Raw genomic sequence first — 72,089 nt, 5'->3', positions numbered from 1 at the left:
TAATATTCACCTAATTTAACCGCAATCAGATCCCATCACACATAAAGCAGATGAGCGTATCTAACATTTAATAAATTAAAGACTTCACTTAACTCTTGTATGTCGAAATGGGGTCCAACAGACCCCACACACGTAAAACTTGTATCGTTTTCCATAGTCCTCTACGTTTGCCTCAGTCCTCGCACAGAAGAGGGATAAATTAGGTCACTTCACCCACATATATATATATAAGGGCTCTTGTAAACAAATATTTTAGAAGTTGAGTAATCTATCGATTATTCTTACAATTAATCGAGTAATCGGATAAATACATTTGATAAAATAAAATATTGGTAAATCTAGCATAACACCAGTGTTACTATTGGATATCAACTTCAGTCCAATTTTTCGTATTTGAGCCTCCCTAACAGTTTCTTTTTTGTAGTTAGAAAATTAACCTGTAAAATTAATAGCTTACTTTCTAAATTAACCTGAAGAAAATTTATACTAAAATCTTAAATTCTATTCAATTTACTAATAACGAGGAAGGCTCACAAATACGCTTATAAAAACCGTATATACTCCAGCTTTTAGTTTATGTACTCATCTTCAAACTAATGAATGTAAGATGGGGGGGATTTGAGGTAGAAAATAGACCAGGAGTCAGACAGTAGATCTGGGGAAGGCAGATGTACGAAGGAACGTAATGTGGGGGAGAGATACCACCGATAGACCAGGGCACGAACGTAAGACCCAGGAAGAGAACAATACAGGATATTTACAGAAAAATGGTTTTAAAAAATTGAGGGACAGGGGGGTAAAAAACGGTAGTTTCCCTGCCAAAACAGGAAGCTTGACAGGTGTGCCTTGCCCAGCTTTTGTGTTTATGTTTGTTTTTGTGTTTATGTATGTTTGGTGTTTATGTCTCACTTCAGAGGCGGAAGTGAGAGCTCCACGCAACGCAATTAATGTTCCGGCCAGAACACGGTGTATAATAATAATAATAAAACATAAATGAACGAAGCTTCGAGGCAGATCAATTTTCCTCAAGGAATTTTAATCGAATCATTCGAGGAATCGTTTCAGCCCTAATATATATATATCTCGATCTCAGGTCGGTCATGTACTATTTTTACCCGTCGAATTATAAATTTAGCTGCATATTTATGCGGTTTAGTTAATATTCACCTAATTAAACTGAAACCAGATCCCATCACACATAAAGCAGATGAACGCATCTAACTTTTAATGAATGAAATTAAAGACTTCACTTAAATCACGGTCACTTCACCCGCTGATATATATATATATATATATATATATATATATATATATATATATATATATATATAAATGTGTGTGTGTGTGTGTGTGTAGCCTGGTAAACTGAGGAACCCAGACACAAAGTTATAAATGTTTTTTTTTTATTTCTTGAATACTCTAATAGATGCAGAGTATTGTTAAATTAATTTGGGGTTATACAAAATGGTACATTTTTGGTAAAGATCTTACAGTGACAGCTACTTAAACAGCAAGAATTAAATACATCTCTTTTTTTTTTTTTACTGAGTGCATAAACAGCTGATGCAGGCACGCTTCTATAAAAAAAGAAATAAAATCACAGACTTCTTACAATATGATCAACCTAGTGTAACATCTCAAAATACTCGCATAGTAAACTCTGCTTACAATTCAAAATCGCAGATGGCAACGGGCCATTCACCCTAATTGGCACTGTATAGTAAGGTCAGATGAACATACATTCAGTGAAATAAGATTATTCTTTAACTAGAACCAGATATCATTTAACAGAAACTCATAATATGTTAAGACATACCAAGCTCCACAGTTCGTCACAAAAATCTTCTGTTTTTGGACAGTAGAAAACCGTTAGGCACGTTAGCACGCCGTAGCGAGCAGGACAAAGCTTTCTGCGTCTCCGCTTCTTCTCTACCTGTGTGCCAATAACGTTACGATATTTAAATATACGTAATACAGAGCTTGGCCATTCAAGAGATGAAAACTGTAACTTTGAATGCCTGGTGGAAAAAAGTGTGGCAAGAATCAGCGTAAAACCCGACCGGAGGCTCGCTTAACGAGATTCATCGCTCTGCCGTAGATATAGCTGTGAATCTCGCGGGGCAGGTTGGAGGAGCTAATGACACGACTCCGGATCACATTAAGGCCCGATTGATGAACACGCACATCCGCTGATCTGAAAACAGGTTTGTTCTCTGGTTTCAATGTAGAGTATTTAATTGTGCTGTGTAATAATTGTAAAAAATAAAGGTAACTCTACTTCGCGGATTTCGCTGATGGCAGGTTATTTTCGGAACGCGCGAAAAAAATAACCCGCGGAAAAAAAAAAAAAAAATATATATATATATATATATCTCAGAGGTTGTACGAGACTTTTTCTCCGTCACTTTGACCGACGGTATTGAAAAAAATCGGTCATGTACTATTTTTACCCGTCAAATTATAATCCTATTAACATAGGCTATTTAGCCGCATATTTATTTGGTTTAGTTAATATTCACCTAATTTAACCGAAACCAGATCTCATCACACATAAAGCAGATGAACAAAACTTTTTCTCCGTAGTGACAAAAATCACTGTGGCCCCAATAATTTATTATATTTATTATGGTCACTTCACCCACATATATATATACACCTTGCTATAAGCCGAACCTACAATTTTATTAGAAAAAAACTGGAAACATACATAAATAAGCTGCACCGGGGGCTATAAGCCACTGCTATCTCCGTCACTCTCGGTTTTTCATAAGGACCTAAATCTGCGTCCTAATAAATCTGCTGGATATATCAAGGACGCAGCCCTCCGTCTCCAACGCCAAACCATGGTTTCGTTCACGTCAAGCGTACGTGCAGCGGCTCTATTTCCCTCTTGTATTGCCAGATCGAAAGCCCTCAACTTAAAAGCTGCATCATATGAGTTTTAAAACATTTCTCTGTCGTGCCTGCTGCTAGCATGTGCTTGTTCTGAATGAAAATCAGCATTTTCTTCTTTGATTTCCAATGATGCACTTCCTGCTAAAGAGCCCCCTGGTGGTTGAAGAAAAATCCACAGAAAAGCCGCATGGTTCAAAATTGTGTGTGTGTGTATATATATATATATATATATATATATATATATATATATATATATATATATATATATATATATATATATATATATATATATAGTGACGTGCAGTCAGGGGGGCATGATGGCAGGTGAGGCCATCATGGAAAATAATATAATATATAATAATAAAATCATTCATATTGGTATTTTCAACCTGTGGTTTGTACTATAAAGTACCTATTTTTTACTTAGCTTAACCAATTCTAATGATGATTTTTTTTCTTCAAAATCGCTGGATTTTCGCATTTTCCCATTCAAATGTCAGGAGCGAAGCCGGTGAGGCAGCAGCGAGCTGAGCCTCCTGGGATTGCACAACTTCTCACTAACTGACTGGCTGCCATTCTATGGGAGCATGTTCGTCCTGTCTGTACGCCGGCAATAAAATGGCTAAAAAACATTTAATATATGGACTGATTTTCCATAATTTAGCTTATGTATATAATGTACAGTGTTTGTTGTCACCCACTGTGTGTGTATCGTGTTTAGTGTGCGGAGGAGCGATCAGAAATGGCAGAGAACAGACTCGAGGTGAGGCAGGCAGTTCTCTTGCCTCATGAACCCAGATATTGTAGCTGTGTGAAGCTGACACCCCACCCATGTCAAAAAATGCAACAAATAGTCTGAATGGTTAGTGCTCCATTTGTGCAGGTTTGTGCCGTTAAAATTTTCGTTTGTGCACCTTTCGTTTTCGAGATATTAAAAGTTATCATTTTAGCCGATGACGTCATAATGCTCCAAAACAAACCAAAGTAGGCTAGTTCGTTAGTGCTCCATTTGTGCATGTTTGTGCCGTTAAAACTGTCGTTTGTGCAGCTTTAGTTTCTGAGATATTAAAAATAATTTATTAGGTCATCCAGAGTTCACCATCCCCCAATAATGCTAAAAAAAAAACTAAAGTGGGCAAGTACGTTAGTGCTCCGTTTGTGCAGGTTTGTGCCGTTAAAATTTTCGTTTGTGCAGCTTTCGTTTTTGAGATATTAAAAGTTATAATTTATAATTCAGCCACATCCATTTTGCTCCAAACATCAAAATTTTTGCTTTACCGCTGTTACGTCGCCGCCACCAACTGGTATGTAGTGTCACCCAAGGATTATATTATACAAATGACTAAATCTAATTTTACTTTATTTTGTGCTTTCAGAGTTTAAGATTTAACCGCACAAACCTGCACAAACGGAGAACTAACGAACTAGCCCAGTTTGGTTTGTTTTGGAGCAATATGGGGTGATGGTGAACTCTGGATGACCTAAAAATTAATGTTTAATATCTCAGAAACCAAAACTGCACAAACAAAACTTTTAATGACACAAACCTGCACAAACGGAGAACTAATCATTCAGACTAATTGCTGCATTTTTTGACGTGGGTGGGGCGTCAGCTTCACAAAGCTAGATATTGTGACTCCACAACTGCAGAGTAAGACACAGTGAGCTAGCCATGGAGCTAGCCATACAGTAAATAAGTAAAGTACAGCGATATATTTTTCTCAGCTCTTCCGACATCAACATGAAAGACTACATTTCTACACTTAAAACAGTTTTCTTAAGTGGATTTTCAATTGAAGCAGGAGATAATAACTAAAGGAAGACCAACAACGGAGCTGAACGTTTTGCTTCGAGACAGTTTGATGATTCTTAAACGGAGTAGAAAAGACACGCCGAGGACAGACTTGGCTCTGGATGAACAGATATTTTTGTGCAGAATTAGCGATGGATGGATTTCATTGATAAGTAAAGGCAAGACAGCAGTAAGATGTTTTTGTTTAGTTTTTTTAATGAAATGTGCGTTTTGTGGGCTACAGTTTATGTTTAAGTAATTCAGTAAAGTAGAAGCAGTAGCTAATCTAGTTTTTTTGGTGTTAAATCCTAAAACATGAAGTGGCATTGTTGTCAGTTGCTATGGCAACGAGTCTGCGTGCAGCTTGGCGGATACAGTGCGAGAAAGTGCTTTCTCACTCTTTCCCTTTGCTGTGGATCATAGCACGAAATTAATACCCACATTTCTAAGTTTTACTGAGTTAACGCAGCTATGGATGGCATGTAAAAGATTAGTCTTTTTGCCCCCCAGCGTTGTATGCCTGCCTGAAATAAATATAATATATATATATATATATATATATATATATATATATATATATATATATATATAGCCTTGCAGCAAGAAAGTTCTCGGTTCGATAACTGCCTGGGGTCTTTCTGCATAGAGTTTGCATGTTCTCCCTGTGCATTCGTGGGTTTACTCCGGTTTCTTCCCACAGTCCAAAAACATGACTGTCAGGTTAATTGATTTCTCTAAATTCTCCATAAGTGTGAATGTTGGTGTGCATGGTCGTTTGTCCTGTCTGTCTCTGTGTTGCCCTGCAACAGACTGGCGACCTGTCCAGGGTGTACCCCGCCTCTCGCCCGAAACGTTAGCTGGAGATGGGTGTAACGGGTGGTATCAATGAGTCTCTAGAAGTCATTCGACCAGGTTTCAATGAAATCTTTTATTATGGGGGAGAAGAGTAAAAACAAATCGACCTCCTCTTCAACTCACTCTCCTTGCACTCCAGCCCACAGCAGCGCAGAACAACGCTGTATACTATCATTTGTTTTTTTCTCAGATTCAACAAAAGTCAACAACAAAAAAGAAATCTCACAAAAATCATAAACTAAAAACAAGAGGAAAAACGCAACCTGGTGGCCACAACAACACAATACAGTGGGACAGAGTTAAATAAAGAGAGATAAAATGTATAACTTAAAATAAAAACACATACTTGGGGGAGAAGAGTAAAAACAAATCAACCTCCTCTTCAACTCACTCTCCCTGCACTCCAGCCTAAATGTGAAAATAAAAACAATGTTCAACCGAACTGTACAGGATTAGCACCGGTTGTTCAGCGCAAAAATAAAAAAAGAAAATTATAATAAAGCTGGTGACAAAAACCCACAATGACGGTCAAAACTGCAAAATAACACACTAACAAACAACAATAAACAACCTATGGTAAAAACCTCAACATACACAACAACATTCATACAGAAAACAAACATATCGCAGCAGCGAACTTTCCTCTGACTTACCCACAGCAGCGCAGAACAACGCTGAGAGGGAAAAGGGGGAAGCGTAGAAGCTATGAGGGCTGGACCGAGCTACGGAAGCCCTGGAGACACAAACGAAGCAGAGTGCACCTGGAGACACAAACGAAGCAGAGTGCAGAAAGGCGACCCCCGCAGGCAAAAACAACAAATAAAAATAACTGAATAAGATAAAATTCACAAATTCTCAATATAAAATGAATTACAAATTATTATTTTTAAAAAAAGTACATTTGTAATTCTGTTACATAGGCACCAGCAACCCTCCCCACCCCGCTAGGGACAAAGGTGTATAAAAAATGGATGGATGGATATATATCTTAGGAGCAATACAGGCTTATGGGAAAACAATTTAAAATCTTATAATGTTCACTCTAAGATGATAATATGATAATATCAAACCAATAACAGCCAGTTGACAATGGAAAAGCAAAAATGTACTGTACAAGTGTAAAAAAAGAGAGTAGATGCATGAGTAAGATCACAGAAAGTGCTCTGAGGCATGACATAGTTACACATTTGTGTGTTTCTGGTGTGTGTGTGTGTGCGTTCGTGCGTGTGTGAGTGTGTGTGTGTGCAAAAGACATAGGGTTTCAGTGAGTAATGTGTGCTGCGTTGTACGACTAGTCAGGTGCCAACTCTGTTTATCCTGATGAGTGTAAGAAGATCAGACAATAATAAAGAGCACACAGTGCTGGGAGACCGTGTGCCCCACTGTGTTGAATTGTGCAAAGATTCTTAAAATTTTGTAAGTCTTATGAGTTACAAAGTTCAAGAATGATTTTCAGTTTGATTCTACTATCTAGCATAAGAAATTTAAGTTCTTACAGTTCTTACTTTTCAGCGTTACTTAATACTGAAAAGTTATATGAACTATTGTGGTTATAAAAACAGCTGTCCCATAGGGACAAGAGATGATGAAAAGGCTCAAATTGCAAACCCATAGAGAGCAAAGGTGTTTACAGCCATAATGTTTCAGAAGTAGAAGAAAGTAGAGTTCATCAAAACGAGACCAAACCTTTTAAATCGTTTCAACTGAAGCTAAGTAAGATGGTATATTGGCATGAATGAAACGGTACACATGGTGAAATGCAAGGACCTAAATAATGAAAAATATAACAACAAATTGAATGCCTAATAAAACTGAATTGAATTTTGTCATTGTTTGTAAAACTGTTCTGTCATATAACCAAAGACTTGGCACTGCCTTGTCAACGGATGCTCATAAATTACAGATGCAGACCTCGGTTCTTTCAGTGTGTGTTCTCCTAAAACAAGTCGCTACGGTTAAACTACTCCTCTCCGGCTGTACACGCAAGACATACCGGGGTTAAATTAAGTAAAGCAAGTGAATATACCAGAAAATAATACTTGAGACGTCCATGATGAAAAAGCAAATATTAATAAAACCCTGAAAAAGTAACTGTAATTGAGATTTCATTTCAAAGCAAAAGTTAAAGTGTATTTTGCCTGATTGTTGTGCTACTGTACAATTTTCTTTCTCTTCTTTTCCTTGCTTTCCTCTCCTCTGTTTGTAATTTATTGAACATGACACAAGCTCTGGCCTTGAATAGCCTAATATCACCCTAATCCTGAAAATGTGCTCTTTTTCCATCCATCTCCATCCATTAATACCAGTTCATATGCCTATTTCGCCTGCAGACATTCTGACTTTTGATAATTTGAAGCGGTGGATTAAGCATCGCCATATCCATTGCAGGAAGCACAATTTTTAATCTGAGCGAGAATGAAGTGGAGACGCAGCTCGCTTCTCTAATCAAGTCTGTTAACTTGCATTCATTTCAGTCACACTGACAAAAACTATTAGCCAACACGATGCCGCGTTCGGAATCCGTAGAAAATAACATGCAAGCTGAGAGACGTGCAGACATGGATACACCGCATGAAGCGGGACAATTTCTACTGTTGGTATATTCACACACACGCACGCACGCAGTGATTAAAGTCATAACTCTGAAGTCAGCAGAATCCCTCCTTGGACACACAAGAAGGTTCACGCAGACAGCCAAATATTACCCATGCACACACACACACACACTTATTTTAGTGGAGATATTGAGCTATAAAACCCTAAAAAGCCTGAGGAAAAACAGAAAACACGGTGAAAGCAGGAAGCGATGCTACCAAGGGGACCATAGAGAGTAGCATGGCATGGCACCTCTGAGTAATTCTGTGTTCAGCGTCAAGTAGACGAGATCTAACTGTTGCGTCTTTTCGAGCATAAACGTGATATGTAGCAAAAAGTGTAAGAACTAACTTTGCAATGCCATAAAACTCCACGAGGTCCAAATCTGCAAAGTTTTGGTCCAGTGGCTTCTTTTTTTTTTTTTTTTTTTTTTTTTATAAAAACACTCTCATGTCTAAACCATACTAAAAAGATTTGTGAAGAAGACACAGTCGGTGAGAATTTCTGCTCTCCGAGTTGCAGTGTTTTGTCCTTTTTGACTATGATTTGTGTGTAGAGATGTGCTTCTCTATTGTTGTTAATGGTCTTGCTCCTTGTTTGTATGCGTTGCAGATGGCTTGAGGAACTGACAGCCAGTGGCAGTGTCAGAAAACATTTCATCAGGGGTTGCCGTGGAGAAACAGTGGGAGAAAATAAAGCAGAGAACAGAAAAGTGGAGATGATAGGTTTTTGTGCAGTGGAGTATGCAGTGTTCTTTCTCGCCATGTGCTTGTATACGTCTCTTTATGTAGCTCTAGCTTACATCCTGAAGTGATGTTGGACACATTTGCTGTGTATGTACTTCAGGCAAGGTAGGCGCAAATGGGAAAATGGGCATTAAACTCTGTTTCTCACTCATGCAATAGGGATTTATGAGCACAAGCTGCACATGTATTCAGTAACAAGACATTTTGGACATATTTTAAGGCTGCAATGTTTTTTTTTTCCTTATTATTTGTTTTACTTGATCTTTATAATACTATAGTGAGTCTCAGCTTCTTGCCCCCCAGCTGCAATTTTAGCTTCGGAGGAACCGAAGCATAACACAGAAGAGCTCTGAGTGTGCACATCCAGTCCTGCAGTGCTCTGACCAATCAGCTTAACTTCTCAAGTTTCAAGAAAACTTTGTTAAATGTCTCTGGCTGACCATAGGGAAGGAGGAGGAGGAGGAGAAGGACGAAGAACAACAACACAGATGAAAGGATGAGACAGAAAACCGTGGGAACAAAATAAAAAAAAAACATCAGTAGAAACTTTGCTTGGAGGTAAAGAAAAAGAAACAGAAAATAAGTAATATAAGTACAAAATAAGGTTTAGTTTTTTCTGTCATATGAATATTAAGTGACTTTTCTTTTGCTTGTATTTTTAAATTGTAATTAAAAAAATAGGGACATTTTTTGTGCTAAACATTCTAAATGTTGACAGTGTAAGAAAATTAATTCCCAAATTCTCCAGCACAGAAAACAAGATTTATTTAAAAATACTGGCAAGTGAGGAAAATGGAGTGAATTCTCTATGAAATGTTTTATTTTATGTTGCCAGGAAAAACAAAATCCTAAAATCACCAATAGGGGTCCTTGGACCTATTATCAATTTAATTCACTCTTGATAAAAGGTCAGTCAATAAATTGACCAAGTTTTATTTATTTTTTTAAAATATGGTCAGTTAGTTTTGAGATATATATGACTTTTTACTTTTTGTTAAGAGCACAAAAAAGCCCTGAAAAACAGTCCTTTAAATGGCACGCAGGTAAAAAGATGAAATGAAATTCAAAGAATTGAGCAAATAGTTTTTCCAGCAGTGTGATTAGTTCTTCAAATATATTGTCAGACTGAATTAGGCTAGAAAGCGCTTTCTAAGTGTGTGGTGAGAGCAGCTGAAGGTCGCAAACCTAAGGCTCGTGTTTAGCTGACATCTAGATAGCCTGAATTTGCTGAGCACAAATATGCTGGTTGTTAAAGAAATCATAAGATCCATTAGGGCAGGTAGATAATTTAAAGTTGCCTGCGGGCGTCCTCGCCTTATGAACGTCACACACGAACAACATTGACACATTTCCCTCCAAAACCCGAACAAGATTGCTTTTAATTTATCCTTAATGATTACATTTTAGTTTCTAATATTTTCCTTTGCCCCATTCTGAAACATTTCCATGCTTACTGGAGCGTGGTTGGAAATTGAAAGTCAGTGAGATGAAGAGGAAAATGTTCACTTCTCAGGAAGATTAGGGACAGTTTTACATAATTAAAACACACCCTTATTTTCAGTTTCTGGATCCATTAGTGTCGCTTTTGTGTCCTGTTTGTTTTTATCTTTCTAACAAATGATGTACTTTTGCTAAGGTTTGTCTGCATCATGTCTCTTTGTTGTCAGAGCTGCCATGACTGTGGTGAGCTGCCAAATGTGCTGCACATCTGTTTGAAGTTTACTCCCGATTTCCTTTCATGTCCTCAGGGAGTCTTGGAGCCTTATGGCAAAGACAAAATGGACGAAGTCCCGATCAGACGAACTGAAACAGTCCTCGTAAACACCTCAAAACACCTGTGTGAGGACACGTTTTAAAGAAACAAGTCGCTCTTTAACACACACGATGCTCCCAGGAGACAAACTCACACTGTCAGTGACAGAAAGTAAGAGGTGATAAAATGTCTGACGTTGCCACCTGTTAGTCCTCACTTCTGCTCCCGCTTTTCACACTTAGGCACAGTAAGACGAAGGCGCAACCTGATGGATTGGAAAGTGGATCCCACTGTGGATCTCTTCTAACAAACAAAAGCCAAATCTTTCTGACATCCAAAATGGATTAACGCAGCAATACAGCTTACAAAAAGAGGTAAAAGTATATTTTATTTAGGTGTGAGCAGGTAGTTTGAAAGTAAAAAAAATGTTAATGAATCAAGATATCCAAGTATTTATTTCTGTTAATTATTTAAACGTATTCAGCTGAATTTTTGTGATAGTGCATTTAAATTATTCGCGGTATCATGAGCTGCAAACGGTTTCTTTATTTTGACTCTTTTTTTTTTTTCTACTTGCAATATTCACGTCAAAAGTTTAAATGTTAACATGTTTGTTGTCAAGGCTCAAGAGTAACATTTTCAATAGCTCATGTGATGTAGAAAACAGAGTGGGAAAACATGTGACGGTATTGCATCTTATAAGGCTTTTACTTTGAAAATCCAGAGGATTCTGATAACTTCTCTTGGTTTTAGGGCAAGAAAGAAAAAATATATTTTTCTGAACTTTTGTATTTTTGAGTATGTGAGCTTGGATTTAAATAACTTTATGACCTGATATGAGCCTTTTTTTTAAAACCATCTTGTGATGCATAAAATTATAGCATTGTGCCAAAAGAACTTCCCTTTACTTAATTTGTCTAATAGTACTGCTGCATCTGCAAGTTTCAAGTGTGACAATGTGCAGCTGGCGCAGATTATGAAGGCCCTTTTTCTTCCTAAACTGTGTCAAATTCAGGCAAGTTTAGCTGTAATGACCTACTTTGATGAACATAGACTGTTTCTGAGCCTTTGTAAGTATTTTTTTTTTAAAGGTGCAGACACACCATCACAGTACTACTTTTTGCTTTTGAAAGGAAACAGAACCAACACGCACTTAGAAGCTGCTCTCTGCCAGATGTCGCCACAGAACAGATGTGGGAACCTAACAGTCACGTCTGTTACCCGACTTAAAAATAAAAAAAGATAGATCTCCAATATGATGCTAAACGAGGAGATTATATCCAATATAACTTTCTGCAACTTGCTGAGGTAACTGACCCATATTGCCACTACAGAAGAAGAAAAAACCAGCCAATGCACTCTGTAATAGCAAATATATTTTAAAAAATTATTTAACATATCTAGTTTATCTCACACTTAATGACACTTGTTTTCCCTGTGCTAATTAATTCAGTTAATTCAATTGGAAAGCCTACGTGGAAACGACACTAAGGTATTTGGCACAAACAAGTTATTTTGGGTGGACTTTTAAAGATTTGAAGGGCAGCCAAAGAACACCCCCCTTAAACTGTTCTTGACTTTTCTAAATCTCTGTAAACTCCACCATGGAAGATTAATTCAGGCCAATTGACCCTCATGTTTTATTCAGGTATTACTTTACTTTTTTCAGTCAGCCAATAGCTTAAGCATGATAAATTATGTTTCAGATAGTGAGAAAACAGAGAAGAAAATGGTAAACTGGTAGATTGGTTGGCCGCAGCACAACAGAAAACGCAAAGAAAAATTAGGAGAAGGAAAAGAAAGGATTGCTTGCATCACAACATTCATCTTCTGTCGTCAATAGCCGTCCAACATGTTGCAAATCATCACGCAATATTAGACAAACTGAGTGAACTTTTTAAATTATGATTGAATTTATGAAATAACTATAGATGTGAATAAACAATATTTACTTCAAATATCCTTTTCTATTTTTACTTCTACCAAACATCAATTGTTTTTCTCTTCCTTTGGGCGACCGTTTCTCTAGTTGATATTCGAGGCTGCGCTCCACTATTGATGCATACTGACAGTGTTTACAGACTGCAATGGATGCTGACGCTGCTTTTTACTTTGGATATGAGTCACTTTTGGAATGTTTCACCTAAGCCTTTTTTTTTTCCCACCTACAAGCTGAGGGGAAAAAATAAAATGCTGCAGACTTATAATCAGCCAACTGTGCAGTTTAATGACTATTGAACCATTTATATTCCCAAATGTGGGAAAGAATGCAGCAGCATTGACTGACTATGCTCGATTTCTTCATATTTTTTCTCGTTAGAACTTCGGCTTTATTGGACTTATAAACATTTTGCACCAGCACTAAGTGCAACTTTGAGGAAAACCAACATTTTAGCAAATCACCACTGATCTATTAGGTATTCCACTTAGAAAAACATTCTCTGTCTGGAAGGAAAATCTCCTAAAGTTGATCTTGTCCACCATCTTACAATCCCTCAGACTTACACCTAGTGAGACATGGCATCATTTGTTGAAACAAAAGCATACCTACTCCCCTTGTAGGTGGGATTACTGCAGAGTATCACTGTATTATTTTCATCAAAATACTTCAAAAGGGTCCTAGACTGACCCCTACATTCATGTTGATTGTGTGTCATTTGGATTCATAGCTCAGATATACGTCCGATGCCCATTTAACAAGTTTAAACATGTAGCTTTAGGTTTTGTTTTGCAGTATTAATAATAATGTTTCACACATACAAAAACAAGTAAAATAATTCTTAGGGGCTTCCTGATGTGTTTGTTGCTTTAGTTTATTCCTTAGTTTGCTTGTGCCGTTGCTATGTTTTTCACAGACAATAACAGACAATCTATATTTACAATATCCATGTCAACCTTCATGTGTTCCACAGGTGATGTCTTTCTTCATAAAATCAAAAGAGAATTGTGCTAGTTTGTGACATCCTTATTGACTGTGAGGCATTTGAGATGCTCTCTTTAAATATCTTTGCCCTGACGCTGATGCTTCCATGTGGAACATAGACCTTCGTGTTACTCCAGTGTGTACTGTCTGTTCCTATCTCACGCCTCAATGTTGCGTTCTGTTTCGGCTCTGAAATATAGATTGGATGTCTCGCAAACTCACTGGAGTGTGTTGCACAAGCTGTTGGCTAGTTGCTGTAGAGAAGGAACATCAGGAAAATACTCAGACAGACTGGGAGAGGCGAATCAAGCCAGAGAGTCAGAGGGGAAGATGTCCGTTATCTGTTGCTGGTACTGTAACTGATGGGGGATCTGTAGGGTGTAACAGCAGTGACCAGTCAGTCGTAGCAAATACTGTCCAGAAGTGTTTGTTTGAGATGATGTTTCACATCACAAACTCTAAATAACCAACAGTAACAGTAACAAACCTCTCCGGATTCAGAATATAAAACATTACAGTAATTAATATTTAGAAATTTCCCAAGCCAGAGTAATGAAATGAAATCTGTGGGCATAATTAAAAATGTGGGCGAGGTGACCTTCAATATGGCAAGGTGACCTTCCAGTGTCGGCATTTTGGAGCTCATCCCAGGAGATAAATTGTCCAAACACTGATGGAACGTTACAAAAATTCAAGAATCTCAGTCTTAGTCAACCCAGGCAAACATGTCCAGTGCCTTGTAAAAGCATTCACATCCTTTGGGAATTTTAAAATAAATTTTCTGTCATATTATAACCACAAACAACTTCTTTTCTTTTTCTTTGGGAGTCACCTGTGGCACACTCCTGCGTTGAGCTGTGCAGTGTCAACACTTTCTACAATGGCCTTTCTTGCTGTCATTGTCTTGGTTTTGCAAAAAGTTTCCTATTCCTGATACTGATTCTCAGATTAATTTAGGGCTGGACTTTGACTGGGCCATTCTGGTCTTTTATTTAGTTGATTTCTTCCTTCTGAAGATATGCCTCTCTTCAGTATCATGTTTCATACTGGGGATGGTTTGCATGGGATCATATGCAGTATTAATGTTCCACCACACATTGAATTTTCAGTGTTGGCCAAAAATATTTAAAATGTGGTCTTGTTTGATTTGAACATGTTAGGTGTGTTGCCCTCTTCATGGTTTATTGCACGCTTTGATCAATATATTTCTTATGGCCACAGTTCTAGAGCTAATAGCATATATATAGAGTACCAATACTGATATTCTTACCTGAACTGTTGATCTATGCAGCTTCCTAGCATGACTCATGACCTCTTGGATGATTCAGAGTTTCCCTGTCTGGTCTTTCACTCTGAGTGTGTAGTCATGTCCAAGAATTGGACTTGTGCAACACTTTTTCTATGCGTGCGCTATGGAGTAAAAGCTTGGGATAGCTTTTAAAAGCTAGCACCGCGCTAATCTTCTACAGAATTGTCTCCCAGACCGCTGTGTTCGTTGGCCATCATTAAGCAGTTTGTTTACTATGGTTCTCCGTCAGTCCACTGGTTCCTTCACAGACAAGCTGCATTGTACTGAAATTAAATTACACACAGGTGGAGTCTATTAATTAGGTGAAAGCATTTGGCTGCAAAGGTATTTGTTTAGGTAAAGTGATGAGACATTTTGGTTATTGTGTTAGTGGAGAAAAAAACAGTGGGGGCTTATAATAACTACAATAAATGTTCCCATAAAGAACAACATTTTTTGGTTGCTATTAAAATACAACATGCTGCCACAACACTGCTGTGGTCATATGGTTGTGGATTTATTTCTGCAAACTCTGACTATGATAATGTTGCAGAAACTTCATATTCATAAACTTCATTGCCAAAAATGAAAGTAAACCTATAAAAAACCTTGTTCGATTAAACCATCCAATCAATACACACAGACACCTGAATCCATCCGGTCCCCTTAAACATTTTTACATTCCTATTGTTAAAGAACTGACACTAAAGTAGGAGCTTAAAAACACTAATAAATTGTGACCGAGTGGCAAAATGGATACACAAAAGAAATAATAAAATTAGGAACCAGCTATAAAACGATTACTGTGGTCCAGAAGTGAGGTCAATTGTAGCTTCTTTAGATATGATGCACTATCACTGTCAAAGTCACTAACCTGGGGCTCACCGAAAGGATTATAACTCCCATGAGCTCCGAATGGGGCATGTTCCCTCAGGAGGAGCTGAAGATGCTCCAGGATACAAAAAAAAAGAACCTTGAGCACATAGACTCCAAGCGCTGCTGCAATATGACCCTGAGATGGAGTGATCACTTTGGGGAAAGGATCCTGAGATGAAGCCCATCTATGAGAGATGGGCTTTTTTTTTCTTTTTTTTTGAAAAGCTGACCAGATCACATGTTATTGCCATGGTTAGATCATCACTTATGACCTAGTTGGGGGAAAATTTCTGTTGACATGATGCATGGTTAAAAATAACTCTGAGGAAGACACCGACACGCACTTAATAGAGGGTGCTTAAAAAAAAAACAAGAAAGCATGCACAATCCAGTTCAAATATAACCTCAAGAGAGGAATCCTGATATTTGAAGGCACACTCTGTGTTCATTTCACTCTGCTGACCACAGTGATTCCTTACACCCACACGAGCTCATAAAAGGAAAATATCCAAAGATACAAACAAGCGCACGAACAGAGACAAAGACACAGAGATACTGTTTATGTAAAGACCCGGCAGCACATGAATGGATGCAAACATGTGCAAGGCCACATACTCACACACTCCTTCTAGCCTTTTCATGCAAAGGAATCCGACACTCCGCTCCGTCAACCTTCGTTTGATTCTCTTTTCCATATTTTCCCTTTTCTTCATTCCAGACCCTGACATCAGGTGGAGCATCTCTAAGAGAAGAGTGGAAGCCAATTATTGTTTCTTTCTTTTTTCCTTCTCATCATATCTCAACTTCCTTGTCATCACAATTATCAAAAGCCTAATAAAAAGCAGAAGTTCTACATTAATTTATCTTTATTCTAATATGATATAATGGTTATAAAGAGATGCTCTAATGAAGTTCATTGCTGAATAATTCTCATCAAATTGAGTGAAGCAGCTTATAGATAAGTTTTTTTTTCTTTTTTCTTTTGCATGCAATTTATTTTATGTTTAAACACTCACCTAAAAAGTAATGTGGGAAACCATTAGTGTATACATGAGGTGAAGCTTAGGATTTACATTGCTGTAATTAGGGGAGTGAAGTGGTGAATCAGGGCAGCCCGTAATGCAACCAGCGACCAAAGAGTGAGATGGTGTGGGAACATAATGAATCAAGGGAGGAGTAGATTGGATCCCAGAGAAGCAGAGATATTAGCTGAGAGGTGTGCAGCAGTGGACTGGATGATCCTTCTGCTCGAATTATCCAGAATGTTTCCCACTCACTTATAAGGGTGAGTAAGTAAATTAAGGTAAATAATTTAAACACAGAAGACCAGCCAGGAGCTTGGTGGATGGTATATATATCTCAGGATTGGCAGGTTAAAACAACTAGGAAGTAACCTGAAAACCTTGAGGGTGTTCCATGGAGGCAATGATGTTGACGGAAATCTGCAAAGTCAGAGAGACTCCTGCTGGTCGTCTTATGCCGAGAAGGTTTATAACATCTTGTTGACAAAAAAACAAACAAACCTGAGAGCAGCTGCACCACAGGGGTCAACAAGAACAACAGTTCAACGAGTTGCACCAGGATCATCAGCGTTTTCATTCCAAAAAAAAAAAAAAAAAACTTTTAACCATAACCCGCTTACATGTTAGTCAATGGGTCCATGAGGACCAGTGTCCTCATGACAGGGAAGTGTTTTTGTTTCTTTTTTTTTAAATAATTGAATAATATATATATATATTTTTTACCATAAAAATACAGTTGTAATTTCTGTCTTGCAGATAAAAGGCACCAGTCTAAATGTGAAAATTAATTTATTATCAACATTACCTTGCTTCAACAAAACTAGTCATCAACAGTGGTGATGTGTGCACATCCCACACCAAGCTGAGTTTAACACAAGCCCAAAGAACAAAGCAGTTGTGGCGGCGCTGTTCAACCAGTCCAAGCTCAATTTTACTGGTGCATCGCAGCCACAATATTAGTGTTTCCTGTTTGGAATTTCTTTTGTTAAGAGTTAATTTATTGATATGGTTTATAATTAATATTTGAACAGAAAGAGGGGGATCCACAATGGTCTTCCATATTTATAAGTAATGCAATAGTTACTTTCCTTTTGAAAAATTAGTAACTATAACTCATGCTAGTTACTTTATAAAAGTAACCTGTTCAACATACACTCTGTGGAAATTAATACGTAATGATTATATTCTGAGTGTTACGTCACTACTGGTAAAATTAAATACAGTTTTGAATTTTATTCAATATTTACTCCTGCCGTATGTGTTTGAGTTGGTTTAGAGTCGTAGTGAAGACTGCCAGCAGATGACAAGACAGTATTTCAAAAATATTTGGAGCATGAAATTAATAGCAGCAGTCTCAGTCTCAGCCCTAATGCTGTGCATGTGTGTGCAGCATTTTTTATTTTTTATTTTTTGGGTGGCTGTTCTTTTTAAATAATTAAAACTTCCATCTAAACAGAGACGTTAGCATGATCTACTTTCCACTTGACTGCCGCCAAAAAGAAAACAACTTCTTGAAATTCTTAAACTTGAAAAGCCCTGAAAGCTGCCAGCATGTAATAACACATAAGTGAAAACAATGATTAGTTACTTAATTCTGAGTGGCATGTGTCAAATCGACTTACCGAGAGTTAAAATTGTTCAATTCTCTTACCAGTCAGCTGCAGATTTGACACTTTGAATGCTCTTTGACACGTCTGATGAAGGACACAGGTGTTTTCAACAGGTGGGGAATTTCATTCTTCATGGTTGTTGACTCAGCTGTGGAAGCTGCAGCAGCGAGGCAGATTTACTTTTCGTTGATGGTCTTGAAATTGAAATATTTGCTAATGAAGCCATTAAGGCGCGTAGTTAATGACTCAAAAAGTGTTTATGATTAATTTACATTACTAATTGCAGCAGTAATAAGGCTCACCATTTGTTATGTTTATCCGTCTGTATTTGTTCTTTGTTTTTGTTTTTTTTTTAATTTGGAATAGAGTAATGCTCAGTGTGTCATGACAACAGACTGAATTTCAGGTCTCAGAAGCAAGTCTGACAATGTCTGGAAAACACTGAAAAAGAAACAGGACTATGGGAATTTTTTTAAATTTCTTGACTTTAATCCTATTGTTGTAATATTGTGTCCTTGAATCCTTCATTTATTTCCTGAATCCTCTTTTTTTTCTCTTCTTGTGTATTTCTTTCTGTCTGTCCTTCCATCTTTGTGTAATGTCTCTAGTGTCGGTCCTTCATCCCTTTCATTTCCTTTTTCCTCCCTTCACTATGTCTTCCTTCCTTCTTTCTTTTCCTTCCTCTGGAGAAATTATATAATTTCTTTATCTGGTAAAATATTTAGGAATCCTGGAATTGGAGAGCTGTAATGCCAAACCTGCAGCATCTATAGTTTATTTTGTACATAGTATAGATTTGCTACCAATTACTCTTTACGTATTGCTACCAAGAGTATCAGAAAGACGGCAGCCTTGCTGTGCCATGTTGGAGATCACTTTATGAGAAGCGCCACCGCTATGATAATCATAAGCAGCCTAAATGGCTGCGCTCAAACGGCAAGGCAATTTAACGTCTTCATTCCCATTTAGCTCGTTATCAAATACACACACACACAAGTGTGCAAGCAAGCATTTAAGAATCCCATTCAAATTGCCATTATGCTGTGATAAGAGATTACACAGTAAGGGTGAAGAAATAAAATTGTCAGCATCATTTATTTTCACATGCTGATTATGTACACAAACACACACACACGCACCTCACTGCTTCCCTTTGAGAACAGGACGCCAAGTTGTGCTTATAAGACCAGGAACCCACATTTACACGGACTGTCTTACAAACCTAATCAAATGGATATTCAGCTGTAGGTAGTAACAAGAATGATCAAGCTTTGAAACCACACAGTGGTTCTGGTGCTTGTGTCCACCAGAAATTAACTCCAGGACTGCAGAGTAACTTGGGTTGTCTATGAAAAACGATTAAACATTCAATATGCTACGAACAATGTTCAGTGTTTTTAGGTCTTAATGGTCCTGAAGGCATTTAAGTAAAATAGCTACTTTGATATTTGAACTTCTTCTCTGTTTTGTGCTTTTACTGTTAGCTAGAATGACACTATCCACACACACACACACACACACACACACACACATATATCTATACATAAACATGAGGGAAACAGCAGATGGCTTAGTGACCCTGAGGTTCTGTCCCTGCATCATTTTTGCTTGACATTCAAGGCACAGTTGTCACTGAGACTTAGAAACAGTTTGGCCCCGTCACACAAAAGACACAGACATGCACACAAAATATTCTATGAGCACAAAGGGAGAGAAAAAATATGTAGCATGTATTTTAAATGAGCGCGAACACAGACGTGACACTGCACAGATCCCAAGACTGTCGCTTGCCGTCACCTTCCATTGTCTTGTAAAGTATCAGGACAAAAATATGAAATTAACGTTTGGAAGACATTTCTGTTCAAGGTGGTTGTGCAAGATAATTCATACACATTTTATCATGTTACGACAACTACCTTTAAATGGATTATTTGTGTTCTAAAACACCAACACAAGGCAAGCAAATATTTGCTAATTATAATTTATCCGAGGTGTGACTCACCCAGGTTTGTAAATCTATACTAAATATTTTGCCCTCGACTCTTGGTGAGAGGAATGAATCAAATTTGGTCAGAACACAAAGAAAACGCATTTGTCTTTCAGATATCCTTTATTTATTTATAGGATAGAGGCCGTCTGCTGATATCAACTTTCAAATCTTTAAAACAATGTTCAATTAGATTTAGGTCTAGACTTTGACTATGCCACTAACGTGAGTATTCTTCGATCTATGTTCTTCGTTATAGCTTGATTGTGAAGTATTTAACTTCATCCAGCTTTGCTGTCTCTGAAAAAGAAAAGTGTCCGCAGAGTATGACGTGGCCTCCACTAAACGTCGCAGAGGGGATGGTGTGTTCAGGGGAATGTGAATTGTTAGTTTTCTGTCACACAAAGCATTTGTCAACTAGGCCACATTCTGTCCCTTCTGACCAGAGCCACTTCTTTCCGTTTTGACGTATCATGTTGGGTTTTGGCACGTCAAACATTACTTCTTAAGACTTTTGCCTTCACCAACAATTCATAAAGACAGAACTGTGGAGAGAAAGCTAATCTTTTTTTTTTGTCAACACTTTCTGAAGTTTGACTCTTTATCTCTGCGGCTCCCCAATATTTACCTTCAGATTCTTGACTTTTTCTCAGGTTAATGCTCTCTTTGTCTGCTCTCTCAGTTTAAGTGGACAACCATGCCTCTGTAGGACTGCGAAAGTCATTCAATGTTTTGATGAATTTATTATTTATCACCTTATTTATCCAGGATAAACGACTTTGATAAATAAATTCTCATTTTCAAGACAGACCTCATTGAACAGTGGTCTATTTGTTCTCCTGTGCTCTCTAACAAACCTCTGGAGCCTTCCTACAGAGATCAGGCAGGAAAGCAAGTGTTTAACACTGGATTTTATTTAGGGGTATCAGAATAAATGGACTGAACACATATGCATGCCACATTTTTCAGATTTTTCTGTGCAAAAAGTTTAAAAAGGCATCATTATTTTCCATTTCAGTATTATGAGCTACTTTTTGTTGGCCTAAAACGTCTGCAGCACATACAGAGTATATCCTACAGAATTTTGTTGTTGTAATAAAAAGTGACAAAGTTCAAGGGGCATGAATACTTTTAGCTCTTTAGTTGTGTGTCAGATTGAATTTCTAGAAAACGAGAGCTAAGGTGTACATTAAATGAACAATATTTTACATGTGAGAGACATTGAACCATTATTAATCTTCCAATACGGGTGGCTCTTAAAGATGCATGTACTGAAAAAACTAAAGTGGATATCAGACATTTACTGTACATGAAACACAGGGCCTGTAAGAGTGATAAGTAGCAGACAATTTTGTATAGGCTGTGACTTGTAATAAATTTACACATTGTGAGCAGCAGTAACGCACAAATACGCACACAGAAGGTAATAAGGAGGAAATGTCAATTCCACGCTCCACTCTACATGAGGACCTTCACGGGTCTTCTGTATCGGCTAATAGCCAGTGTGAAATGGATGGCATGAAATGCACACTCTAACACACGACTTTATGAAGAAGGTCTAAATACATCCTACAGTGCGCGTAGTGAAGCAAAGAAATTGGACGTTGCAGAATGTAAAGTATTTTATGGACATACTGATCTGATAAAACCCCAAAATGCCAATGAGCATGTACTTACAAAACACTGAGGAGAACAATGAGGAGAAAGTGGAAGGAGCTGGAGGAGAACAATGAGACAGGGAGGCTTACATACAGATACGGTCAATTTTTAATAACTTAAATGAACAAGACTGTTCCAAAAGAACATCCTTACACTAAATCTACACTAAGCTCTGATGAAGTAGTGAAATCAGAGTTTAACTTCGGTTTCACACCAAACTGTTTATCATGCAGCCATGCCTCTGACAGGGGCGATGCTGTCGGCATTTATGCAGGCGGACCATGGAGGGGTCACAGAGAATCCCGTCACACTCGCTCATTAACATTTAATTTTGCTCCATGCTTCTGTTTGGATCAAGAACTGATGGCTTGAACAAAGTCAAAGAATTAAAATATTCCAGAAGATGGATTCTAATTTGGGGTTGTGGTCGAGTTCACATAAAGCCACTTAGTCTATTTATATTCATTTTTGACAGCTCAAGGTCTTGTGTAAGTTTGCCAACATTTACCAAAAAGGATAACATTTAATGTACTGAATGCAATGCTTGGAAGTGAAGGGACTGTAAAAGCTGCACCAGGTCATAACATGTTTAATCCAGTGGCAATGAAGTCTTTCATGCTATTTGTTGTTAATATCGTGATGAATGCTGAAAGTATTATTTCAGATCATCTAAAACAGAGTTCATAGACATGATACTGAGTTCACTGTGCCGCAATGTTTTCCACAGTTGATGTGGAGGAAACAACATTGATGTAAAGCAATTGTTTAACTCCACCCTATCAAATGAATCAAGACCTAAAAATAGTTTCTGACACTTTGTTTAACCAACATTTGCCTTTGGAACCACCTTAAAAAATAAGATTTAAACACTTAAGGTAACAGAGAGGCAGATGATTGTATGTTAAATCAACTCTGGTTGATTTAAAAGTAAAATATGTCAAGTCAGTTAGAAGATCTTGCTCAAAACTCAGTTCTGGAGTTAAAAGTTGTAAATTGAAAGCTAAAGGCAAATACAAAGTTAAGGGTTTGATAAGACTTTCCTGACCATGCATCACAGTTTCTCAGGGAATTAATTTGTACTTTTAAACCAAGGTCATCCTCCTCTGTTGTTTGAAATAAGTTGCTCAAAACCAAGCCAAAACGATGCATTTCCTTTATTTGTCAAAGAAAAAAAGAAATCAAAATACATTCCTTTTAGAAAGTGTGACCTCGAGAAGTTTTCCCAGTGGGCAAAAAAATGTCCTACGTTTGTATGATTTGGAGCCATGTGGACAAGTGAGGCGAATTGCTGTTAATTCTGTTTCGCCCCATGATAACTTGTTTGCTAAATATGTTGTTTTTTTTTCCAATGAGCAGAATAAATTTAATCGCCCTCCCAAACACACAAGGTTAATGCGTTTGTGCTGACGCAGAGCAGCTTGACTCCGAACTGCAAATGTATTGACCATAATGTAATGTTCAAATCACTGACCTAGAGCTTACAAGTCATTTCGTAACTGCTCGTTCCGCCTCAGATCGCAAATTTATGAGTGCATAAGAACAGCAGGCGGTCTTGTTTTTTTTTTGGTCTGGTTAGAAAGTCACGCGTGTGTTTGTGTGAGTGAGCGTTAACTGGTGCTGACAACTGCAAGTCGTTTCCCATTAGCATTTGATTAGGCGGGGGGGGGAACAGGGATTGCAGGTGCTGTGTCTCACAGAGCAGAGGGAAAACTGGGAAGGAAAAAACAATGATGAAAGGAGGCGTTAGAGGAAAAATAGAGAGCAAGAGGGAGAGAATCTGAAATGGGCAATCTACACTTAGTTCCCAGGTTTGGAGATGAAAAACAAATCCCCAAGAGACTATGCAACACCGAGATTTTGCCCTTCAGCTCGCAGGGAAGGTAGCTGTCAGTGGACCTTATTTACCCCTGGCTCCCCAGCGGCCCCTGCTTGCCTGCCTCCCATCTAAATACATTAAGTGCTCGCACTCGCATCCTGTCAAGGGCACAGCAATGTTTTGGTCTATTAGGGTTCATTTATAATTAATGAAAATGTGCTATGTATTAAATTGCATCTAGAATCTTAATAGAAAGGCGAAGAAAAAAAAAAAAAAAAGCATGAAAAAAATGTAATCAAAACAGTGGTCCTCAAGTCCCCTCTGGCCTGCATGCTTAGGCGTCTCCTTGCTGGCAAAAAGCTGACTTAAAGGGGCTGTGTTATGTAAAATTGACTTTTTTGAGATTTATATCATGTCATAATGTTAACACCCTCATCAAAAACATACCTGGAGGGACTTGCTTTGATTCTTTCATGCATGTTTAAGAAATCCTTTAGTCTCCAGTGGCAACCACTCAGCTGTACAAAACACCTGGGTGGACCAAGCGTCATCTCCTCCTCCTTGGAGATGAAGTTTCCAAGCTTCTACCTCACAGATCAGCCCTGTCAGCTCAATCTGACTAGCCAGCAGCAACTAGCAAAGTCTTGGTCTAACTGAGCTCACTATACGAGCTACTTCTCACTCGTAAAAATGTAAATAGATGAGTGGTGTTGTGATGACTTCCTGAAGGCAGCATTTTGGAAAGAGCAAGAGTTTTTAAAGAGACAAAAGCCCAATTTCAAGGCATTATGAAGTCATATTTATTTTAAGTCATACTGATATATATATATATATATATATATATATATATATATATACAGCATTTTTATAGCAACTGAAGGTTAACATTACTTTATTGCTTGGAAAATACATAAACCTGCCGCTTTAAAACCGCTTTAAAAAAGCTGAATGATCATGCAAAGATTTGACTCGGGTGTGCTGCAACACCCGAGTAGAACGGGGACCAGAGCTTTAAAATTCACCAAACCTCAACGAACATTTGGCTGAAACCAGATGTTTACATGGACTGTAAAAAACTTTTTTTTTTCCTCTTGTGATGTAAGATAAAATAGCGAGAGAACTTTTTAGAGATGTTTTATTTGGTTGAAGTTCAGAATTTTGTGAAGTGGAATTACACTGCCAAAAATATGACTTGGGTCAAAAATGTTGTCCGTCTTTCCAAAACGTTCTGGCAGTGGCTTGTCGGACGTTTGGCCCATTGTGCTGGGCAGGTCTTTTGTCATAATGGCTATTATTTTCGGGATGCCATCGATTTTGTTAAAGGCAGCTTCGAGAGTACACAGGGTCACCTTAAAAAAATAAAAATAAAAGCAATAAAATGAAAAGCAAGGCATCGATTAAATTGAAAGTTAGTATGAGAGAGTCCCAGAGAGTAATTTGTAGTGAATGGGGAAATCAATTAAAGAATCGTGTTGTGGTTGTGGATTATAGTAAGAGTAGAGTCATGTTAGAATATTACCTCTTTGCTGCAAATTGCAATTTAATTTCTGAAATCTGAAACCAAAGCTGTTTAGTTCAGTTGAGCCTTAAAATACATCCAGAGGTGATCTGTAATTTTAGTTTATTGAAAGCTGACAAAGTCGTTGTGACATCTTTTGAGCTTTCCCTAAGAATCTCTGGTATATAGTTGAACAATGACATTGTTCTATATATTGTGTAAATCCAGGCTTTGTTAGTGCCTAAGCTTGATCTAATTGAGCCAAGCTTTTAGATATCTATTATTGGCTTTGCACCACTGTCAAAGCTTCAAATAGTCGCTGCACACAAACTCAAGCCTTTCATGACTTTACATTTGCCAGTTGGGCTGCAGAGAGGGAGCCAAGGTGTTGTTTTAGCAGGCTAATGGCCGAGCCAGATGCTGTGGTTTACTCAGATCCATCTTCTGGGGAACAGTCCAGAAGCACTCCCCTCCCTTTTCTGTGAAACTCAGATGAGGCCCAGTTGGCTGTTTTGGACAATCAGCAGCTCTGGGATGTCATTGAGAAACTTTGTGGTTAGGTGGGGGATAAGAATAACTTATTGGGTCAGTGGAATAAGTTATATATATATATATATATATATATATATATATATATATATATATATTTTTTTTTTTTATTTTATTTTTTTTTTTGAAAATCAAAGAACATATGATTTTCAAAAACAATTGCTTGAAAATGACCCTAAATACCCCAATGTGCTATTAGCATGGACTTATAGGGGCCACTCATATTTAGCAGATTTTACTCTTGGATGTGAAACACTTAATTATCCAAACCCCTGGAATATATATTTTTTTAATTGAAAATGTTATTTACTTTTACTAACATGTTTGTTCTGACTCGAAGTAAGGTCGATGTTTGTTGTGACTCAGGCAGCGTTCCAACGTGAATTCAAAATAAAATCTGTGGTTGAAGCTAAAAATGAGGCTGTGGAACACAAAGAGGTTCCACTTGTGTTGTTTACCTAAATGAGCATAAATGTTTTTGTTTTTTTTTTGACACATCTTTCTTTGCTAAAAATGCGCATTAAAAACAGTGAAGTCTGTTTCTCAAAAATAATTCTGCTGGCACTTTGTTTGGTGTTTTGTGAGGAGGTTGTGTCAAGTCTTGTCAAAAATAAACTTTCTTAAAGAAAAGTCACCAACATGTTTTCTTTAGTCAGCTGCTTTAAGATCTCTTCTGACATTAATGATTGATGTAATTTACTATCCCCTTCCTATATCCATAATACACAATTTATGTTTATGCACAAAAGAAAACAAACAAAATGCTTTGAGAAATGTGTGTCCCAGGATATGAATCAAAAGATTTATTTTTTTATGAATGATTCATGAGACTCTTAGCATAAAGACATTCTTATCTGAGAGAAAACTCACTTCCTATCCAAGTTTGTTCTTCTATGAGGTTCTTCGACAGACGGCCAAAGAACAGAGACTTTGTTTTTCTTAGACCTTTTTACACAGCATACATTTAATTATTTTTTGTGTGTTAAAACTCATTCACAGGACATAAATCTTTTGTTTTACCACAATCTGAAGGGGCATATAAGGAACTCGGTGCATGTCTGAGAAAACAGTTTTGGATTACTTAGGCGTTGTGACACGCTGCATTAAAATGCTGGAAGTAATCCAGAGAATATACACTGTGATCATAGAGATGAACGCAGTCGGAAACAATACTTGGAGGCTGAGTGATGCTCATTTGGTACTATGGACTCAAAGTGAGTTACCGCTAGCCAAAAGTGCAATTTTATCCTATAGCATAAAATAGCATTTTTCCTATTTTATGCTAAAATGCTCATAAAATACTCATAAAGAGCTTCGTCACACTCTTTATGAGTGTGATAAAGCTAAGCTCACTTTTCTGGCAGATTTTTCTCCATTTCTATAATTAATTTAAAAGAACATGTCCTTGGTTACACCAAGAAATGATGTAGATATGTTTTTAAAGGTCACATTTAGTTTATACATTTCTTTTTCTTCAAAAACAGTTCATGTAAGTCAAATCAAGATGTATGTGGGAGTTTAGTGATCATTCATGTGAAATGTGGACGAGTGAGATTTTTGAAAACACAATGGACTCATCTGACCATGATGCAAAATTATCTGGTTAACGGAGCATAATTATAGACTTACTAATACTAACTATTTAATGCATCAAAAATAAAACACTTAACACGTTGCTTGGGGAGGTTAGCTTCTTTCCTAGACCAGTGTTTCCCAGCCCTGGCCCTCAGGCACCACTGCAGGTTTTAGATGAGTTTCTATCCCAACACACCTGATTCAGATGATTGCATAATCTCTTCTACATGCCATCAGGTCCCTGCAGCACCAAGGAGAAACCCTGATTACCCTGACTGCCATGGACAACTCACTGAATGCAATCCAAGAATGTTGGGAATCACCCAAGGTGGAAGCAATGAAGTCAAGCGTTTTGGATCCCACGTGCTTCCGCCGAGCCGTTTCCACTAATTCCCAGACAGCTGTACTCATACGAGACAACAGCTGATGTTGGAGGCCCTCTTCAAGAGCATGTTTCCTGAGGTGATTTGTGGTTGTTTTATAGAGCTGTGGTAGCAGACTGCTCTTACGCACAGCTCATTTATCATTGTCAACACACGCAGACCTACATTGCAGATTCACACACACTGAGAAAAGACTCCCTTGCAAACAGATGGGTGAAGCGCTCAGAATCATGAAAGAACTGTGGTGTTCCACTGCTCCTGGTCCAAAGGGGTTTTAGACACCCCAGAGTTTTTTTTTTAAGGGTTCCTAATTTCTTCCTAACATCTTTTCTAGGAGCTGCATGCAAACGCGATGTTGCCAAATGGTCTTCCCCCAAACAAACTTCCTGCCGGTCTACCAGATCAACTAGTTAAACATAAATGTTTGTTCCTCTCACTGGTAGAGGGCTGCCTAGCAGTGACCCACATAAAAACAGCTACGTCTGAATTTATATAACGCCTTCCCAATCATACTGACGACTCAACCCACTTTACACTACAGCCAGATTCCTCCAGTCACACCCAATCATTCACCAATACACAGATCGGTTGGCAACTTGGGCCTAAATGCCTTCAAATCATGACGAGAGGAAGCTGGAAGTGTAGACTGAATTGCAGCTGACTACTCTACCTCTGAGCAGCAGTCCCCCATGTAGGCATTTTCAAGCTGCTCCCCAACAACAGAGCACTCTTAAACATTTATTTGCAGTTAAATAATTTCACACTTGCAAAAAGAAAATGTGGGAAGAGTACTTTGCTTTGACGAGAAGAGAGCAAAATACAATTTCTGTTCATCAGATGACGAGAGATGGAAACTACAACTCCCTGCAAACTAGGCCACAGCTTGCTTTACCTATTTTTTTGACTGTAAAAATCAGCTGTCAAACCTGTGACTTTAATATATGCTGATGAAAGACTGAATGACAAGACAAAGTTTCAGTCCAGTCAGGCCTTGGGTTTCATTGTTCGATGCACTCAAACTCCAAAGCCATTAGTAATTTAAGCAATCTTCAGATGCCCGTGCAGCACATTGGAAACGCTTTAAAGAGTTTTGAGCTGAAACTTTTTGTGTTTGGGACTCAAAGGGACTGTGTCACTTTTGATCTCTGATGCACATCCCATAATGAGTGGGAGGGGGGGGGGATGTAAATGTGCACATTTGCTTTGCTTACTTTCTCCTAGTGTCTTTAGGCAGAGTAAAAACCCAACACTTCCCGTCTCAAGCGTGTTCACACACTCACGGGCTTCGCCTCTGATGCAGTGTGACAGGACTGTAATTTTAGCCGTGCTGACTCTCTGGGCTTTTCTCTCCGCCTTCCCCTCACCTTCCTCCCTCCCTCCCTCCCCTTTGGCTTACGATTACAGAACTGTGCAAATCAACAACTGCCTCAAGCTGAGTCTGTTTGATTGTGTGTCTGAATGTGTGTTTGCTGTTTTTTTCATGTAGTTTTTTTTTTTTCCCAGGGTAAGGTCAGAGAGTCATACCGAGAATAAGTCTCCATCACAAATATATTTCTAAATCTCTTCACTACACACATACACCCAAACCCTTCACCAGTGTGCTGATCATAACTGCGTCTCTTTTTTTTTATATGCAGCTGGTCTTCCTGGACTCATTCCACATTGTTGAATGCTTTCAAAAGAGGTAATGTTTTATTTTGTATTTATTTATCTCAGTCCACTTCGTACTGCTTTCACTGCTTGGTTGAAAGTCTTCTTTAAGACTCTAGTATGAGTAACATGAAAGCATTTTTGGTTTGCTGTGGCAGAGTTTGAACTCAGTCTTTCCGAAAGCAGAATGTAACAAGGGCTCCGTCACTTTCAAGCTTTTTTGGGGGGTAAAAGGTCTTTAAAATTATAGATAATGGTCGAGGCTGTGCGTACCGAGTACGGTCTCTAAAGGGCAAGCAGAGATGCAGGTTGCTTAGAGATTATAGTGATTTTTGTCTGCAAGGTTGGAAAGAAGTGGGCAAATGTAGAGCCAGAGGTGAAGCTATACATGGCTTCAGTAAAAGCATCATGAACTGGAGATGTTGCAAAATAAACTTTTGGCAATATTAGCTGTTAAGTTCCAACTATTGTCAAACCTTTATGGAATTTTATGAAATGGAGTGAAATTAAAATGTTAATTTTGTTTCCTCCCATTGTACCATAATTAAGGTTTGTCTTGTGCAGATAAGCAATAACTGGCAGATTTCCTTTAGTCAGATTGGCAGAAGACGAGTGAGTAATGGGATTACACACTGTCATTAGGGGTGTCAATCAAACCCCTTCAGACTGTGGGAAACAAACATGGTGTGACATGCAGCAAGGCAAATAAACTTTTGAGTTTATTACCATGGAGACCACCAGCAGAAGGCATAGGGTTGGATTGAATAAGAACTGAATTAAATGTTAATGTGTTGTCTTTGACAGATTAAAAATTCGCCAGGGTTTTAAGTTTGTTATCCCAAGTGTGTGATTGGTTTTGAGTTCATACGCGACGCTCAAAGGTAAAACCAAAATATTAGAACTAATACTAAAAACAACCATTCATTACTGAACACACATTAACATGTTTATGGTGTTTATTGTTTTTGCTCTTTTTTTTTTTTTGCATCGATTTCAATTTGCAGAGGTTTGCATAAACTGAAGACAAACAATGACACTTTTGTTATCACGAAAACATTTTTACAGTAATCAAAATAAATTTAAATATTTCTTAAGTCGTGTTAATTTGTGACCAGCTGAATTAGATTGGGTAGCTGAATCTAAACAGTCACCATGTGTTGTCTCATTTGTGGAATATTTCTAACAATCAGACATTTTGTTCCTAATTCGCAATTGTCAATCAATTGTCAATTAATGAATTAAGTTACTTCATCTGAGTGGGACTGGTAAGGTTTTTTATTTCTTAATTTTTGCAATTATACCAAGAAAAAACAAAACAAAACATATCTATGCTTGACTAGAAATAAAGAGTCCGATAAAACATTTTTGATAATCTAAACATAGTCTATTGTGAGGAAATATTATAAGTCTATAATAAATACTCTACCAGAACCAAATAAACAAAATGCTTCTTAGAGCTCTACACATTCAGGTTTGGCAAAGAGGTCAAAAACAAATTTAAATAAAAACAATTGCCTTAACCAGCCTGACGAAAAAAAAAAAATATATATATATATATATATATATATATATATGTATTTGAAGAGGTTCACAGATTATATTTAACCACTTATGTGCTTTATGTATGCCCTTATCACTGTGCCAAAACATGGCATCATACAAGTCGCTCTGAATTTCATCTTTTGTAATCCATATCCCACATGTATTGTCATTAATCATGGCACCCCACTGAGCAGACGGGGAAAGCAATGAGAAACGCAGCTCATAAATAATTTCCCACACAGAACGTCAAGAACGACTCCTGTGATCAAAGGTAGGTGGAGAGCCTTGAAGACCCCTGGACTTCTTATATGGGTTTTGTCACAAAAGTAGAAGAATGCTGGCTTTATAAATTAAATGGCTCAATTCGCATTCCAGGCGCACACCGGGTAGACAACCTTGCCGTTGAGGGTGTTAACAGGAAGTTTAAGGGACTTCTAAGACCGAAGCTGTCGTCGTTCATTAGAGACGCAGTCATGGGCGTAACGTGCATCTGCAGTTGCATTTTCGTGTGGAAAGCATGTGAAGTTTTTCTAACACAAATTGCGCTGAGAATTTAAAGGTGTACAGCCAAGTGCCATAAACAATTATATTCCCCATTACTGATTATCCTTTTGTTTTTTTTTTACTGTTTTGTCACACTCAGATGTTTCAGATCACGCTATTTTAATGTCGGTGATGATGTAAAATACAAACTGCAGCTTACAAATGACCGCAATTACGGAGGGGGAAAAAAAGCTGCAGCGTGAAATGTTTGTCATAAGCAGAAGTGGGTCCTGTTCATCAACACAGAGGAGTTTTGACCCAATCTTCTCTACAAATTGTTTCATTTCAGTCACATAAACTATTTTAATTTAAACAGCATCCCTATTGGATTTATGTCTAGACTTTGACTGGGCCACTCCAAAACTTTTATTTCAGGCCTTCACAGGTGGATTTCCTGGTGTGATTCAGATCACCATGTTTGACCCACGCTTGAGCTTGAGGTCGCAAACTGATGACCTCCAGTATTTTCTGAAGGAGCAGTTTTCATGACTATCAATTGCTAGCAAGTGATGCGGGTACAACTTCCAAATTTATGTCGGTGATGCTGCTCTTCTTTTTATGGCGGCTTTAAAAAAAACAAAAACTGAAAGTAAGCATTACTGCCACCATCTGGTCAGGAGTGTGAACTTGAGCTCCAGTATTTACGTCTTAAACTGTGCAGGGTAAAGACAGTTTCTGTGTTTTAGCTGAAGAACTGAAACAAACAGATCATATTCATAGATGTGTCATGACAGTTAGATATAATACTATCTGATTACTATGAGATAGTATATCTCCTTGTTATAATGAGCTTCTACAATATATTTTCCCAAATGTCTTTTCGATCATCAAGCTACTTTCTTGAAAGACTTGAAATGAGCATTTGAGTTCATTTGGGTCAGCAGTGGTTTTTCCCTGGGAACTCTATGATGGATGCTAATTGGTAGCTTCTGCATGAAATCTTAGAAAAGACTTTGCAACCCTTTTTCGGACTGATATATATGTAGGACTTTATGGTTGAATTTCTTTAAATCTGGGCGAGATGTCTTGGAAATCTTCCGCCCTACTTCATGTCAGAACAACTACATTTAAGAAAAATCTTGATTTTGCAGATTGGGGCAAAAGTCTGGGTGTGAATAGTTCAATTAAATGAAAATCTGTATTTCTTCTTATATTTAAAATGTTGAAGTATGACAAAAATATATACATATATAAAAAACCAACTAGAGCCTTTAAGAGAGAAGGACAAACATGAAGATTATGACTTTATAATCACATTTTTCATTCTAAATATGAAAGGATGTGCCGATTTTTTGTCACCTCTTCATTGTGCCTTCTAACAGCAATCCTGTAGCCTTCATCTAGCTGTTGAGCAATGCTAAGTTTCCCCCAAAAACTTAGCTTCATTGCATTGTCTAGGTGGCTGCGGCTGTTTTCGTGCCGTTTGCATTTTTCTGAAAGATGTTTTAAGTCTCTTACCCCCGTTGTTGTCCACATTGCCTCCGTGCCAGAACTTTGAAATAGCAAACACGGAAAGCAGTAAAAGGCATTGCTTACATTACATCCAGCTAGCCAACTCCGCTTGTCATAAGAAGAGCTGGAAAAAGCCCGCGTGTAGGATCGTCCACGATCACTTGCCTGCTGCTGAATTTGTAAATTGGGACGATCCGGTCCAAGCTCCTTTATCCTGTTTTTTTCTTCAAGTGAACGCTTTGTAAAAGCATTTTTTTGTAAAGACAAAAAAGAATTTTCTCTCATTTTGAAACTACTCCACTTTGCAAACGTAAACGTGAATCGACCTAACGAATTGCAGCTGCGCTAATGAGTCGAATCGGGGATTGTCCAATCACACAATGTTTTAAAAAAAAAAATTAGCCAGTACTGACACTCTACCAGTAATGACACAACAGAATGGGTTTGTCCGGGACGCAGAGCGCTGCGCCCTGTGGAAAACCTTAAATAACCAATTAAAAGTCAGCCTCAGATCACCTGCTTGCCAAAAGTTGATGCGCCTACATACACTCTCATTAGAACGGCGCCCTGCACATAGGATAGGAAGTGTGCACAATGTGAGCAATTAAATAGAATTATGCATTTACTATTTTAATAAATTCTAACATGTCTATTGGACACACAGTATGAATAAATACATTTCTAAGTATTTTGCAGTTCAGAAATCATTTATTATCTAAACAATTTAAAGGGGGCGGCGCCCAAGCGCCCCCTACTGGCCAGCCGCCACTGCTCCATAATGTATAAATGTCCGATCTTCTAATTTCCTTTGCTGCATAATGTACATTGTATTTATCCTGGCGTTAGGTAAATGTATCTTGAAGGAAAATAGCACTTAAATTAAAGCCCAACAAGGATATTCATTTAGAATTAAAAATAACTCACCCTGAACTCACCCACACATAGATAAAATGTATGTAATAAGTGTCATTAATGAAGGGGAAAAAACTCAATTCAGACTTTAAGTAAGTTTAGAGTCTGGTTCGCAGAGTATGAAGTTAAATACAATAAAATTGTAATCAAAACTTTTGAAATTGTTATGATTTCTTTTTTTTTTAAAAACAAAACGTTTTGTTTAAAAAACTTTTTAAATTAAATAACTCATTTTTGTCTCGTAAACTTAAAAAGTTATTTGCCAAACATAAACTTTTATTTGCACACATCAGAAATATTTTGTGATTTTTGGCCCTGCCCACGACGTCATGTGAGAATCACAAACAAAAACTTTGAATAGCAAGAAAAGATTTATGACAGGTGCAAATAAGTTTGGTTTGGAAGTAATTGTTTCACTTCATGAGACAAAAATATGTAATTTAATTTTTAAAAAAGTTTTTTAAGCAAAACTCAGTAGACTTTTCTCATGGTGACATGCATTATCAATTCAATTTTTGCTTTTGTGTTTTGTCTTTTTTCTGCAGTTCCACGTTAAAGTTTGATGCAGCTCTGCTTTCCTGAATGGACCATCTTCATCTCCACTGCAAGTGTAGCAAACAGGCAGCTCTTTTTTTTTATAGATTACAGTCCACCAAAAGGTTGCATTGTGCCCTTGTTTATATTTTTAATAAAATGGTAAATGGACTGAACTTATATAGTGATTTTCCAATCATTTTGATCACTCAAAGCACTTTTCACTAGAGTCACATTCACCCTTTCGCCCTCACATTTATACACTGATTGGTAGGCAATTTGGGGTTAAATGCCTTGCCCAGGGGCACATTGACATGTGGCAGGAGGAAGCTGGAATGAACCTACAACATTCAGATCACAACACGACTACTCTACCCACAGAACCACAGAATAGTGTAATTCTGTAAAGACAAAATATGTCTGGTGGTCTAGCTCTGATTTACATATCTTGCTAAATTGCAGGTTTGAATATTGCAAAACTTTCTTATAACAAAATAAACCTGCAGTAAGAAATTACTAAAAATATCTTACATATGCATAGTTATATGCTCTATATAGAGATGTTCGTTAGCTTTGATTGTATATGTCACAATTTTTATCATTGTTTATTCAACTCTGAAAGCTGTGTGGCTGTAATATTCTGTCCTAGAAGGCGGTTAGATGTGCCCTTTTTTTTAGCACCTGCCCCTTTAGTGGTCTCTGCACGGCTCTGTGGAACACACAAATTACTAAAGTTGTTTTTTTTTTGTAAGGTGTGGCCATTAAAAAGAATCTCCTCTTTAGTTCTTCCTTATAAGTGGAGATACATTGTTGATGTTAACCATTATAAAATAACTTGCAAGTAAGTATTGGCAAAGCTCAAAGTAATTTCAAAGGTGGCGGAGCGTTGTTGTCAGCAGCAGCTGCTGAAAGTAACTAAAAAAGTTACTTTTAATGTAACTTAGATACTTTTCAAATCAAGTAGTCAGTAATCTAATACTTTTTCAAGGAGTAATCAGTAATCCAAATAAAGTTACTTTTTTAAAGTAACTATGCCATCACTGCTCGCCTGTGGCCATAAATACAGTAAAGTAATATTCTAATCACAAAACACACAATAATATGTCCATCTTACTTCTGAAACGTTGTCTGTTGAGCCCTCACATCAGTAATCCATCGATCCAAACAATATCCCTCAGTGCTGAGGCATCTTCTGCTGTTTTAGTTGAGCAAAGTAGGAGGGACGACCCATCCAAGATGGTCGCTGTATTTCCTGCGGCCAATGTGGGGTCTACTCTTGTATTATGTCTATGTCTGTTCTCTACTCTCCTATCACTTCTTGACTCTCAGTCAACCACGAATCAGTAAAGTTGCTTTACTCATCACCACTACTTTCTACAAACATGATCCCTTCAAAATAACAAATGGTGAAGATTACTTTTCTACAAAATGGTTTTAACTGCACATTTCCAAATTATTTTAACTTATTATACCACATCACTTTATGTACTTACAAGCATAGCTTTTTGTTTACACATATAACAAATTTAACATATTTAACATGTTTAACACATTATATATTATATATTTGAAGTGGAACAAGTTATAGGTAAAGTCTTTGATAAACATGCAGGAATTATACTAAAAATGTATCATTAAAAGTAGCTCACTGTTTTACAAATAGCATTGATCTTACAATGAACAACACGAGAACTCCTGGAAAATAAATTTTGGTGAACATTGATTCTCGAACCAGATCCAAAGCATTTGACTTATTTGGTTTCACACCTTTATTTATTTTAAAGAAGTAAACAAGGGAACCAGGAGCAGTTGTCTGATTTTATTGAATTTAATACAAGTTACAATCAAACACAACTTTTACTGGTGAAACAGGGTTTTGCATCATTGCGTTCATTGTCCTGTTAAATCTTATAATATGTATTATTAATGATGTGATATGTCAAAGAAGTATATTTATTGCAATTATTTCAAGAGTGGTTAAATTTTTTAGATTATAATTTTCTGTTATAAAACTTAAGTTTATTTAGAGACAAATCTATAGGGAACATATCACAGCATGACTAAAGAAATAAAAAAATGAATAAATAAAAAGAAAGACAAAATTATTGAGTTGCTTAACAAATTACTTTAACTCACCATAAATGAAAAAAACATGAACATAAATGAAATAAATCGGAAAAAAATCTAAATTGTTGCTCATTTACAAAAAACATTTTGTTCATGAAATTCAAACATGAGGTATGTTATAATATTTATATACTGGATTATTAAGATTGTAATTGCTCGTCAAAAATATCGACTAAGACATCGACAATTAAGAAAGGAAAGGATAACCTATCCTTATTTTATTTATTATTTTTTTTGCTTTTGTTTTTTCTTAGAAGAACTTACCTGCGATCCAACAAAATGATTAGGCCTACATTCAAGGACTCTGTTCAGGCGGTCATTGACGTCAATCTGTGACATGGGATTCGGGATTAGAGTTTGAAATCCCAGGATCACGTCACCAATGACCAGCTGAGCCAATCAGGTGCAGATGACGCACAGGCCTTATTACTATTTGAATGTGTTGTTTCGTTTTTTCATCTTGAATTTTAATTATTTTCAAAGCAAAGCATCTCAATTAAAATAAGTCATTAAAAGCTTATACATTAAATGAGTATGTAGTTATATATTTTATAAATTAGTAGAATATTTTCTTTTTTGTTTTTACAAATATTGACAAGGCAACAAAAAGACAAAGTAGCTAAATTGTCACAGATGACCTGCATTCAAAGACCGTAAATAAATACTGTGATTCAGATTTAAATATCTATTGCTACATATCTACATCATATTTCTATTTCACATGTCATGTGACTATTAAAGGTTTAGTCACATGACTCAGATTACCGTCAGTACAAACAATAACCTGCTCTTACAGGCCCAGCCTTTCTCCACTGCCCCCTCTATTCCCTAGGGGGCAGTAGAGAGCAACATGAAGGCGCTGCTCGGAAGAAGAGCGAGAAAAGTGTCCGGTTGTTGTGGGGAGCGCAGCGTGTTAGTTTTAGGGAAGCCAGCTGTTCGTTGTACTTGTTCAAAAGAGGAATAAAGTTGTTAAAGCATTTATCTGCCTCCTCCTTGCTTTTGCCCGCCAGCGGAGCAGAAACGATAGGAGCTTGTTACCAGCGAACGAGCCGAAATAGAGACCAGCCCGTTTAAAACCAGCCTCTGATTGGACTCTGAGCCAATCAGAGTCCACACATCCTCCTTTTCATAGAGGTCTTTAAGTAAAGACCCGGACTAAAAATTAACTTTTCTTCCCGCATCGAGATGCTCGTAAATTAAGGAAGCATAACCTATCCTTAATGGCTTTTTTTTTTTTTTTTTATAAGTATTTACCTGCAAGACAAAGAAAATGATTAGTGACCAAATGATCGCAGAAGGCCTACATTCAAGGACTCTGTTCAGGCGGTCATTGACGTCAATCTGTGACGTGGGATTCGGGGCTTGAGTTTGAAATCCGAGGATCACGTCACCAATGACCAGCTGAGCCAATCAGGTGCAGATGACGCACAGGCCTTATTACTATTTGAATGTGTTGTTTCGTTTTTTCATCTTGAGTTTTAATTATTTTCAAAGCGAAGCATCTCAATTAAAATAAGTCATTAAAAGCTTATACATTAAATGAGTATGTAGTTATATATTTTATAAACTAGTAGAATATTTTCTTTTTTGGTTTTACAAATATTGACAAGGCAACAAAAAGACAAAGTAGCTAAATTGTCACACATGACCTGCATTCAAAGACCGTAAATAAATAGTGTGATTCAGATTTAAATATCTATTGCTATATATCTACATCATATTTCTATTTCACATGTCATGTGACTATTAAAGGTTTAGTCACATGACTCAGATTACCGTCAGTACAAACAATAACCTGCTCTTACAGGCCCAGCCTTTCTCTACTGCCCCCTCTCTTCCCTAGGGGGCAGTAGAGAGCAACATGAAGGCGCTGCTCGGAAGAAGAGCGAGAAAAGTTTTTTTTTTTTTTTTTAACTTTATTTCTTGTAAACAACAAAAAACAACTGTGCTGTGTACATGTTATAAAAAAATAAACAAAAACAAAACAAATATAATTGCCAGGGGGAATATAAAGTGAAATAAAATAGTGACAGGAAAATTATAGTCAAAATATTCTTGGATAAAGAAAATAGTACGAATTGTAGTATATGTTCCAGATGTCACAGTGAATTAACATAAGAGAAAATCCAAAATTCCAAGTTGATTGCAAGTCCAAATTGTTGTTTTTGCTTTTTGATTAGTTGAATGTTGAATTGTAAATATATAATGTTTAAGTTCAATCAAAAAAACAGAAAAATCTGGTTTTTTCCTCAAATATTTACATTTATGTAGGTGAAATTTAGCCTTAAGAAGTAATAAATTGATAAAGAAACTTTTCAAATTTGTTTTTTCATTTTGTTGAAATCCAAACAAGATATTTTTCCAGTATAATAGAAAACCTGCTGATATTTTTGAGTCAACAAAGTTATAAAAATGTTGCCAAAATACTTTAGAGTAAGAACACAACCAGAACAAATGAGTGACTGATTCTGGGCAAATGTCACAGAAGGAACAGTTTACATCAATGTTAGAGTTGAACTTCTGTAGATAGACTTTAACGGGGTAGATTCTGCGTATGAGTTTAAAAGACACTTCTTTTACCTTGTTAGTGAGAAGAAAGTGATTTGGGAGCAGCCAGGTCAATTTCCAGGATACATTAATATGAAAACGATTCCAATATGGTACAACTACAGGAGCAGAGGTCATTTCCCTTTGGAACAGGGATCTGATCGATTTATTATTGTTACGAGGAAGAAGTTTAAGACATATTTTGCCAACAGGAGAATTTATGGGAGTTAAAACAGGAGAATGATAACCAACTCTTGGCTTCTGCTTGAATAACATACAAATTTTTGTAGAAATGGCACCGAAAACTTTTGCATATTCTCCAGGAGAAACAGGAAAATTAAACTTAGAGAGAAATTCCTCATAATTTAATAACAAACCATCACTGTTAAATAATTGGTCAACCAGAATAATGTTGCGAGTAAACCAGGAATCAAAAAATAAAGTTTTCTTCTTATATAGGATGTCCTTATTATTCCAAATGAAATACCGGTGAGGAGAGAAGTTGTGATAACCATGATAAAAAGGCCTGCCGGTGAAAGTTGGAGAGTTTTGTTGGGAGTTTCGCTATATCAAAATTACAAACTAAAAAGAAATTCAGACCACCAAATTTAGACAAAATATGGGAAGGTATAAAATTCCAGAAAGACGCTGGTGAATTAAAAAATTGACGGATCCAATTTATTTTAAAGGTATTAGTCAAAATAGAGAAAGATAAACAATTAAGTCCTCCATTTTCATATGAATTCATAAGAGTAGATTTTTTAATATAGTGAGTCTTATTCTTCCACACAAAATTAAATAACAGTTTGTCAATTTCTTTCTCATTTTTATTGTCAATGTCTAATGACTGTGCAGCATAAATGAGTCTAGAGAGGCCTTCAGCCTTCGTAAGCAGAATACGGCCGCGCAGAGAGAGATCTCTAACTAACCACTGATTCAGTCTTTGTTTAGTCTTTTGAATTAAAGGGTCAAAGTTCAGAGAGCTTCTTTTGTTTTGATCCTTTGTGATATTTATTCCTAAATAAACAACCTCATTTTTAATTGGTATGCCTTCAATTGAAGCTATGGAGCAGTCCTTTATGGCCATTATTTCACATTTTTTAAGGTTAAGAGAAAGACCAGAGGCTTTGGAGAAAGTAGCAATTTCCTTAATAGCTAAAGAGATTTGGCTCTCATCCTTTAAAAATAAAGTAGTATCATCAGCCAGTTGTGTTAAAGTAACCACTTTATCAGCAATAGTGATCCCTTTTAAAGGACCAGTTTTAATATGAACAGCCAGAATCTGAGCCACCAACAGGAACAGATAGGGGGAGACGGGACAGCCCTGTCTGATTCCTCTGCAGAGGCTAAATCTAGGAGAGGAGCCATTTCTTAGTTTGATGGAGCTGTTACTGTTTTGGTACAAGGTTTTAATGACAGAAGTAAAGAGTTTTCCAAAACCAAACTTAGCTAGACTTTGGAAAATAAACTCATGTTCAACCATATCAAAAGCTTTATAAAAGTCTAAAAAAAATATAAAACCATTATCATGAATAAGATCGGGATAATCTAAAACATCCAAAACAAATCTTATATTATTTGATATGTGCCTATTTTTCATAAAACCAGATTGAGTTTCATCAATAATAGAGTGAAGGACAGATTTTAATCTTTTAGCAACAACTAATGCAAATATTTTGTAATCATTGTTAAGAAGACAAATGGGACGCCAATTATCTAAGAATAAGGGATCTTTCTTTGGTTTTGGTATTAAAGTGGTTAAACCCTGAGTGAGGGTTGCAGGGAGCAAACCCTTTTCTATGGAAGTAAATATGTGCCATCAGAATTTGAATAAAAAATGCATCCGAATTCAATTTTTAAAAAAATTCAGTGTCATTATTTGTACATGTTTGCAATTTTCATATGTTAAAAAAATTCACATTCCTATTTCAAAGATAAAATTTTCAATATATATTTTTTCAGTGTTAAAAAAAATTCAGCATATAAAAAAATTCAACTTTTAAAAATTCAAATGCAATATTTTCAGTGTCCTAAAAATTCAACTTGCTCAAATTCGCCGTCTCAAATTCAGCGTCTAAAAATTCGCTGTACAAAAATGGCAAGGTTACTTCAGGTCACAGACATTAGCAATCGTTGTCAGATTTCAACACCCAGCCAATCACATGACGCAGGTGTCATAGTGAAGAAATACCAGCATCACCGAGGCTAGCGACCATGGAGGCGAATGCAAACCCAACCCCAACGGTGAGTCTATGCTTTCATATTTCTGTGGTATATTTTATTTTGCGCATGAGGTTTGATACATTATCTTAAAACTTGATTTAAAACACGGGTTTGGGCCGTTGTTAATCTTACACCATGTAATGCTAGCATATTAGTTCTCGCTACCTCCTAGAGACCCCAGTCCCTCCCCCCTTATCCTTCTCTTGGATGTCCCACACCCAATGTTCCTGTGTTTTATTTCAAAAAGAAATACCACTTGCGCCAAGTCTAGAATCTTTTAAGATAACTGATGGATGGCGACTTTCCGGGTTTTGTTTGTATGCTGTCTTAGGTGAGACCGAGACAGGCAGTCTTAGTAAAGTCGTAATTTTCCGGGAGATGCTACCGCTAATGACCGCAGTGAAGTTAGTTTCAAGTTGGATATTCGATATTCGAGCTCCGGGGAGTAAGCGGCGTTTAGCTCAAGGTTGATCCGATTTATGAACGCTACTGTCGGCCAGCGGTTCTCCACCGCTCCCGGCCGCAGCGCCCGAAGGTTCACTTAGGGACTATCAACAAATTACCGAACCAAACATTCCTGTCAAAGAAACGTTAATAAATGCCTTGAATTGTAACCAACGAACTAATTGTCAGTGCTAATTCAGGCTTTTACATGAGCCAAAATAGCATCTATAAAATTTTAAATTCAATATTTTCAATAATTTTAATATTAAATAATATGTTTTCTTCAATAGCTTCCAGGTCATGTGACCTAATGACTCAGAATCACTTTGAAATAATTATACTAGTCTCTTTAGATGAGGCACATTTGTTTTCCATTTTTAGCCATTTTCCATTTTTTATTAATTTTTTTCGTCAAAATTTAGGGTTTTTCTTCAATATCTTCCAGGTCATGGGACCTATTGATTCAAAATCACTTTGAAATTGTTTTACTAGTCTCTATAGATGAGGCACAGTCATTTTTTTTTCCATTTTAAATAATTTTCCATTTTTTAGGAATTTTTTTCACCAAAATTTAGGGTTTTTATTCAATAGCTTCCAGGTCATGTCACCTAATGACTCAAAATCACTTTGAAATAATTCTACCAGTCTGTATAGATGAGGCACAGTCATTTATATTCGATTTGAGTCCTTTTTATAATTTGTAGGTATTTTTATATTGGCTTCTAGGTCATCAATCAATCAATCAATCAAATTTTATTTGAACAGCACATTTCAGCACCAAGGCATTTCAAAGTGCTTTACATAATAAAAATATGAAAACACAGAGTCATGCAACAATCAAAGAAATTAAGTTAAGAACTGTCATTAAATTCGTAATTGATTACGTTTCAAATACAGCTCTAAACTGGTGGGTTTTTAGTCGAGATTTAAAGGCACTCAGTGTTTCAGCTGTTTTACAGTTTTCTGTACGTTTGTTCCAAATTTGTGGTGCATGGAAGCTGAATGCTGCTTCTCCTTGTTTGGTTCTGGTTCTGGATGCAGAGCAGACCAGAACCAGAACCAGAAGACCTGAGGGGTCTGGAAGGTTGATGCAACAGCAGATCTGTAATGTATTGAGGTACTAAACCGTTCAGTGATTTATAAACTAACAACAGTATTTTTCTATTCTAGTCTATGAGCTACAGGGAGTCAGTGTAGGGACTTTAAAACTGGTGTTATGTGCTCTATCTTCCTGGTTTTAGTGAGAACCCGAGCAGGAGTTCTCACTAAACTTTCACCCAATTACTCTAAATCAGTGTGAAATTGTTTTAGTAGACTGGAACAATGAGGTACGCTCATTTTTAATTCATTTTGACCCATTTTATTATTTTTTAGGCAATTTTGTATTTAAAAAATATATTTCCTATTTTCTCTTCACCTCCATAGGCTGCCACCTTATCGTGATGAAAGGGTTTGAGTGCTGAAGTGACTCTAGGAGTTATGCTGTCAGGGGTTTCATACCCCTTGTAGGGTCACCCAATGCTAGAGGTGATGAACCAGACAAAGAGCAGCCCAAGACCCTTTATGAAGAGCACAGTTAATGGATACAGTGTCCCCTCACCTGGACGCAGGTCACCAGGGCACCACCCTGGAGCCGGGCCTGGAGTTGGTGCTCCGTGGCAAGCATCTGGTGCCAAAACACATGGAGTCTGGCCAGGCTCAGCCAACAGTGGGTTCACCTTCCCAAGGGCTCACCAACTGTGGGCCAAAAGGGCTGGGTGCAATGTGGGATGTTAGAAGGCCGAGGGAGGGGACCTTGGCCATCTGACCCTGGGTGATAAGACTTTTTATCAGTGGGCATCACCTCTCTGGTGGGAGCCTGAGCTGGTGTGTGAGGTTGAGAGGTTCTAACTAGAAATAGTCTCATCTCATCATGACCCGAGATGAGAGCCATGCGCTAATTAATGGAACATTAATAAACAATCTGATATGTAGTGAGAAAATGTAATGTTTCAGTTGTTGGTCGTGTTTCTATGACTTTGTATGTTTGTGTTTTTATGGTGTAAAGCTCTTTGAAATGCCTTGTTGTTGAAATGTGATATATAAATAAAATTTGATTAGATTTTTGGATTTGGGTGTTTTCTGTCCGAGGCCACGTTCTGCACAACCGGGGTTCTGAAGGGATCCATTTTGGTGGCCTTGGGATCACACCTCTGCTTTTGGCAGATGATGTGGCCCTATACTGGCTTCATCAGGTCATGATCTACAGCTTTACTGGAGCAGGATGCAGATGAGTGTGAAGCGGCCGGGAGGAGGATCAGTACCTCCAGATCCAAGGCCATGGTCTTGAGCTGGAAAAGGGTAGAGCGCCTTATTTGGGTCAGGGAAGATTGTCCTGACCCAAGTGGAGGAGTTTAAGCATCTTAGGATCTTGTTCACTGTTGGAGTTCATTCATTTCTGTCTCTGTTCACCACCCATGTCCGTTAACCAGTTTCAGGACCCGACCAGAACCACTCATCGTAAATGACCTTGAGAAATAATCAGATTTGGTTATATATAAAAACAAGCTTTAATGCTAAAAGATGATCAAATTCCACAAGCCATACTTATCATCCAAATGGAACATTATGCTTCTTATGTTACATTCACCGTCCAGCGTTGGGCCAAGTGAGGCAAAGATTGTAGCAAGTTTAGCTTTTTATTCATCTCTGCAGTCTGTACCCTCCCTAAACGGTACTCTAATCAGTTTCAGTCTGTTTACATGTCAGCAGTCACATATAAACATGGTTATGTATGCTGCAGCGTGTTAAGAGGCTAAAAGAGATGGAGGAAAATACAGAATCCATAAGAATGAGGGCAAAATGGACAGGAGATCAATAGAAGGATTGGTGCAGTAAAGTGGGCGCTGTACCAGTCTGTCGTGGTGAAGAGAGCTGGATCAAAAAGCAAAGTTCTTGATTTGCCAGTCGATCTACGTCCCTACCTTCATCTATGGCATAGGCTTAAAGGTCTTGACTGAAAGAACAAAATCACAAACTAACGGCCAAAATTAGTTTTTTCCATAAGGTGTCTGGGCTCTCCCTTAGTGATAGGATGAGAAGCTCAGTCATCTAGGAGGGACAGAGAGTAGAGCTGCTGATTTTTCACTTTGAGAGGAGCCAGCTGAGGTGGGTCAGGCATCAGATTAGGATGCTTCCTTGACGCCTCCCTAGTGAGGTCTTCTGGGCACGTCCCACCACGAGGAGGCCCACAGGAAGACCCAGGACACGCTGGAGGGACGATGTTTCTCGGCTGGCCTGGGAACGCCTTGGGGTTCCCCTGGAGGAGCTGGAACAAGTGGCTGGGGAGGGAAGTCTGGGCCTCTGCTGACCCCGCAACCCGACTGCAGACAAGGGGAAGATGATTGATTGATTGATTGATTGATTGATTGATTGATTTTTCTTCAATAGCTTATGGGTCATAAGACCCATAAGTTAATCAAAATCAATGTGAAATTATTCTACTAGACTGGATAGGTGGGGCACACTCATTTTTATTCCATTTAGCCCTTTTTATTCCTTGTCAGTGGGTCACATGAAATTTAAGCTATTAAACACCAATCTTTTTTTTTTAAATTAGTAAATTTAAATTATGTAAAACATTGATAAAGATCTAAAATGGGGAAAAATGTGGGTGCCTCATCTCTAATGATTTGTAAAACAATTTCAAAGTGGTTTTGAATCAATAGGACACGTCTTGGAAGCTATTGCAAAAACATACTAAATTTTGACAAATAAAATTGCTAAAAATAAAAAAAAAATTTAAATATGAAACAAATGACTGTGCCTCATCTATACAGGATACTAGAACAATTTCACACTGATTCTGGGTCAATAGGTCACAAGACCTTGAAGCTATTGAATAAAAATACTAAATATTGACAAAACAAATTGCTAAAAGATAAAAAAAAATATGTTAAAATGGAAAACAAATGTGCCTCATCTAAAGAGACTAGTATAATTATTTCAAAGTGATTCTGAGTCATTAGGTCACATGACCTGGAAGCTATTGAAGAAACCATTATATTATTTAATATTAAAATTATTGAAAATATTGAATTTAAAATTTTATAGATGCTATTTTGGCTCATGTAAAAGCCTGAATTAGCACTGACAATTAGTTCGTTGGTTACAATTCAAGGCATTTATTAACGTTTCTTTGACAGGAATGTTTGGTTCGGTAATTTGTTGACAGTCCCTAAGTCAACCTTCGGGCGCTGCGGCCGGGAGCGGTGGAGAACCGCTGGCCGACAGTAGCGTTCATAAATCGGATCAACCTTGAGCTAAACGCCGCTTACTCCCCGGAGCTCGAATATCGAATATCCAACTTGAAACTAACTTCACTGCGGTCATTAGCGGTAGCATCTCCCGGAAAATTACGACTTTACTAAGACTGCCTGTCTCGGTCTCACCTAAGACAGCATACAAACAAAACCCGGAAAGTCGCCATCCATCAGTTATCTTAAAAGATTCTAGACTTGGCGCAAGTGGTATTTCTTTTTGAAATAAAACACAGGAACATTGGGTGTGGGACATCCAAGAGAAGGAGAAGGGGGGAGGGACTGGGGTCTCTAGGAGGTAGCGAGAACTAATATGCTAGCATTACATGGTGTAAGATTAACAACGGCCCAAACCCGTGTTTTAAATCAAGTTTTAAGATAATGTATCAAACCTCATGCGCAAAATAAAATATACCACAGAAATATGAAAGCATAGACTCACCGTTGGGGTTGGGTTTGCATTCGCCTCCATGGTCGCTAGCCTCGGTGATGCTGGTATTTCTTCACTATGACACCTGCGTCATGTGATTGGCTGGGTGTTGAAATCTGACAACGATTGCTAATGTCTGTGACCTGAAGTAACCTTGCCATTTTTGTACAGCGAATTTTTAGACGCTGAATTTGAGACGGCGAATTTGAGCAAGTTGAATTTTTAGGACACTGAAAATATTGCATTTGAATTTTTAAAAGTTGAATTTTTTTATATGCTGAATTTTTTTTAACACTGAAAAAATATATATTGAAAATTTTATCTTTGAAATAGGAATGTGAATTTTTTTAACATATGAAAATTGCAAACATGTACAAATAATGACACTGAATTTAAAAAAAAATTGAATTCAGATGCATTTTTTATTCAAATTCTGATGGCACATATTTACTTCCATACTTTTCTATACTTTCATTAAAAACCTGCAAAAGAAAGGGAGCGAGGTTGAACAAAAAGTGTCCGTAAAATTCAGCACTCAGCCCATCGATTCCAGGGGATTTGTTGGTTTTGAGATGTGAGATAGCATCCACAATCTCTTGCAAAGAGACTGGCTCATCACATTGTTCCCGTTCAATATTAGAAATTTGATTAACTGTTAAATTGATCATTAGGGCATCAACTGAAGTTTGACAGAAGTTGGAAAGATAAAGAGTTTCATAAAAGGAACTACAATATCTAGCGATATCATCAAGGTCATCTGTAACAGCGTTGTTAATCTTTAGTCTAGTAACAGAATTATTGACTGAATTATGTTTTTCTAAGTTAAAAAAGTAATGAGTGTTTTGTTCTTCCTCTTCTAACCATTTTCTTCTTGATCTAATAAAAGCTCCCTTAGTCTTGTTAATGTAAAAATAATCTAATTTAATTTGTAAGTCGGTTAATTCTTGTTGTTCAGAGTCATTTAAATTAAAGGGATTCAACTGAGTGAGTTCAAATATTCTTGATATAATTTTTGTTTCATCAGCTCTGTTTACTTTAGCTTTATTACTCCCAAACTTTCTTAGAAATTTACCAGATTCAAATTTAAAAAGTTCCCAGTTAAGACCATAAAGATTATCAGTTTGAGCTTTATGCCAGAAGAATTGTAATAATTATTTTATTTTCATAGAGACCTCATCGCAATTTAGTAAAGAATTATTTAATTTCCAGTATGAAGGAGAATTACAAGAGTGCTTTTTGACTGAAAACTTGATAATTATTTCAATAACTTTATGGTCTGTAAGGGGAGTAGGTAGGATGTTAACAGTCACAGTTTCCTTGTTTATTGAATCCGAGATCAGCCAGAAATCTATCCTAGATTGGCGAGATAAGGAATTATTACTCCAGGTAAATAAACTATCTTGTGGGTGTTTATTTCTCCAAATATCAATTAGATTAAATTTATCTATAAAAGCTTTGACAGTTGGACTTGAGGCATTTGGACAACCAGGAGGCCATTTATCAAGGTCACCATCAAGGACAGTGTTGAAATCTCCTCCTATGAGGATTGTAGCATTTGGCCATTTTTTTTAACCATTCTATAAAAATATTTTCAACAGTGAGAAACAGCTTATCGTTTTCTCTTTTATTATTGTAACCATAAATATTGGCACAGATGAAATGATGGTTATCATAGAAGAGTAGTTGACAAATAAAGTGACCCAACGAGTCACATTCGGTAGAAATAATACTCCCATTAAATCTGTGCTTTAAAGTCATAACTCCTGCAGAACGTTCAGACCCATGAGAAAGCCAAACAGAATTGCCCCACTGGGATTTCCAAAAAGTAACATCATCAACTGTAGAGTGACATTCCTGAAAAAAACAAAAATCAGATTTAAAATTTTTGGCAAACAAAAACAACGCTTTTCTTTTTAACATATTGCGCATCCCCCTGGCATTAAGAGAAATAAGAGAAAGAGATAACATTTAAACAAGAGAAGTAACTAAGTGGATGAAGGTAGTAACAGATAACATAAACGCCATGGATCAGTACCTTATTAAAGTTCCAGTTCTCAGTTTGCAATCAAGGATAAAGTTCTTTATAGTGAACCCATCAAGAAGAAAAAACAGATCTGCAATTATTCTTGCATTGGAGTAAACACTGCGGGTATCTCCACACCGTTGATGAAACCACGGCCCCCTACGAAGTAGGCTGATTTTCCCTCTTCACGAGCCTTCTGGATGCTTGGCCACAGCTTCTGTCGGGATTCACGATCTTCTTTGCAGAGGTCTTCGGTAAAACGGAGTCCATTTTTTTTAAGGAAGTCATTGTTCTTAGCCGCTTTCCATATGTAATCACGATATCTCCTCGCAATGAAGCGAATGATGATAGATCGAGGCCGAGAGCTACCGGCGAGCTTTCTTCCAACTCGATGAGCGACATCAATGAAGATCTGAAGCCTTTCCTTCTCCCGCGGAAGAATCTCCTGGCACACCCGCACCACCTCCTCCAACACATTCTCCTTCTCTGTTTCAACGACTCCATGAAGTCTGAGGTTCCAACGACGGCCATAGCGCTCCATCTCAGTGACACGGATTAAGCAGGACGTTGTATCTTTTTCATTGCGCTCCACACGTTTTTCAACAGAGTTGATTTTCTTATTGATATCTTTAATTTCTTCTAGCATATTTCCCAGCTTTGTTTCTAAAGCATCACTTCTTGTATTGATCAAGCTAGCAAGCATAGCAATAGCATCATCAGGGTTTGAGTTGCCAGTTGTCCGTGAGATATTTGGAAAGGGCTTCTTGGCGACTGGAGGCTTACTTGGGGTAACCGGGAGCGGGGGAAAATCCTCTTCGTCAGCCTCCGGTTGAGGAGCGCCTAGAGCCGCACCGACATAGTCGTGGTCTTTTTCAGAAGCAACAGTGCAGGTCTTATCCAACTTGTTGTGGTCACTGGTTCTTTTTTGGGCTGTTTTAGGCATCTTCCTTAGAGTAAGATAGTCTTACAGCGTAAAAAGTTCTTAACTGAGCGCTTGTATACACAGGAAATTGCAAAGCAAGAGTTCTTGTACTGAGAGCACGGCGTCGGACGTCTTACGCTATCGCCATCTTGGCTCTAAGCCAAGAGCGAGAAAAGTGTCCGGTTGTTGTGGGGAGCGCAGCGTGTTAGTTTTAGGGAAGCCAGCTGTTCGTTGTACTTGTTCAAAAGAGGAATAAAGTTGTTAAAGCATTTATCTGCCTCCTCCTTGCTTTTGCCCGCCAGCGGAGCAGAAACGATAGGAGCTTGTTACCAGCGAACGAGCCGAAATAGAGACCAGCCCGTTTAAAACCAGCCTCTGATTGGACTCTGAGCCAATCAGAGTCCACACATCCTCCTTTTCATAGAGGTCTTTAAGTAAAGACCCGGACTAAAAATTAACTTTTCATCCCGCATCGTCATGCTCGTAAATTAAGGAAGCATAACCTATCCTTAATGGCTTTTTTTTTTTATTTTATTTTTTTTTTTAGAAGTATTTACCTGCAAGACAAAGAAAATGATTAGTGACCAAATGATCGCAGAAGGCCCACATTCAAGGACTCTGTTCAGGCGGTCATTGACGTCAATCTGTGACGTGTGATTCGGGATTTGAGTTTGAAATCCCAGGATCACGTCACCAATGACCAGCTGAGCCAATCAGGTGCAGATGACGCACAGGCCTTATTACTATTTGAATGTGTTGTTTCGTTTTGTCATCTTGAATTTTAATTATTTTCAAAGCGAAGCATCTCAATTAAAATAAGTCATTAAAAGCTTATACATTAAATGAGTATGTAGTTATATAATTTATGAACTAGTAGAATATTTTCTTTTTTGTTTTTACAAAAATTGACAAGGCAACAAAAAGACAAAGTAGCTAAATTGTCACACATGACCTGCATTCAAAGACCGTAAATAAATAGTGTGATTCAGATTTAAATATCTATTGCTACATATCTACATCATATTTCTATTTCACATGTCATGTGACTATTAAAGGTTTAGTCACATGACTCAGATTACCGTCAGTACAAACAATAACCTGCTCTTACAGGCCCAGCCTTTCTCCACTGCCCCCTCTGTTCCCTAGGGGGCAGCAGAGAGCAACATGTAGGCGCTGCGCGGAAGAAGAGCGAGAAAAGTGTCCGGTTGTTGTGGGGAGCGCAGCGTGTTAGTTTTAGGGAAGCCAGCTGTTCGTTGTACTTGTTCAAAAGAGGAATAAAGTTGTTAAAGCATTTATCTGCCTCCTCCTTGTTTTTGCCCGCCAGCGGAGCAGAAACGATAGGAGCTTGTTACCAGCGAACGAGCCGAAATAGAGACCAGCCCGTTTAAAACCAGCCTCTGATTGGACTCTGAGCCAATCAGAGTCCACACATCCTCCTTTTCATACAGGTCTTTAAGTAAAGACCCGGACTAAAAATTAACTTTTCTTCCCGCATCGTGATGCTCGTAAATTAAGGAAGCATAACCTATCCTTAATGGCTTTTTTTTTTTTTTTTTTTTTTTTAGAAGTATTTACCTGCAAGACAAAGAAAATGATTAGTGACCAAATGATCGCAGAAGGCCTACATTCAAGGACTCTGTTAAGGCGGTCATTGACGTCAATCTGTGACGTGATATTCGGGGCTTGATTTTAAAATCCGAGGATCACGTCACCAATGACCAGCTGAGCCAATCAGGTGCAGATGACGCACAGGCCTTATTACTATTTGAATGTGTTGTTTCGTTTTTTCATCTTGAATTTTAATTATTTTCAAAGCGAAGCATCTCAATTAAAATAAGTCATTAAAAGCTTATACATTAAATGAGTATGTAGTTATATATTTTATAAACTAGTAGAATATTTTCTTTTTTGTTTTTACAAGTATTGACAAGGCAACAAAAAGACAAAGTAGCTAAATTGTCACACATGACCTGCATTCAAAGACCGTAAATAAATAGTGTGATTCAGATTTAAATATCTATTGCTATATATCTACATCATATTTCTATTTCACATGTCATGTGAGTATTAAAGGTTTAGTCACATGACTCAGATTACCGTCAGTACAAACAATAACCTGCTCTTACAGGCCCAGCCTTTCTCTACTGCCCCCTCTCTTCCCTAGGGGGCAGTAGAGAGCAACATGAAGGCGCTGCTCGGAAGAAGAGCGAGAAAAGTGTCCGGTTGTTGTGGGGAGCGCAGCGTGTTAGTTTTGTTAGTTTCAACGACTCCATGAAGTCTGAGGTTCCAACGACGGCCATAGCGCTCCATCTCAGTGACACGGATTAAGCAGGACGTTGTATCTTTTTCATTGCGCTCCACACGTTTTTCAACAGAGTTGATTTTCTTATTGATATCTTTAATTTCTTCTAGCATATTTCCCAGCTTTGTTTCTAAAGCATCACTTCTTGTATTGATCAAGCTAGCAAGCATAGCAATAGCATCATCAGGGTTTGAGTTGCCAGTTGTCCGTGAGATATTTGGAAAAGGCTTCTTGGCGACTGGAGGCTTACTTGGGGTAACCGGGAGCGGGGGAAAATCCTCTTCGTCAGCCTCCGGTTGAGGAGCGCCTAGAGCCGCACCGACATAGTCGTGGTCTTTTTCAGAAGCAACAGTGCAGGTCTTATCCAACTTGTTGTGGTCACTGGTTCTTTTTTGGGCTGTTTTAGGCATCTTCCTTAGAGTAAGATAGTCTTACAGCGTAAAAAGTTCTTAACTGAGCGCTTGTATACACAGGAAATTGCAAAGCAAGAGTTCTTGTACTGAGAGCACGGCGTCGGACGTCTTACGCTATCGCCATCTTGGCTCTAAGCCAAGAGCGAGAAAAGTGTCCGGTTGTTGTGGGGAGCGCAGCGTGTTAGTTTTAGGGAAGCCAGCTGTTCGTTGTACTTGTTCAAAAGAGGAATAAAGTTGTTAAAGCATTTATCTGCCTCCTCCTTGCTTTTGCCCGCCAGCGGAGCAGAAACGATAGGAGCTTGTTACCAGCGAACGAGCCGAAATAGAGACCAGCCCGTTTAAAACCAGCCTCTGATTGGACTCTGAGCCAATCAGAGTCCACACATCCTCCTTTTCATAGAGGTCTTTAAGTAAAGACCCGGACTAAAAATTTACTTTTCATCCCGCATCGTGATGCTCGTAAATTAAGGAAGCATAACCTATCCTTAATGGCTTTTTTTCTTTTTTCTTTTTTGCTTTTGTTTTTTCTTAGAATAACTTACCTGCGATCCAACAAAATGATTAGGCCTACATTCAAGGACTCTGTTCAGGCGGTCATTGACGTCAATCTGTGACGTGGGATTCGGGGTTTGAGTTTAAAATCCGAGGATCACGTCACCAATGACCAGCTGAGCCAATCAGGTGCAGATGACGCACAGGCCTTATTACTATTTGAATGTGTTCTTGGGAAGCCAGCTGTTCGTTGTACTTGTTCAAAAGAGGAATAAAGTTAAAGCATTTATCTGCCTCATCCTTGCTTTTGCCCGCCAGCGGAGCAGAAACGATAGGAGCTTGTTACCAGCGAACGAGCCGAAATAGAGACCAGCCCGTTTAAAACCAGCCTCTGATTGGACTCTGAGCCAATCAGAGTCCACACATCCTCCTTTTCATACGGGTCTTTAAGTAAAGACCCGGACTAAAAATTAACTTTTCATCCCGCATCGTCATGCTCGTAAATTAAGGAAGCATAACCTATCCTTAATGGCTTTTTTTTTTTATTTTATTTTTTTTTTTTTAGAAGTATTTACCTGCAAGACAAAGAAAATGATTAGTGACCAAATGATCGCAGAAGGCCCACATTCAAGGACTCTGTTCAGGCGGTCATTGACGTCAATCTGTGACGTGTGATTCGGGATTTGAGTTTGAAATCCCAGGATCACGTCACCAATGACCAGCTGAGCCAATCAGGTGCAGATGACGCACAGGCCTTATTACTATTTGAATGTGTTGTTTCGTTTTGTCATCTTGAATTTTAATTATTTTCAAAGCGAAGCATCTCAATTAAAATAAGTCATTAAAAGCTTATACATTAAATGAGTATGTAGTTATATAATTTATGAACTAGTAGAATATTTTCTTTTTTGTTTTTACAAAAATTGACAAGGCAACAAAAAGACAAAGTAGCTAAATTGTCACACATGACCTGCATTCAAAGACCGTAAATAAATAGTGTGATTCAGATTTAAATATCTATTGCTACATATCTACATCATATTTCTATTTCACATGTCATGTGACTATTAAAGGTTTAGTCACATGACTCAGATTACCGTCAGTACAAACAATAACCTGCTCTTACAGGCCCAGCCTTTCTCCACTGCCCCCTCTGTTCCCTAGGGGGCAGCAGAGAGCAACATGTAGGCGCTGCGCGGAAGAAGAGCGAGAAAAGTGTCCGGTTGTTGTGGGGAGCGCAGCGTGTTAGTTTTAGGGAAGCCAGCTGTTCGTTGTACTTGTTCAAAAGAGGAATAAAGTTGTTAAAGCATTTATCTGCCTCCTCCTTGTTTTTGCCCGCCAGCGGAGCAGAAACGATAGGAGCTTGTTACCAGCGAACGAGCCGAAATAGAGACCAGCCCGTTTAAAACCAGCCTCTGATTGGACTCTGAGCCAATCAGAGTCCACACATCCTCCTTTTCATACAGGTCTTTAAGTAAAGACCCGGACTAAAAATTAACTTTTCTTCCCGCATCGTGATGCTCGTAAATTAAGGAAGCATAACCTATCCTTAATGGCTTTTTTTTTTTTTTTTTTTTTTTTAGAAGTATTTACCTGCAAGACAAAGAAAATGATTAGTGACCAAATGATCGCAGAAGGCCTACATTCAAGGACTCTGTTAAGGCGGTCATTGACGTCAATCTGTGACGTGATATTCGGGGCTTGATTTTAAAATCCGAGGATCACGTCACCAATGACCAGCTGAGCCAATCAGGTGCAGATGACGCACAGGCCTTATTACTATTTGAATGTGTTGTTTCGTTTTTTCATCTTGAATTTTAATTATTTTCAAAGCGAAGCATCTCAATTAAAATAAGTCATTAAAAGCTTATACATTAAATGAGTATGTAGTTATATATTTTATAAACTAGTAGAATATTTTCTTTTTTGTTTTTACAAATATTGACAAGGCAACAAAAAGACAAAGTAGCTAAATTGTCACACATGACCTGCATTCAAAGACCGTAAATAAATAGTGTGATTCAGATTTAAATATCTATTGCTATATATCTACATCATATTTCTATTTCACATGTCATGTGAGTATTAAAGGTTTAGTCACATGACTCAGATTACCGTCAGTACAAACAATAACCTGCTCTTACAGGCCCAGCCTTTCTCTACTGCCCCCTCTCTTCCCTAGGGGGCAGTAGAGAGCAACATGAAGGCGCTGCTCGGAAGAAGAGCGAGAAAAGTGTCCGGTTGTTGTGGGGAGCGCAGCGTGTTAGTTTTGTTAGTTTCAACGACTCCATGAAGTCTGAGGTTCCAACGACGGCCATAGCGCTCCATCTCAGTGACACGGATTAAGCAGGACGTTGTATCTTTTTCATTGCGCTCCACACGTTTTTCAACAGAGTTGATTTTCTTATTGATATCTTTAATTTCTTCTAGCATATTTCCCAGCTTTGTTTCTAAAGCATCACTTCTTGTATTGATCAAGCTAGCAAGCATAGCAATAGCATCATCAGGGTTTGAGTTGCCAGTTGTCCGTGAGATATTTGGAAAAGGCTTCTTGGCGACTGGAGGCTTACTTGGGGTAACCGGGAGCGGGGGAAAATCCTCTTCGTCAGCCTCCGGTTGAGGAGCGCCTAGAGCCGCACCGACATAGTCGTGGTCTTTTTCAGAAGCAACAGTGCAGGTCTTATCCAACTTGTTGTGGTCACTGGTTCTTTTTTGGGCTGTTTTAGGCATCTTCCTTAGAGTAAGATAGTCTTACAGCGTAAAAAGTTCTTAACTGAGCGCTTGTATACACAGGAAATTGCAAAGCAAGAGTTCTTGTACTGAGAGCACGGCGTCGGACGTCTTACGCTATCGCCATCTTGGCTCTAAGCCAAGAGCGAGAAAAGTGTCCGGTTGTTGTGGGGAGCGCAGCGTGTTAGTTTTAGGGAAGCCAGCTGTTCGTTGTACTTGTTCAAAAGAGGAATAAAGTTGTTAAAGCATTTATCTGCCTCCTCCTTGCTTTTGCCCGCCAGCGGAGCAGAAACGATAGGAGCTTGTTACCAGCGAACGAGCCGAAATAGAGACCAGCCCGTTTAAAACCAGCCTCTGATTGGACTCTGAGCCAATCAGAGTCCACACATCCTCCTTTTCATAGAGGTCTTTAAGTAAAGACCCGGACTAAAAATTTACTTTTCATCCCGCATCGTGATGCTCGTAAATTAAGGAAGCATAACCTATCCTTAATGGCTTTTTTTCTTTTTTCTTTTTTGCTTTTGTTTTTTCTTAGAATAACTTACCTGCGATCCAACAAAATGATTAGGCCTACATTCAAGGACTCTGTTCAGGCGGTCATTGACGTCAATCTGTGACGTGGGATTCGGGGTTTGAGTTTAAAATCCGAGGATCACGTCACCAATGACCAGCTGAGCCAATCAGGTGCAGATGACGCACAGGCCTTATTACTATTTGAATGTGTTCTTGGGAAGCCAGCTGTTCGTTGTACTTGTTCAAAAGAGGAATAAAGTTAAAGCATTTATCTGCCTCATCCTTGCTTTTGCCCGCCAGCGGAGCAGAAACGATAGGAGCTTGTTACCAGCGAACGAGCCGAAATAGAGACCAGCCCGTTTAAAACCAGCCTCTGATTGGACTCTGAGCCAATCAGAGTCCACACATCCTCCTTTTCATAGAGGTCTTTAAGTAAAGACCCGGACTAAAAATTTACTTTTCATCCCGCATCGTGATGCTCGTAAATTAAGGAAGCATAACCTATCCTTAATGGCTTTTTTTCTTTTTTCTTTTTTGCTTTTGTTTTTTCTTAGAATAACTTACCTGCGATCCAACAAAATGATTAGGCCTACATTCAAGGACTCTGTTCAGGCAGTCATTGACGTCAATCTGTGACGTGGGATTCGGGGTTTGAGTTTAAAATCCGAGGATCACGTCACCAATGACCAGCTGAGCCAATCAGGTGCAGATGACGCACAGGCCTTATTACTATTTGAATGTGTTCTTGGGAAGCCAGCTGTTCGTTGTACTTGTTCAAAAGAGGAATAAAGTTAAAGCATTTATCTGCCTCATCCTTGCTTTTGCCCGCCAGCGGAGCAGAAACGATAGGAGCTTGTTACCAGCGAACGAGCCGAAATAGAGACCAGCCCGTTTAAAACCAGCCTCTGATTGGACTCTGAGCCAATCAGAGTCCACACATCCTCCTTTTCATACGGGTCTTTAAGTAAAGACCCGGACTAAAAATTAACTTTTCATCCCGCATCGTCATGCTCGTAAATTAAGGAAGCATAACCTATCCTTAATGGCTTTTTTTTTTATTTTTTATTTTTTTTTTAGAAGTATTTACCTGCAAGACAAAGAAAATGATTAGTGACCAAATGATCGCAGAAGGCCCACATTCAAGGACTCTGTTCAGGCGGTCATTGACGTCAATCTGTGACGTGTGATTCGGGATTTGAGTTTGAAATCCCAGGATCACGTCACCAATGACCAGCTGAGCCAATCAGGTGCAGATGACGCACAGGCCTTATTACTATTTGAATGTGTTGTTTCGTTTTGTCATCTTGAATTTTAATTATTTTCAAAGCGAAGCATCTCAATTAAAATAAGTCATTAAAAGCTTATACATTAAATGAGTATGTAGTTATATAATTTATGAACTAGTAGAATATTTTCTTTTTTGTTTTTACAAAAATTGACAAGGCAACAAAAAGACAAAGTAGCTAAATTGTCACACATGACCTGCATTCAAAGACCGTAAATAAATAGTGTGATTCAGATTTAAATATCTATTGCTACATATCTACATCATATTTCTATTTCACATGTCATGTGACTATTAAAGGTTTAGTCACATGACTCAGATTACCGTCAGTACAAACAATAACCTGCTCTTACAGGCCCAGCCTTTCTCCACTGCCCCCTCTGTTCCCTAGGGGGCAGCAGAGAGCAACATGTAGGCGCTGCGCGGAAGAAGAGCGAGAAAAGTGTCCGGTTGTTGTGGGGAGCGCAGCGTGTTAGTTTTAGGGAAGCCAGCTGTTCGTTGTACTTGTTCAAAAGAGGAATAAAGTTGTTAAAGCATTTATCTGCCTCCTCCTTGTTTTTGCCCGCCAGCGGAGCAGAAACGATAGGAGCTTGTTACCAGCGAACGAGCCGAAATAGAGACCAGCCCGTTTAAAACCAGCCTCTGATTGGACTCTGAGCCAATCAGAGTCCACACATCCTCCTTTTCATACGGGTCTTTAAGTAAAGACCCGGACTAAAAATTAACTTTTCATCCCGCATCGTCATGCTCGTAAATTAAGGAAGCATAACCTATCCTTAATGGCTTTTTTTTTTATTTTATTAATTTTTTTTTAGAAGTATTTACCTGCAAGACAAAGAAAATGATTAGTGACCAAATGATCGCAGAAGGCCCACATTCAAGGACTCTGTTCAGGCGGTCATTGACGTCAATCTGTGACGTGTGATTCGGGATTTGAGTTTGAAATCCCAGGATCACGTCACCAATGACCAGCTGAGCCAATCAGGTGCAGATGACGCACAGGCCTTATTACTATTTGAATGTGTTGTTTCGTTTTGTCATCTTGAATTTTAATTATTTTCAAAGCGAAGCATCTCAATTAAAATAAGTCATTAAAAGCTTATACATTAAATGAGTATGTAGTTATATAATTTATGAACTAGTAGAATATTTTCTTTTTTGTTTTTACAAAAATTGACAAGGCAACAAAAAGACAAAGTAGCTAAATTGTCACACATGACCTGCATTCAAAGACCGTAAATAAATAGTGTGATTCAGATTTAAATATCTATTGCTACATATCTACATCATATTTCTATTTCACATGTCATGTGACTATTAAAGGTTTAGTCACATGACTCAGATTACCGTCAGTACAAACAATAACCTGCTCTTACAGGCCCAGCCTTTCTCCACTGCCCCCTCTGTTCCCTAGGGGGCAGCAGAGAGCAACATGTAGGCGCTGCGCGGAAGAAGAGCGAGAAAAGTGTCCGGTTGTTGTGGGGAGCGCAGCGTGTTAGTTTTAGGGAAGCCAGCTGTTCGTTGTACTTGTTCAAAAGAGGAATAAAGTTGTTAAAGCATTTATCTGCCTCCTCCTTGCTTTTGCCCGCCAGCGGAGCAGAAACGATAGGAGCTTGTTACCAGCGAACGAGCCGAAATAGAGACCAGCCCGTTTAAAACCAGCCTCTGATTGGACTCTGAGCCAATCAGAGTCCACACATCCTCCTTTTCATACGGGTCTTTAAGTAAAGACCCGGACTAAAAATTTACTTTTCATCCCGCATCGTGATGCTCGTAAATTAAGGAAGCATAACCTATCCTTAATGGCTTTTTTTCTTTTTTTCTTTTTTGCTTTTGTTTTTTCTTAGAATAACTTACCTGCGATCCAACAAAATGATTAGGCCTACATTCAAGGACTCTGTTCAGGCGGTCATTGACGTCAATCTGTGACGTGGGATTCGGGGTTTGAGTTTAAAATCCGAGGATCACGTCACCAATGACCAGCTGAGCCAATCAGGTGCAGATGACGCACAGGCCTTATTACTATTTGAATGTGTTCTTGGGAAGCCAGCTGTTCGTTGTACTTGTTCAAAAGAGGAATAAAGTTAAAGCATTTATCTGCCTCATCCTTGCTTTTGCCCGCCAGCGGAGCAGAAACGATAGGAGCTTGTTACCAGCGAACGAGCCGAAATAGAGACCAGCCCGTTTAAAACCAGCCTCTGATTGGACTCTGAGCCAATCAGAGTCCACACATCCTCCTTTTCATACGGGTCTTTAAGTAAAGACCCGGACTAAAAATTAACTTTTCATCCCGCATCGTCATGCTCGTAAATTAAGGAAGCATAACCTATCCTTAATGGCTTTTTTTTTTTATTTTATTAATTTTTTTTTTAGAAGTATTTACCTGCAAGACAAAGAAAATGATTAGTGACCAAATGATCGCAGAAGGCCCACATTCAAGGACTCTGTTCAGGCGGTCATTGACGTCAATCTGTGACGTGTGATTCGGGATTTGAGTTTGAAATCCCAGGATCACGTCACCAATGACCAGCTGAGCCAATCAGGTGCAGATGACGCACAGGCCTTATTACTATTTGAATGTGTTGTTTCGTTTTGTCATCTTGAATTTTAATTATTTTCAAAGCGAAGCATCTCAATTAAAATAAGTCATTAAAAGCTTATACATTAAATGAGTATGTAGTTATATAATTTATGAACTAGTAGAATATTTTCTTTTTTGTTTTTACAAAAATTGACAAGGCAACAAAAAGACAAAGTAGCTAAATTGTCACACATGACCTGCATTCAAAGACCGTAAATAAATAGTGTGATTCAGATTTAAATATCTATTGCTACATATCTACATCATATTTCTATTTCACATGTCATGTGACTACTAAAGGTTTAGTCACATGACTCAGATTACCGTCAGTACAAACAATAACCTGCTCTTACAGGCCCAGCCTTTCTCCACTGCCCCCTCTGTTCCCTAGGGGGCAGCAGAGAGCAACATGTAGGCGCTGCGCGGAAGAAGAGCGAGAAAAGTGTCCGGTTGTTGTGGGGAGCGCAGCGTGTTAGTTTTAGGGAAGCCAGCTGTTCGTTGTACTTGTTCAAAAGAGGAATAAAGTTGTTAAAGCATTTATCTGCCTCCTCCTTGCTTTTGCCCGCCAGCGGAGCAGAAACGATAGGAGCTTGTTACCAGCGAACGAGCCGAAATAGAGACCAGCCCGTTTAAAACCAGCCTCTGATTGGACTCTGAGCCAATCAGAGTCCACACATCCTCCTTTTCATAGAGGTCTTTAAGTAAAGACCCGGACTAAAAATTTACTTTTCATCCCGCATCGTGATGCTCGTAAATTAAGGAAGCATAACCTATCCTTAATGGCTTTTTTTCTTTTTTGCTTTTGTTTTTTCTTAGAATAACTTACCTGCGATCCAACAAAATGATTAGGCCTACATTCAAGGACTCTGTTCAGGCGGTCATTGACGTCAATCTGTGACGTGGGATTCGGGGTTTGAGTTTAAAATCCGAGGATCACGTCACCAATGACCAGCTGAGCCAATCAGGTGCAGATGACGCACAGGCCTTATTACTATTTGAATGTGTTCTTGGGAAGCCAGCTGTTCGTTGTACTTGTTCAAAAGAGGAATAAAGTTAAAGCATTTATCTGCCTCATCCTTGCTTTTGCCCGCCAGCGGAGCAGAAACGATAGGAGCTTGTTACCAGCGAACGAGCCGAAATAGAGACCAGCCCGTTTAAAACCAGCCTCTGATTGGACTCTGAGCCAATCAGAGTCCACACATCCTCCTTTTCATACGGGTCTTTAAGTAAAGACCCGGACTAAAAATTAACTTTTCATCCCGCATCGTCATGCTCGTAAATTAAGGAAGCATAACCTATCCTTAATGGCTTTTTTTTTTATTTTTTATTTTTTTTTTAGAAGTATTTACCTGCAAGACAAAGAAAATGATTAGTGACCAAATGATCGCAGAAGGCCCACATTCAAGGACTCTGTTCAGGCGGTCATTGACGTCAATCTGTGACGTGTGATTCGGGATTTGAGTTTGAAATCCCAGGATCACGTCACCAATGACCAGCTGAGCCAATCAGGTGCAGATGACGCACAGGCCTTATTACTATTTGAATGTGTTGTTTCGTTTTGTCATCTTGAATTTTAATTATTTTCAAAGCGAAGCATCTCAATTAAAATAAGTCATTAAAAGCTTATACATTAAATGAGTATGTAGTTATATAATTTATGAACTAGTAGAATATTTTCTTTTTTGTTTTTACAAAAATTGACAAGGCAACAAAAAGACAAAGTAGCTAAATTGTCACACATGACCTGCATTCAAAGACCGTACATAAATAGTGTGATTCAGATTTAAATATCTATTGCTACATATCTACATCATATTTCTATTTCACATGTCATGTGACTATTAAAGGTTTAGTCACATGACTCAGATTACCGTCAGTACAAACAATAACCTGCTCTTACAGGCCCAGCCTTTCTCCACTGCCCCCTCTGTTCCCTAGGGGGCAGCAGAGAGCAACATGTAGGCGCTGCGCGGAAGAAGAGCGAGAAAAGTGTCCGGTTGTTGTGGGGAGCGCAGCGTGTTAGTTTTAGGGAAGCCAGCTGTTCGTTGTACTTGTTCAAAAGAGGAATAAAGTTGTTAAAGCATTTATCTGCCTCCTCCTTGTTTTTGCCCGCCAGCGGAGCAGAAACGATAGGAGCTTGTTACCAGCGAACGAGCCGAAATAGAGACCAGCCCGTTTAAAACCAGCCTCTGATTGGACTCTGAGCCAATCAGAGTCCACACATCCTCCTTTTCATACGGGTCTTTAAGTAAAGACCCGGACTAAAAATTAACTTTTCATCCCGCATCGTCATGCTCGTAAATTAAGGAAGCATAACCTATCCTTAATGGCTTTTTTTTTTATTTTATTAATTTTTTTTTAGAAGTATTTACCTGCAAGACAAAGAAAATGATTAGTGACCAAATGATCGCAGAAGGCCCACATTCAAGGACTCTGTTCAGGCGGTCATTGACGTCAATCTGTGACGTGTGATTCGGGATTTGAGTTTGAAATCCCAGGATCACGTCACCAATGACCAGCTGAGCCAATCAGGTGCAGATGACGCACAGGCCTTATTACTATTTGAATGTGTTGTTTCGTTTTGTCATCTTGAATTTTAATTATTTTCAAAGCGAAGCATCTCAATTAAAATAAGTCATTAAAAGCTTATACATTAAATGAGTATGTAGTTATATAATTTATGAACTAGTAGAATATTTTCTTTTTTGTTTTTACAAAAATTGACAAGGCAACAAAAAGACAAAGTAGCTAAATTGTCACACATGACCTGCATTCAAAGACCGTAAATAAATAGTGTGATTCAGATTTAAATATCTATTGCTACATATCTACATCATATTTCTATTTCACATGTCATGTGACTACTAAAGGTTTAGTCACATGACTCAGATTACCGTCAGTACAAACAATAACCTGCTCTTACAGGCCCAGCCTTTCTCCACTGCCCCCTCTGTTCCCTAGGGGGCAGCAGAGAGCAACATGTAGGCGCTGCGCGGAAGAAGAGCGAGAAAAGTGTCCGGTTGTTGTGGGGAGCGCAGCGTGTTAGTTTTAGGGAAGCCAGCTGTTCGTTGTACTTGTTCAAAAGAGGAATAAAGTTGTTAAAGCATTTATCTGCCTCCTCCTTGCTTTTGCCCGCCAGCGGAGCAGAAACGATAGGAGCTTGTTACCAGCGAACGAGCCGAAATAGAGACCAGCCCGTTTAAAACCAGCCTCTGATTGGACTCTGAGCCAATCAGAGTCCACACATCCTCCTTTTCATACGGGTCTTTAAGTAAAGACCCGGACTAAAAATTTACTTTTCATCCCGCATCGTGATGCTCGTAAATTAAGGAAGCATAACCTATCCTTAATGGCTTTTTTTCTTTTTTTCTTTTTTGCTTTTGTTTTTTCTTAGAATAACTTACCTGCGATCCAACAAAATGATTAGGCCTACATTCAAGGACTCTGTTCAGGCGGTCATTGACGTCAATCTGTGACGTGGGATTCGGGGTTTGAGTTTAAAATCCGAGGATCACGTCACCAATGACCAGCTGAGCCAATCAGGTGCAGATGACGCACAGGCCTTATTACTATTTGAATGTGTTCTTGGGAAGCCAGCTGTTCGTTGTACTTGTTCAAAAGAGGAATAAAGTTAAAGCATTTATCTGCCTCATCCTTGCTTTTGCCCGCCAGCGGAGCAGAAACGATAGGAGCTTGTTACCAGCGAACGAGCCGAAATAGAGACCAGCCCGTTTAAAACCAGCCTCTGATTGGACTCTGAGCCAATCAGAGTCCACACATCCTCCTTTTCATACGGGTCTTTAAGTAAAGACCCGGACTAAAAATTAACTTTTCATCCCGCATCGTCATGCTCGTAAATTAAGGAAGCATAACCTATCCTTAATGGCTTTTTTTTTTTATTTTATTAATTTTTTTTTTAGAAGTATTTACCTGCAAGACAAAGAAAATGATTAGTGACCAAATGATCGCAGAAGGCCCACATTCAAGGACTCTGTTCAGGCGGTCATTGACGTCAATCTGTGACGTGTGATTCGGGATTTGAGTTTGAAATCCCAGGATCACGTCACCAATGACCAGCTGAGCCAATCAGGTGCAGATGACGCACAGGCCTTATTACTATTTGAATGTGTTGTTTCGTTTTGTCATCTTGAATTTTAATTATTTTCAAAGCGAAGCATCTCAATTAAAATAAGTCATTAAAAGCTTATACATTAAATGAGTATGTAGTTATATAATTTATGAACTAGTAGAATATTTTCTTTTTTGTTTTTACAAAAATTGACAAGGCAACAAAAAGACAAAGTAGCTAAATTGTCACACATGACCTGCATTCAAAGACCGTAAATAAATAGTGTGATTCAGATTTAAATATCTATTGCTACATATCTACATCATATTTCTATTTCACATGTCATGTGACTACTAAAGGTTTAGTCACATGACTCAGATTACCGTCAGTACAAACAATAACCTGCTCTTACAGGCCCAGCCTTTCTCCACTGCCCCCTCTGTTCCCTAGGGGGCAGCAGAGAGCAACATGTAGGCGCTGCGCGGAAGAAGAGCGAGAAAAGTGTCCGGTTGTTGTGGGGAGCGCAGCGTGTTAGTTTTAGGGAAGCCAGCTGTTCGTTGTACTTGTTCAAAAGAGGAATAAAGTTGTTAAAGCATTTATCTGCCTCCTCCTTGCTTTTGCCCGCCAGCGGAGCAGAAACGATAGGAGCTTGTTACCAGCGAACGAGCCGAAATAGAGACCAGCCCGTTTAAAACCAGCCTCTGATTGGACTCTGAGCCAATCAGAGTCCACACATCCTCCTTTTCATAGAGGTCTTTAAGTAAAGACCCGGACTAAAAATTTACTTTTCATCCCGCATCGTGATGCTCGTAAATTAAGGAAGCATAACCTATCCTTAATGGCTTTTTTTCTTTTTTGCTTTTGTTTTTTCTTAGAATAACTTACCTGCGATCCAACAAAATGATTAGGCCTACATTCAAGGACTCTGTTCAGGCGGTCATTGACGTCAATCTGTGACGTGGGATTCGGGGTTTGAGTTTAAAATCCGAGGATCACGTCACCAATGACCAGCTGAGCCAATCAGGTGCAGATGACGCACAGGCCTTATTACTATTTGAATGTGTTCTTGGGAAGCCAGCTGTTCGTTGTACTTGTTCAAAAGAGGAATAAAGTTAAAGCATTTATCTGCCTCATCCTTGCTTTTGCCCGCCAGCGGAGCAGAAACGATAGGAGCTTGTTACCAGCGAACGAGCCGAAATAGAGACCAGCCCGTTTAAAACCAGCCTCTGATTGGACTCTGAGCCAATCAGAGTCCACACATCCTCCTTTTCATACGGGTCTTTAAGTAAAGACCCGGACTAAAAATTAACTTTTCATCCCGCATCGTCATGCTCGTAAATTAAGGAAGCATAACCTATCCTTAATGGCTTTTTTTTTTTATTTTATTTTTTTTTTTTTAGAAGTATTTACCTGCAAGACAAAGAAAATGATTAGTGACCAAATGATCGCAGAAGGCCCACATTCAAGGACTCTGTTCAGGCGGTCATTGACGTCAATCTGTGACGTGTGATTCGGGATTTGAGTTTGAAATCCCAGGATCACGTCACCAATGACCAGCTGAGCCAATCAGGTGCAGATGACGCACAGGCCTTATTACTATTTGAATGTGTTGTTTCGTTTTGTCATCTTGAATTTTAATTATTTTCAAAGCGAAGCATCTCAATTAAAATAAGTCATTAAAAGCTTATACATTAAATGAGTATGTAGTTATATAATTTATGAACTAGTAGAATATTTTCTTTTTTGTTTTTACAAAAATTGACAAGGCAACAAAAAGACAAAGTAGCTAAATTGTCACACATGACCTGCATTCAAAGACCGTAAATAAATAGTGTGATTCAGATTTAAATATCTATTGCTACATATCTACATCATATTTCTATTTCACATGTCATGTGACTATTAAAGGTTTAGTCACATGACTCAGATTACCGTCAGTACAAACAATAACCTGCTCTTACAGGCCCAGCCTTTCTCCACTGCCCCCTCTGTTCCCTAGGGGGCAGCAGAGAGCAACATGTAGGCGCTGCGCGGAAGAAGAGCGAGAAAAGTGTCCGGTTGTTGTGGGGAGCGCAGCGTGTTAGTTTTAGGGAAGCCAGCTGTTCGTTGTACTTGTTCAAAAGAGGAATAAAGTTGTTAAAGCATTTATCTGCCTCCTCCTTGCTTTTGCCCGCCAGCGGAGCAGAAACGATAGGAGCTTGTTACCAGCGAACGAGCCGAAATAGAGACCAGCCCGTTTAAAACCAGCCTCTGATTGGACTCTGAGCCAATCAGAGTCCACACATCCTCCTTTTCATAGAGGTCTTTAAGTAAAGACCCGGACTAAAAATTTACTTTTCATCCCGCATCGTGATGCTCGTAAATTAAGGAAGCATAACCTATCCTTAATGGCTTTTTTTCTTTTTTGCTTTTGTTTTTTCTTAGAATAACTTACCTGCGATCCAACAAAATGATTAGGCCTACATTCAAGGACTCTGTTCAGGCGGTCATTGACGTCAATCTGTGACGTGGGATTCGGGGTTTGAGTTTAAAATCCGAGGATCACGTCACCAATGACCAGCTGAGCCAATCAGGTGCAGATGACGCACAGGCCTTATTACTATTTGAATGTGTTCTTGGGAAGCCAGCTGTTCGTTGTACTTGTTCAAAAGAGGAATAAAGTTAAAGCATTTATCTGCCTCATCCTTGCTTTTGCCCGCCAGCGGAGCAGAAACGATAGGAGCTTGTTACCAGCGAACGAGCCGAAATAGAGACCAGCCCGTTTAAAACCAGCCTCTGATTGGACTCTGAGCCAATCAGAGTCCACACATCCTCCTTTTCATACGGGTCTTTAAGTAAAGACCCGGACTAAAAATTAACTTTTCATCCCGCATCGTCATGCTCGTAAATTAAGGAAGCATAACCTATCCTTAATGGCTTTTTTTTTTAATTTTATTTTTTTTTTTTTTAGAAGTATTTACCTGCAAGACAAAGAAAATGATTAGTGACCAAATGATCGCAGAAGGCCCACATTCAAGGACTCTGTTCAGGCGGTCATTGACGTCAATCTGTGACGTGTGATTCGGGATTTGAGTTTGAAATCCCAGGATCACGTCACCAATGACCAGCTGAGCCAATCAGGTGCAGATGACGCACAGGCCTTATTACTATTTGAATGTGTTGTTTCGTTTTGTCATCTTGAATTTTAATTATTTTCAAAGCGAAGCATCTCAATTAAAATAAGTCATTAAAAGCTTATACATTAAATGAGTATGTAGTTATATAATTTATGAACTAGTAGAATATTTTCTTTTTTGTTTTTACAAAAATTGACAAGGCAACAAAAAGACAAAGTAGCTAAATTGTCACACATGACCTGCATTCAAAGACCGTAAATAAATAGTGTGATTCAGATTTAAATATCTATTGCTACATATCTACATCATATTTCTATTTCACATGTCATGTGACTATTAAAGGTTTAGTCACATGACTCAGATTACCGTCAGTACAAACAATAACCTGCTCTTACAGGCCCAGCCTTTCTCCACTGCCCCCTCTGTTCCCTAGGGGGCAGCAGAGAGCAACATGTAGGCGCTGCGCGGAAGAAGAGCGAGAAAAGTGTCCGGTTGTTGTGGGGAGCGCAGCGTGTTAGTTTTAGGGAAGCCAGCTGTTCGTTGTACTTGTTCAAAAGAGGAATAAAGTTGTTAAAGCATTTATCTGCCTCCTCCTTGCTTTTGCCCGCCAGCGGAGCAGAAACGATAGGAGCTTGTTACCAGCGAACGAGCCGAAATAGAGACCAGCCCGTTTAAAACCAGCCTCTGATTGGACTCTGAGCCAATCAGAGTCCACACATCCTCCTTTTCATAGAGGTCTTTAAGTAAAGACCCGGACTAAAAATTTACTTTTCATCCCGCATCGTGATGCTCGTAAATTAAGGAAGCATAACCTATCCTTAATGGCTTTTTTTCTTTTTTGCTTTTGTTTTTTCTTAGAATAACTTACCTGCGATCCAACAAAATGATTAGGCCTACATTCAAGGACTCTGTTCAGGCGGTCATTGACGTCAATCTGTGACGTGGGATTCGGGGTTTGAGTTTAAAATCCGAGGATCACGTCACCAATGACCAGCTGAGCCAATCAGGTGCAGATGACGCACAGGCCTTATTACTATTTGAATGTGTTCTTGGGAAGCCAGCTGTTCGTTGTACTTGTTCAAAAGAGGAATAAAGTTAAAGCATTTATCTGCCTCATCCTTGCTTTTGCCCGCCAGCGGAGCAGAAACGATAGGAGCTTGTTACCAGCGAACGAGCCGAAATAGAGACCAGCCCGTTTAAAACCAGCCTCTGATTGGACTCTGAGCCAATCAGAGTCCACACATCCTCCTTTTCATACGGGTCTTTAAGTAAAGACCCGGACTAAAAATTAACTTTTCATCCCGCATCGTCATGCTCGTAAATTAAGGAAGCATAACCTATCCTTAATGGCTTTTTTTTTTTAATTTATTTTTTTTTTTTTAGAAGTATTTACCTGCAAGACAAAGAAAATGATTAGTGACCAAATGATCGCAGAAGGCCCACATTCAAGGACTCTGTTCAGGCGGTCATTGACGTCAATCTGTGACGTGTGATTCGGGATTTGAGTTTGAAATCCCAGGATCACGTCACCAATGACCAGCTGAGCCAATCAGGTGCAGATGACGCACAGGCCTTATTACTATTTGAATGTGTTGTTTCGTTTTGTCATCTTGAATTTTAATTATTTTCAAAGCGAAGCATCTCAATTAAAATAAGTCATTAAAAGCTTATACATTAAATGAGTATGTAGTTATATAATTTATGAACTAGTAGAATATTTTCTTTTTTGTTTTTACAAAAATTGACAAGGCAACAAAAAGACAAAGTAGCTAAATTGTCACACATGACCTGCATTCAAAGACCGTAAATAAATAGTGTGATTCAGATTTAAATATCTATTGCTACATATCTACATCATATTTCTATTTCACATGTCATGTGACTATTAAAGGTTTAGTCACATGACTCAGATTACCGTCAGTACAAACAATAACCTGCTCTTACAGGCCCAGCCTTTCTCCACTGCCCCCTCTGTTCCCTAGGGGGCAGCAGAGAGCAACATGTAGGCGCTGCGCGGAAGAAGAGCGAGAAAAGTGTCCGGTTGTTGTGGGGAGCGCAGCGTGTTAGTTTTAGGGAAGCCAGCTGTTCGTTGTACTTGTTCAAAAGAGGAATAAAGTTGTTAAAGCATTTATCTGCCTCCTCCTTGCTTTTGCCCGCCAGCGGAGCAGAAACGATAGGAGCTTGTTACCAGCGAACGAGCCGAAATAGAGACCAGCCCGTTTAAAACCAGCCTCTGATTGGACTCTGAGCCAATCAGAGTCCACACATCCTCCTTTTCATAGAGGTCTTTAAGTAAAGACCCGGACTAAAAATTTACTTTTCATCCCGCATCGTGATGCTCGTAAATTAAGGAAGCATAACCTATCCTTAATGGCTTTTTTTCTTTTTTGCTTTTGTTTTTTCTTAGAATAACTTACCTGCGATCCAACAAAATGATTAGGCCTACATTCAAGGACTCTGTTCAGGCGGTCATTGACGTCAATCTGTGACGTGGGATTCGGGGTTTGAGTTTAAAATCCGAGGATCACGTCACCAATGACCAGCTGAGCCAATCAGGTGCAGATGACGCACAGGCCTTATTACTATTTGAATGTGTTCTTGGGAAGCCAGCTGTTCGTTGTACTTGTTCAAAAGAGGAATAAAGTTAAAGCATTTATCTGCCTCATCCTTGCTTTTGCCCGCCAGCGGAGCAGAAACGATAGGAGCTTGTTACCAGCGAACGAGCCGAAATAGAGACCAGCCCGTTTAAAACCAGCCTCTGATTGGACTCTGAGCCAATCAGAGTCCACACATCCTCCTTTTCATACGGGTCTTTAAGTAAAGACCCGGACTAAAAATTAACTTTTCATCCCGCATCGTCATGCTCGTAAATTAAGGAAGCATAACCTATCCTTAATGGCTTTTTTTTTTTATTTTATATATTTTTTTTTAGAAGTATTTACCTGCAAGACAAAGAAAATGATTAGTGACCAAATGATCGCAGAAGGCCCACATTCAAGGACTCTGTTCAGGCGGTCATTGACGTCAATCTGTGACGTGTGATTCGGGATTTGAGTTTGAAATCCCAGGATCACGTCACCAATGACCAGCTGAGCCAATCAGGTGCAGATGACGCACAGGCCTTATTACTATTTGAATGTGTTGTTTCGTTTTGTCATCTTGAATTTTAATTATTTTCAAAGCGAAGCATCTCAATTAAAATAAGTCATTAAAAGCTTATACATTAAATGAGTATGTAGTTATATAATTTATGAACTAGTAGAATATTTTCTTTTTTGTTTTTACAAAAATTGACAAGGCAACAAAAAGACAAAGTAGCTAAATTGTCACACATGACCTGCATTCAAAGACCGTAAATAAATAGTGTGATTCAGATTTAAATATCTATTGCTATATATCTACATCATATTTCTATTTCACATGTCATGTGAGTATTAAAGGTTTAGTCACATGACTCAGATTACCGTCAGTACAAACAATAACCTGCTCTTACAGGCCCAGCCTTTCTCTACTGCCCCCTCTCTTCCCTAGGGGGCAGTAGAGAGCAACATGAAGGCGCTGCTCGGAAGAAGAGCGAGAAAAGTGTCCGGTTGTTGTGGGGAGCGCAGCGTGTTAGTTTTGTTAGTTTCAACGACTCCATGAAGTCTGAGGTTCCAACGACGGCCATAGCGCTCCATCTCAGTGACACGGATTAAGCAGGACGTTGTATCTTTTTCATTGCGCTCCACACGTTTTTCAACAGAGTTGATTTTCTTATTGATATCTTTAATTTCTTCTAGCATATTTCCCAGCTTTGTTTCTAAAGCATCACTTCTTGTATTGATCAAGCTAGCAAGCATAGCAATAGCATCATCAGGGTTTGAGTTGCCAGTTGTCCTTGAGATATTTGGAAAGGGCTTCTTGGCGACAGGAGGCTTACTTGGGGTAACCGGGAGCGGGGGAAAATCCTCTTCGTCAGCCTCCGGTTGAGGAGCGCCTAGAGCCGCACCGACATAGTCGTGGTCTTTTTCAGAAGCAACAGTGCAGGTCTTATCCAACTTGTTGTGGTCACTGGTTCTTTTTTGGGCTGTTTTAGGCATCTTCCTTAGAGTAAGATAGTCTTACAGCGTAAAAAGTTCTTAACTGAGCGCTTGTATACACAGGAAATTGCAAAGCAAGAGTTCTTGTACTGAGAACACGGCGTCGGACGTCTTACGCTATCGCCATCTTGGCTCTAAGCCAAGAGCGAGAAAAGTGTCCGGTTATTGTGGGGAGCGCAGCGTGTTAGTTTTAGGGAAGCCAGCTGTTCGTTGTACTTGTTCAAAAGAGGAATAAAGTTGTTAAAGCATTTATCTGCCTCCTCCTTGCTTTTGCCCGCCAGCGGAGCAGAAACGATAGGAGCTTGTTACCAGCGAACGAGCCGAAATAGAGACCAGCCCGTTTAAAACCAGCCTCTGATTGGACTCTGAGCCAATCAGAGTCCACACATCCTCCTTTTCATAGAGGTCTTTAAGTAAAGACCCGGACTAAAAATTTACTTTTCATCCCGCATCGTGATGCTCGTAAATTAAGGAAGCATAACCTATCCTTAATGGCTTTTTTTCTTTTTTCTTTTTTGCTTTTTCTTAGAATAACTTACCTGCGATCCAACAAAATGATTAGGCCTACATTCAAGGACTCTGTTCAGGCGGTCATTGACGTCAATCTGTGACGTGGGATTCGGGGTTTGAGTTTAAAATCCGAGGATCACGTCACCAATGACCAGCTGAGCCAATCAGGTGCAGATGACGCACAGGCCTTATTACTATTTGAATGTGTTCTTGGGAAGCCAGCTGTTCGTTGTACTTGTTCAAAAGAGGAATAAAGTTAAAGCATTTATCTGCCTCATCCTTGCTTTTGCCCGCCAGCGGAGCAGAAACGATAGGAGCTTGTTACCAGCGAACGAGCCGAAATAGAGACCAGCCCGTTTAAAACCAGCCTCTGATTGGACTCTGAGCCAATCAGAGTCCACACATCCTCCTTTTCATACGGGTCTTTAAGTAAAGACCCGGACTAAAAATTAACTTTTCATCCCGCATCGTCATGCTCGTAAATTAAGGAAGCATAACCTATCCTTAATGGCTTTTTTTTTTTTATTTAT

The 72,089-nt window shown here is 38.6% G+C and overlaps 1 long non-coding RNA gene across 1 annotated transcript; it reads right to left on the bottom strand.

Annotated features, from left to right (window-relative positions):
* Positions 1 to 42,210: 42,210 nt before the first annotated feature.
* Positions 42,211 to 46,973, bottom strand: LOC148157974 (uncharacterized). Its single transcript, XR_015764082.1, has 2 exons — positions 46,537 to 46,973; positions 42,211 to 45,158 (listed from the first exon to the last, which is right to left on the bottom strand). It is a non-coding gene; the product is annotated as an uncharacterized LOC148157974 (long non-coding RNA).
* Between the last annotated feature and the right edge of the window lie 25,116 nt (positions 46,974 to 72,089).

Source organism: Poecilia mexicana, unplaced genomic scaffold (assembly GCF_051168715.1).
Source record: "Poecilia mexicana isolate PSO_F unplaced genomic scaffold, ASM5116871v1 scaffold_8, whole genome shotgun sequence".
Classification (NCBI taxonomy): Eukaryota; Metazoa; Chordata; class Actinopteri; order Cyprinodontiformes; family Poeciliidae; genus Poecilia; species Poecilia mexicana.
The sequence above is the reverse complement of the archived record's forward strand: the minus strand, read 5'-3'. Positions and strand labels throughout refer to the sequence as shown.